The 65,512-nt window shown below is 52.9% G+C and overlaps 8 protein-coding genes across 28 annotated transcripts in view; 3 read left to right on the top strand and 5 right to left on the bottom strand.

Moving 5' to 3' along the window:
* The window catches only part of KIAA1522 (KIAA1522 ortholog), a 17,007-nt gene extending 11,783 nt beyond the window's left edge, over positions 1–5,224 (bottom strand). The window contains exon 1 of the mRNA XM_039733502.1: positions 4,281–5,224. Coding sequence (XP_039589436.1) covers positions 4,281–4,575 — 295 coding nt within the window. The 5' untranslated portion in view covers positions 4,576–5,224. The remainder of the gene's footprint in view (positions 1–4,280) is intronic.
* A 12,550-nt stretch (positions 5,225–17,774) lies between these two features.
* SYNC (syncoilin, intermediate filament protein) lies at positions 17,775–23,239 on the top strand. 4 transcript variants are annotated; one of them, XM_039733511.1, is made up of 5 exons: positions 17,780–17,953; positions 19,138–19,550; positions 19,611–20,497; positions 21,633–21,757; positions 22,685–23,239. In XM_039733511.1, exons 1-5 carry the CDS (start codon positions 17,910–17,912, stop codon positions 22,746–22,748), a joined length of 1,533 nt encoding a protein of 510 aa, XP_039589445.1. In that variant the 5' UTR covers positions 17,780–17,909; the 3' UTR covers positions 22,749–23,239. The 4 variants fall into 4 exon arrangements, with proteins under 4 accessions (XP_039589443.1, XP_039589445.1, XP_039589444.1 ...); XM_039733510.1 differs by having other exon boundaries at positions 17,781–17,953; positions 19,138–19,490; positions 19,551–20,497; XM_039733509.1 differs by having other exon boundaries at positions 17,775–17,953; positions 19,138–20,482.
* Positions 23,240–23,599: 360 nt separating this feature from the next.
* RBBP4 (RB binding protein 4, chromatin remodeling factor) lies at positions 23,600–31,239 on the bottom strand. 4 transcript variants are annotated; one of them, XM_039733530.1, is made up of 12 exons: positions 31,069–31,239; positions 29,919–30,066; positions 29,511–29,656; positions 28,366–28,539; positions 27,605–27,720; positions 27,321–27,481; positions 27,086–27,212; positions 26,912–26,989; positions 25,802–25,878; positions 25,636–25,693; positions 25,431–25,541; positions 23,600–24,693 (listed from the first exon to the last, which is right to left on the bottom strand). In XM_039733530.1, the coding sequence occupies exons 1-12, from the start codon at positions 31,082–31,084 to the stop codon at positions 24,628–24,630; spliced, it is 1,278 nt and encodes a 425-aa protein (XP_039589464.1). In that variant the 5' UTR covers positions 31,085–31,239; the 3' UTR covers positions 23,600–24,627. The 4 variants fall into 4 exon arrangements, with proteins under 4 accessions (XP_039589464.1, XP_039589463.1, XP_039589466.1 ...); XM_039733529.1 differs by having other exon boundaries at positions 29,919–30,075; positions 31,069–31,208; XM_039733532.1 differs by having other exon boundaries at positions 29,919–30,063; positions 31,069–31,207.
* Positions 31,082–37,839, top strand: ZBTB8OS (zinc finger and BTB domain containing 8 opposite strand). 11 transcript variants are annotated; one of them, XM_039733550.1, is made up of 10 exons: positions 31,387–31,554; positions 31,661–31,672; positions 32,186–32,257; positions 32,730–32,847; positions 34,168–34,192; positions 35,068–35,189; positions 35,375–35,457; positions 35,715–35,767; positions 35,933–35,969; positions 36,616–37,839. In XM_039733550.1, the coding sequence occupies exons 4-10, from the start codon at positions 32,760–32,762 to the stop codon at positions 36,700–36,702; spliced, it is 495 nt and encodes a 164-aa protein (XP_039589484.1). In that variant the 5' UTR covers positions 31,387–31,554; positions 31,661–31,672; positions 32,186–32,257; positions 32,730–32,759; the 3' UTR covers positions 36,703–37,839. The 11 variants fall into 11 exon arrangements, with proteins under 11 accessions (XP_039589477.1, XP_039589476.1, XP_039589487.1 ...); XM_039733549.1 differs by lacking the exon at positions 32,186–32,257 and adding an exon at positions 32,071–32,093 and having other exon boundaries at positions 32,728–32,847; XM_039733547.1 differs by having other exon boundaries at positions 31,387–31,672; positions 32,733–32,847.
* Positions 37,840–40,412: 2,573 nt separating this feature from the next.
* LOC120513798 (zinc finger and BTB domain-containing protein 8A-like) lies at positions 40,413–47,263 on the bottom strand. 3 transcript variants are annotated; one of them, XM_039733519.1, is made up of 4 exons: positions 44,897–47,263; positions 43,410–44,377; positions 41,552–41,721; positions 40,500–40,835 (listed from the first exon to the last, which is right to left on the bottom strand). In XM_039733519.1, exons 2-4 carry the CDS (start codon positions 44,347–44,349, stop codon positions 40,500–40,502), a joined length of 1,446 nt encoding a protein of 481 aa, XP_039589453.1. In that variant the 5' UTR covers positions 44,350–44,377; positions 44,897–47,263. The 3 variants fall into 3 exon arrangements, with proteins under 3 accessions (XP_039589455.1, XP_039589453.1, XP_039589454.1); XM_039733520.1 differs by lacking the exon at positions 44,897–47,263 and adding an exon at positions 44,537–44,776; XM_039733521.1 differs by lacking the exon at positions 44,897–47,263 and having other exon boundaries at positions 40,413–40,835; positions 43,410–44,349.
* Positions 47,264–47,543: 280 nt separating this feature from the next.
* Positions 47,544–53,393, bottom strand: LOC120513797 (zinc finger and BTB domain-containing protein 8A-like). The gene is made up of 4 exons (XM_039733518.1): positions 52,346–53,393; positions 50,687–51,654; positions 49,965–50,134; positions 47,544–49,596 (listed from the first exon to the last, which is right to left on the bottom strand). The coding sequence occupies exons 2-4, from the start codon at positions 51,624–51,626 to the stop codon at positions 49,261–49,263; spliced, it is 1,446 nt and encodes a 481-aa protein (XP_039589452.1). The 5' UTR covers positions 51,627–51,654; positions 52,346–53,393; the 3' UTR covers positions 47,544–49,260.
* Positions 53,394–55,229: 1,836 nt separating this feature from the next.
* ZBTB8B (zinc finger and BTB domain containing 8B) lies at positions 55,230–65,290 on the bottom strand. 2 transcript variants are annotated; one of them, XM_039733527.1, is made up of 4 exons: positions 65,239–65,290; positions 64,011–64,843; positions 61,595–61,773; positions 55,230–58,794 (listed from the first exon to the last, which is right to left on the bottom strand). In XM_039733527.1, exons 2-4 carry the CDS (start codon positions 64,837–64,839, stop codon positions 58,483–58,485), a joined length of 1,320 nt encoding a protein of 439 aa, XP_039589461.1. In that variant the 5' UTR covers positions 64,840–64,843; positions 65,239–65,290; the 3' UTR covers positions 55,230–58,482. The 2 variants fall into 2 exon arrangements, with proteins under 2 accessions (XP_039589461.1, XP_039589462.1); XM_039733528.1 differs by lacking the exon at positions 61,595–61,773 and having other exon boundaries at positions 63,854–64,843.
* Positions 65,291–65,332: 42 nt separating this feature from the next.
* Positions 65,333–65,512, top strand: part of BSDC1 (BSD domain containing 1) — a 6,849-nt gene continuing 6,669 nt past the window's right edge. Inside the window, exon 1 of one of the 2 annotated variants that reach the window (XM_039733526.1) lies at positions 65,333–65,382. In XM_039733526.1, the coding sequence (XP_039589460.1) occupies positions 65,372–65,382 (11 nt within the window). In that variant the 5' untranslated portion in view covers positions 65,333–65,371. The remainder of the gene's footprint in view (positions 65,383–65,512) is intronic. The other variant, XM_039733525.1, reaches the window with a different exon arrangement.

Here is a 65,512-nt window from a genome sequence, read left to right as displayed (position 1 = left end):
CTGTGACCAGCGACAACACCTCCTCCTTCAGTCCCCAGAGCCTTGTCCCTCCCTCCATCCCTTCCTCGGTGTCCCAGCCCCCGGCGCTCCGGGCTGGCTGTGCCCGGCCGGGCGCTCTCGCCAGGCACAGGCGCTGCCTGTCACAGCAGGCTCCCCGCAGGAGCCGGATTAAGGACAAGACGTTGCAGGTTTTTTTCCGTGCACGGATCCCCCGTCCTTGCAGGCAGCGCCCAAGCCCGGGGGCTTTTCCAGGGAAACGCTGCGGAGGTGCCGATCCTCCCACGGAGAGGGACACGGTGCCACCAGCGACAGCAGCTGCCACCAGGGCGGGGTGGGGGACAAGCCAGAGGCACAGGGCAGGTGCCATCCCTGCCTCTCGGTGCCAGGAGCGTGCCAAGCCGGCACGGCACGGCACGGCACGGCAGAGCCGAGCTGCCTGCCGGGGACAGCCGGGAGCGGGAGGGGGCACCGGGAAGGGCTCGGATGTCCCGGCAGCAGCAGGATGCTGGCTGGCCGTGCCTGGAGGAAGCGCCTGTGTAAATCTCGGCGTGTCCCCCGCCGGGACCGGCCCCTGCTCTCATCCGCCCCCCGGGTGTTTGCGGAGCCGGCCCAGCGTGGGGCTGGCACGGGGAGCGGCTGCAAAGGACACGGCTCAGCCCACACCGGAGCTGCCCCGCAGGAGCCGGCGCTGCCGAGAGGCTCCGCGGCTGCTGCCGCTGCTGCTGGGGACGCCCACAGCCACAGCCACCCTGGGACACACGGGTACCCATCCCTGGAAGTGTTCCAGGCCAGGCTGGAGCAGCCTGGGATAGTGGAAGATGGCCCTGCCCGTGGAGTGGAACGCGATGAGCTTCAAGGTCCCTTCCAAATCAAACAATTCCATGTGTTCTTGGGGTTTTTTTCCTGCCAGCCGCCCCAGCGGCACCGAGGGGACGCGGGAGCCGGGTGCCCCGCAGCCAGAGCCCCATCCCCGAGTGACCCCGCAGCCAGAGCTCCATCCCCGGGTGCCCCCACCCAGAGCTCCATCCCGGGTGACCCCGCACCCAGCGCTCCATCCCCGGTGCCGGGTGACCCCGCACCCAGAGCTCCATCCCGGGTGACCCCGCACCCAGAGCTTCATCCCGGGTGCCCCGCAGCCAGAGCTCCATCCCGGGTGCCCCCACCCAGACCCCCATCCCCGGTGCCGGGTGCCCCCGCACCCAGAGCCCCATCCCCGGGTGACCCCGCACCCAGAGCCCCGGTGCCGGGTGACCCCGCACCCAGCGCTCCATCCCCGCTGACTCCGCGGGCCCAGCCTGGCCAGCGGCCACGTTCCTGCGCCCTGACTCAGCAGGGCCCGGCGGGGAGTCCCGATAAGGAGGCGATAAGAGGCTTCGCTCTCCCTGGGGCTCAAGGACCTTCCCCGGCGTGGAGGAGCCCGCGATGAGAGGCTGGGGATGCCCCCCGAGCAAGCCAGGGCTGGCACGGGGTGCGTGGGTCTGGCACTGGTGGGCAGAGTGGGTGGGCTCGGCCCAGAGCCACCCCGGAGCCCTCGGCCGTGCCCACCCTGTCCCTGGGCACCCCTGCTGTGTCCCCTCAGCACCCGGCGGCGGTGCCCACCCTCTGCACCCACGGCACAGGCACAAAACCATCTGCCAGTGCCTGCCCGGGCCGGGTGCGCCGACACCGGGCACGGCGGGGCCAGGTTCAGGTTCCAGTCACCAAAGAGACAGGAGCTGGGGACCCTGCTCCTGCAGCCCGCCACGTGCAATCGTTCTCCAGCCCAAAATGCAGAGGCACCCCGGGTCCTGGAGGGTGCCGGCACACCCTGCCCCCAGCCGGCGATCCCGGCTGCGCCCTCCGAAACGCTGAAGCGACACAATGCAAATTCTCTGGCTTTGTGGCCGCCGCGCCGTTGCCATGGAGCCGTGGCAGAGAACAAACACAACTCGCCCCATGTTTTCTCAGCACCTTCCACCCCACGGCCTTCGGCCCCAGAGGCAGCCCTCGCCCCCCGGGATGTGCCAGCCCCGCATCCCGCCCGCTCCAGGGGATGGAGCAGGGCTTCCCCGGCAGCCCTGGGAAGGGAGGCACGGTCCTGGTTCAGGATCGACGAGGGACAGCCAAGGCTGGCCGGGGATGGAGAGGAGGTGGAGGTCTGGGCGGGAATGGCTCGTGGAGAGGGTGAGGATGAGGATGTGCCGGGGATTCAGCTCCAGGCAGCCCGGCCCGTGGCTCCGAGCCCCTCCTGCACGGAGAGCACGACCAGAGGAGCCTGCGGGAGGATGTGGAGAGCCTGCAGGGAAGGAGATGCTGTCCCAGCACGGCCATGGGCCATGTGTGACCTCCTGCCTCAGTTTCCCCATGCACTGAGCAATGTTCTCAGCCAGGACATTCCTGCACCCTCTTCCTGTGCAGCTCAGGGGTCTCCCCATCCCAGGCCCCACCTCTGGGGTGGTTTTGCTCGGTGTCCCCAGGCCTGTGCAGAGCTGACTCCAGGCCCTTTTTACCCTGGGCTCTCACACCTGGGTGCTGCTGCCTGTGAAGGGAAACAGGGCAGGAGGGACAGCAGATCCCACAGGGCTGGCGGGGGAAAACCCCCCAGCTACCCCTGGGTGCTGCCAGCCTGCTCCTGCGATCCTGCCCACGTGCCTCCCCAGGCCCCTCCTGGCCTCAGGCTGGGCTGGGCACACGGGGACAGTTTAACGACATCACTGGGGGAATCAGCAAGCCCGGCATGGGGACGACGTTACTGCGAGGGACCTTCCCTGCTGGCATCACCCTGCTGGCATCACCCTGCTCTGACGGAGGGAGCCATGGAGCCGTGGCAGAGAACAAACACAACTCGCCCCATGTTTTCTCAGCACCTTCCACCCCACGGCCTTCGGCCCCAGAGGCAGCCCTCGCCCCCCGGGATGTGCCAGCCCCGCATCCCGCCCGCTCCAGGGGATGGAGCAGGGCTTCCCCGGCAGCCCTGGGAAGGGAGGCACGGTCCTGGTTCAGGATCGACGAGGGGCAGCCAAGGCTGGCCGGGGATGGAGAGGAGGTGGAGGTCTGGGCGGGAATGGCTCGTGGAGAGGGTGAGGATGTGGATGTGCCGGGGATTCAGCTCCAGGCAGCCCGGCCCGTGGCTCCGAGCCCCTCCTGCACGGAGAGCACGACCAGAGGAGCCTGCGGGAGGATGTGGAGAGCCTGCAGGGAAGGAGATGCTGTCCCAGCACGGCCATGGGCCATGTGTGACCTCCTGCCTCAGTTTCCCCATGCACTGAGCAATGTTCTCAGCCAGGACATTCCTGCACCCTCTCCCTGTGCAGCTCAGGGGTCTCCCCATCCCACGCCCCCCCCTCTGGGGTGGTTTTGCTCGGTGTCCCCAGGCCTGTGCAGAGCTGACTCCAGGCCCTTTTTACCCTGGGCTCTCACACCTGGGTGCTGCTGCCTGTGAAGGGAAACAGGGCAGGAGGGACAGCAGATCCCACAGGGCTGGCGGGGGAAAACCCCCCAGCTACCCCTGGGTGCTGCCAGCCTGCTCCTGCCCACATGCCTCCCCAGGCCCCTCCTGGCCTCAGGCTGGGCTGGGGACACGGGGACAGTTTAACGACATCACTGGGGGAATCAGCAAGCCCGGCATGGGGACGACGTTACTGCGAGGGACCTTCCCTGCTGGCATCACCCTGCTGGCATCACCCTGCTCTGACGGAGGGAGCTCGGAGGGAGCTCTCCAGGCACCCTCGGGGCTCGCAGCTCCACGCGTGGGTCCCGCCCGGCGTGGGATCCTTTCCCTGCTCCCGAGATCTCGGTCCCTGCTTCCCGCGGGGCTTTCCAGCGGCGCCCATGGAGACGGAGCACAAAGAGCGGGGCAATCGGTGTGTGGACAGACGGACGGACGGACACAGAGAGAGGGGGGAGCAGCCCCTGCAAACGCCCCCAGACCCCCGCGGCACAGCGAGAGAAACCCAGGCACGGGGCGGGGAGGAAGGCGACGCTGGCAGCGCCGCGATCCCACTCGGAAAACAAATCAGTAACTCACCCGGCTGATCGCGTCCCGATAGCGCGGCCGGCCCCGCCCGCAGCCTGGGGGGCTCCCCCCGCCCCACGCCGCGCTCGGGGGCCCATCCTGCCCCCCAGCACAGGGAGAGCACAGCAAAGCCCCCCTCGCCCCCCGCTCCTCCCCGGCCCAGCAGAACTTTCCCGAGAGCGCGACCCCTCCCAGCTCCCGGAGCGGGGACCCCCCGCGCCCCATCCCCCGGCACCCGAGCGGGGACCCCCCGCGCCCCATCCCCCGGTCCCCCCGCGGCTCCTACCTGCCCTGGGCTTCCCGGCGCGGCCGAAGGGCCAGGGGGAGCCGGGCTTGGCGCCCGCGGGGCTCCTCTTGCGGTGCGCGTTGCCCATGAGGCCGCTGCCGCCTCCACCGCGGCCGGGTGGAGGGCACCGCGGAGCTACATGGCCGGGCCGGGCGGGCTCCGGGGCGGCCCCGCTGGAGCGGAGGGCTCTCAGCCGCCCGCTCCCATCGCCCCGGCCGCGGCGGAGCCGAGCGCTCCGTGCCGGAGCCAATGGCACGGGCAGAGAGGAGGGGCCAGCCGGCAGCACCCGGAGCATCCGCGCCCTCCCAGCCCCGTCCCTCCGCCCGGGATGCCTGGGAGACAGCGAGAGGCTCAGGGGGACCGAGCATCCCCGGGCGGCTCAGGGGCACCGAGCATCCCCGAGAGGCTCAGGGGGACCGAGCATCCCCGGGCGGCTCAGGAGGACCGAGCATCCCCGGGCGGCGCGGGGATGTCGCCTCCAGCCGGGCTCGCCCCTCGCTGGAGCTCGCCACGCCGCCACTTCTGCTGGCCCCAAAAGAGCCGCCGCTACAACCCTCCCCGCCCCCGGTGGGTTTTTACAACTCTCCCCCTTGTGGGGTTTGAGGAGACCTCGCCCAGCCCGGCCAAGGTTCGGACAGGACTAGCAAGGCTGGAGCGAAGCGCCCGAGGCCGCGGGCTGGGTCGCGGCGCTGCCCAGAGCCGGGGCGAGCAGCCACATGCCAGCCCCGCGCAGCCCGGCGTGGGTGGCACCCCCGTGCCCTCCCCAGGGCCGAGTCACGAGCACGTTGCTCACAGCGGCGGCAGCTCGTGTGGACAGGCCGGGTGTACCCGGGTGTACCCGGGTGTTCCCCGGCCTCTCCCTGCTCCAGCCCCCGCTCCAGCAGCAGCCAGGGCTGGCAGGGCGCAGGGCACGGGAATCGCTGCTCCAAAAGCGCCCAGAGCAGCCCCTCCACGGCCCCTTCCCCACGGCCACTTTCCCCTCCTGATTTTTAATGAGAGCGTTAAACGCTGCGAGGGCAGGGAGGGGTCAGCCAGGCAGGCAGCGGTGGGCAATTCCTGCTGGCAGTGTTTATGTTCCTTAGGTGATTCATCAAAGCTGGGATAAATAGGAAGGAGGGTTTTGTGGGAAAGGCACAAAACCGGGGAGGTGGCGCAAGAAAGAAAGGAAAAAATTAAAGATCAACCAGCAGCTTTGTCCTGACCTCCCAAGGTGATCGGCACCGAATTAATCTTTGGACTTCAGTCCTCCCCAGCAATGGAAATATTGATGGTTCAGCTCCTCAGCAGCTTGGTTGGGTGCCCAGGGCACGCTCAGCTGGGCAGGGACTGTCCCCGTGGGTTTGTGCCCCATTTTAGGGAGATGAGGGGATCCAGAGGAAAACATTCCCTGTTTTCCACCGCTGGCTGTGCCCCGTTCACAGGACAGCGAGGGTGAAACAAGGGAACAAACGATGGCCACAAGAGCAGCAGATCAGTGACCGGTCTGTGCCCAGGGACTGCGGGACACGAGGGTTCCTCCTCTGCTCAGCCAGGGGCATCTCCGGGCTGGGACGAGGCTTCCTCCCACTGCCCAGCAGCCCCGGGATTCCATCCCAAACCGCGGACCCCCGTGCCGCCGAGACCCCTCCCCAGCGCCCCAGGGGCTCCTCTGCACATTTCTTCCACCCAGAGCAAATCTCCCGGCGCGGCTCTCGCGTTTCTCTCCCTGGGAGAAGCAGGGAGGCTGGAGCCTGCCCCAGATCCAGGGAGACACTTCCCCCTCCACTCCCAAAGCAACTGCCGGTGCTGGCTGAGGGAACGCGGCCGCCGAGGCGCCTCCGCCCCCGGCACAGCCCGGGCAGAGCCCCGCAGGGAGCCAGCCCCGGGCACCCCGCGGTGCCAAAAATACCGAGTGGCCTCTCTGAGCTGCACCCACTGCCATGGGTAACTCACAGCCACGAGCAGCCCCGGCTCCTCCTGGTTCATCCCTGCGGGATTTGGGGGGCTGGGAGCAGCACGGGGGGCTCCAGCATCCCCCAGACCCCACTGAGCTGCCCCGCTGCTGCTTCAGGGCACAAACCCCCTGGAAGCTGAGGGCAGGCTGCTCTCATCCTGTGTCCCAGAGCTGGTGATGTGAGCAGAGCTCTGGCTGGGGGAGTGGGGACAGCTGAGCTCCCCAGTCCCTGCTCCGTGTGAGGGGAGGGCAGGGCGAGGAGGGGAAGCATCCTCAGCCTCCCCAGCACAGCGGGCCAGAGATGCTGATTCCAGGCAGAATCTGCTCTCCAGGCCAGAAATCCCTGCTTTGATTCACTGAGAGAACTCTGCTAAGAGCTGGGAGCAGCAGAGGAGCTGTTCATGAGATAGAGATCTGGTCAGCACAGTGTGACTGCCCCGAGCACATCTGATCTCCCCAAAGCCACACATTCCCTTGGTCAGAGAGGCCAGTCCAGGCATGGGGACCCTCTGTGCAGTCACAGGGGGCAGATCTGTCCCCCCTGGTGCCCTACACCCCTCCTGCAGTTTCCCCCACTCCTTCTGGAGTTTTCTGACCCTGATCCCATCTCCCAGCAGACACCGAGCAGGAGCTGAGCTGCCTGAACGAGAAAGGAATTCAGCCCTTGTTCCCTTCACGGGGAAGTAAAGCTCAGCGAGGCAAAGGTAACACAAAAACCCCACTTGAGATCCCCAATCATTAACAGAAATACATAACCAGGAGGGTTTCAAATGATTTCCTGCTGCAGCCGAGTCCAGGCCGGCTCTGCCGATGACAGGTCCGGCTCCAGCCCCGAGGTGCAGGGAGAGCAGCTCCCTGCTCGGGCTCAGGTGCATTTCACCCCTGCACAGCACGACCAGCCCAAGGCTCTGGCTCCTGCTTGGCAGGGAAATGGTTTTTCACTTCATCCTTGCCCAGCTCTTCACCTCCCAGCGGGTTGTGTTCCCAGCGCTGCCGGGGCCCGACTCAATGATGATATTGTCTTATGAAACCAGGCCTCCCTTCCACGGGGGAAATATGACCCTGTGCAATCGTTTTATCGGATCTCATGGAGCGTTATTCTCAGGAGAAGCCCTCCCAGTTGTCTCCAGGTGGAATAGCTGTGGCTGCAGACACACCTCTCTTTGTTTGCCCGTGCCAGGCCAGGCCGGCCAGGGGATTCCTGCTGCTCACATTGCTCAAGTGTCACTCTCTGCCTCTGGCAGATGAACAAACTCATTCCCACACACACGGAGCAATCCCCACCCTCTCCCCTCTCCTCTGAGCTGACAAGCTCGGGGCTCAACTGTGTTTACACCAAACCGTGCGTGGCAGCAGAGGATGGAGGCAATAATTGTCCAGGGAGATTCCACAGCTCAGCCCCACATTTCCTTGAGGGCTCACGTGCACCCTGTGGCATCAAATGTCACCAGCACAGAATCACGGAATTATTAAGGTTGGAAAAACCCTCCAAGATCAGCAAAGCCAACCTGTGATCAAACCCCACCTTGTCAACCAGCCCAGAGCGCCGAGTGCCACGTCCAGTTGTTTCTTGAACTCCTCCCAGTGCTTAAAAACCCTTTCCATGAAGGAGCTGAGCACGATCCCCACCACAGCCCAGCCCCTCCACCCTCTGCTCGCCCTGCACATGGCAAATCCCCAGTCCCAACAAGCACTTGCTGCTGCTACAAAGCAGCTGTGAGCATTGAAAGCTTTATTTTTAACATCACTATCCCCCACCCCAGTTCAGGAAATCATTGCTGCTGGACTAAGCTGGCATCAAAAAGGAGGAAAAAAAAAAGAAAAAAGAAAAAAGCCAACCCTAATTTAATATTTCTGGAACATCGGTTCCTTTACTTCATCAAGGAATTAAGAGGAATGTTGTGAAAGCTGGATAAAGCAGCAGCCAAAAAAACCAGACTAAAAGCACTGGACCCCAGCACCAGCTCATCCCTCACCCCAGAGCTGTGTTCACAGCTCTGCACCCCGAAATCCAGCCCAGGCACCCCAAATCCTCGCTCTGCGTTTGGCCCTTGGCACAGCCCGGCTGCTCTCCCCGCCGGGGCTCAATCTCTGCTCTGCCTCCAGAGGTTACTGTGGAAATAAACCCTGGAGCGGCTGGGACTGCACCTGCAGCCAAACATCAGAGCATCCAGGGGATGCAATTCCAGCTGGGATGGAGCCACCCCCCCTCCCAGAGCCCCTGGGGTCCCCCAGGGGCGGCTGATGCTCGCCCAGGAGGGGATTAGGGAGCCTTTCCTCCCAGCTCAGCTGTTTGGGCAGCCAGAGATGGGATTGCTGACAGCCACGGGACCCAGGGGATTGATCCGAGTGGAAACGCTCTCATCCTCCCCTGCCTGATTTCAGTGCTGAGCAATGCTGGCATCACCAGTGCCCACAGACAGCGGGCAGATGCTCAGGGGTGAGCCCTGACCCATGAGCCCTGGGGTGAATTCTCTCTCCCATCCCCTGGAGCCATCCTGCTCCCCGTGCTCAGGGGTGAGCCCTGACCCATGAGCCCTGGGGTGAATTCTCTCTCCCATCCCCTGGAGCCATCCTGCTCCCCTCCCCATCACCAGGATGGTCAGGCTCGCCCCCTCCCAAACCCACAGCCAAATCCACCTGGGAAAGGGCAGGGTGATGGCTCAGGGGCTGATCCAACACCCCCAGCACCACACGGGCACAGGGCAGGCTGAGGCACTCCGAGCCTGCTGCAGCTCTCCCGTCCCCCTCCCACAGCTCCCAGCTGATGTTTGGGATAATTCCCAGCTGGTCCCGCTGCCTCCGGGCGGGTCAGAGCCGCCGGAAAGCACCCGGGGCTAACCCTCCTTCCTCCCCACAGCCCAGCCCAGCCCCGTGAGGCACCCTGACCCCCATGCCCGGGGACACGTTATCCCCATCCCCGGGGCGGTGCAGCGCAGCCGGAGGCGCTGGAGCAGGGAGGGGCTCCTGGCGAGCTCTCCCTGCTGGAACTGCACGGGAGGCGGATTCAGTCACGCAGGCAAGCTGCAACCGCTGCACATCTGCAGCGCTTCTGCCGCCACTCCAGGGGAGGCGAGACCAGGGGGAATTTGGGGCGCCTCCCGTCCATCCCACGGGATGGCAGCGCTGGGAAAAGCGCAGGCAGAGGGGAGGGATCCCCGGGCTGGGGCACTGAACGCCCCTCCATCGCCAGCACGGGCTGTGGCACTCAGGACAGCTCTCCTGGGTGGGACAGCGGGGTGGCAGTGCAGGCACAGAGCCCTGGCTGGCACGAGCTGCCACAGCCAGGTCCCCGAGCTGTGACCCTGGCGGGCCGTGACTTGGCATTTTGAGGATTAGCTGGTGAACGGTACAACTTCAGGGGAAGGGAAAAAAAATGGAAAAAAAGGGTTGGCAGAGCTGCTGGGGGCGTTTCTGCTGTGAAGAGGAACATCACATGCTCCGGCACATCTCGTTTTTTCTGCTCAGGTTTCAGTGCCGGGCCGTGGCAGCGGCGTCCACACACGAGAGCTGGGAAGGAACCACCGGCAGCACCTGAGGGATCAGCCCAGGAGGGAGCTCAGCTCTTCCCAAGCCTCTTTTCCTTTCCACGGCCACTCCTGTCCCAGCACAGATCCCTGTGTGCTCCTGCACGCAGCACACAGGCTTGGGTGCCTGGAATTTCACTCCCTGGAGCAAATTGAGGAAGAAAGTCCCAGCTGACACCCTGCTGTGCTTGGGTGCCACAGAAGAGGCCTCTCCCTTGGCAAAAGAGCCAAAACATGGCTGGCAGAGGTGCCCTCGGGGAGGGCAGGGGTGTGACACAGACGGTGTCCCAAGGGTGTGGGGTGGGACAGGCTTTTGGGGTGATCCCTCCTTGTTGGGACAGCCACTGCTGCCAAAGCAGCGCCGAGGAGAGGAGCGTGACCAGACAAGCCAGCACCCATCGCTCTGCCAAAGCTCCCTGGCTGAGCCCTGGCATCCCCAAAACAGCTCCAGGATGGCCAGGAGAGGGGACCCAGAGCAGCTTCCCCTGCAGGACTGTCCTGCTCAGGGTGGCAGGGACGTGGCTGGGCCATGGAGGGGCCGGGGTGAGGGCCATATCTGGGACAGGAAGGGCCACACCTGGAGCACGCAAACACCCTGCCCAGGAGGAGGAGGAGGAGGAGGTGGCAGCGGCTGGCATCCCTCCAGATTTCCCTCAGCCCCAGTGACCTTCTGACTCAGCGCAGGGAGAACCTACCCAGTGAACCAGCACCAGCCCCGGGGCTGGGGCCAGATCGTGCCAGGGACTGCCGGATCCATCCTGCTGCCACCACGGCCCCATGGCCACCGCCACCACCACTGCCACCATGCCACTGCCACCTCCACTGCCACCATGCCACTGCCACCTCCACTGCCACCATGCCACTGCCACCACCACTGCCACCACGCCACTGCCACCTCCACTGCCACCATGCCACTGCCACCATGCCACTGCCACCTCCTTGCCCCTTTTCAGCCACCCCTGCTGCCACCGCAGCCAGCAACCCCACCCCACCTGGCCACCACCGTGGCCAGCCCCTGTGCCCCTCCTGTGCCCCCTCTTTAGCCACGGCCGTGGTCACCACCTCAACTCCTGTCCAGCCCCCACGGTGACCCCTCTTTGGCCACCTCCAGGGTCACCATCCTGACCCTCCCTGGCTTCCACTGTAGCACCTCCTCGGCCTCCATGGCCACCACCTTGACCTCTCCTTCACCACCTCCACGGCCACTGCCGTGACTCCTCCTTGGCCACTGCCACCACCCTGAGCCCTCCACAGCCACCAGCCTTATCCCTCCTTGCCTTCTGCCCTGGCCACCATTGCCACCACCACCCCAACAACCCCTCGCCCACTCCCACAGCCACCACTCAACGCTCTGCCATCACTCCAACACCACCGTGGCCACCACTGTGCCCCTCCTTGGCCACCGCCGTGACCCCTCCTTGGCCACCGCCGTGACCCCTCCTTGGCCACCGCCGTGACCCCTCCCTGGCCACCGCCGTGGCCACCACCTCGACACCTCTTTGAGCAGCTCCCTGAAATCTTCACCCCCACTGCGGCCACCCCCGTGACCCCTCCTTCAGTGCCACCGTGGCCGCCTCCCCGCCCGCTCCTCACCTGCTCCCTCCGTCCCTCCCGAGCCGCTGCCGTCCTTGGGCGGCCGCCGCCGGCCCCGGAGCCAGCTGAACGCCCGGCGCAGCGAGTTCGCCCGGGATTTCTTCCGCCGGGGGGGAGCCCCGGGAGCCTCCGCCGAGCCGCCGCCGCCGCCGCCCCGCTCCGGGTCCCGCTCCCCGCCCGCCGCGCTCCGGCTGCAGCCCCGGCCCCGCTCCGGGCTCCCGCCGAGCGCCCGGCGCCGACGGAAAGTTTCAGTGCGGGGCGGGGCCGGGCTGCGGGAGCTCCGCCCGCACCGGCGCCCGCCCCCCGCCCGCAGGTGGCCCCGGGGGCGTGGGGAGCGGGGACCCTCCCCTCGGTGCCGCCGGGGTCGCTCCCGCGGCCGCCGGAGCTCCCCGGGGTGTTCCTCCCGTTCCCGGCTTTGTCCCCTCGCTGCCCGCGCGGGGGGCGCTGCGGGGACAGCGCGGGGTGGTCCCGGCCCTTGGGACCCTCTGTTGTCCCCGCCCGAGGTGCTGAGCGCCAGCGGGGGGCAGGAGAACCGGGAAACACCGAGTGGAGCGGGAATTGCAGCATCGTCACCCCCGGGGCGGCGTCCGGCTCATCCCGGGGGACCGGCCCTGTCCTGGCCCTGTCCTGGCCCTGTCCTGGCCCTGGTCTGGCCCTGTCCTGTCCTGGCCCTGTCCTGTCCTGGCCCTGGCCCTGTCCTGGCCCTGTCCTGGCCCTGTCCTGTCCTGGCCTGGCCCTGTCCTGGCCCTGTCCTGGCCCTGTGCTGGCCCTGGTCTGGCCCTGCCTTGGCCCTGCCTTGGCCCTGTCCTGGCCCTGGTCTGGCCCTGGCCCTGTCCTGGCGCTGCCTTGGCCCTGTCCTGCCCCTGTGCTGGCCCTGTGCTGGCCCTGTCCTGGCCCTGTCCTGGCCCTGGTCTGGCCCCGGCCCTGCCCTGGCCCTGTCCTGGCCCTGCCCTGGCCCTGCCCTGGCCCTGTGCTGGCCCTGTCCTGACCCTGTCCTGGCCCTGGCCCTGGCCTCTGGCGCTGCCTTGGCCCTGTCCTGCCCCTGTGCTGGCCCTGTGCTGGCCCTGTCCTGGCCCTGTCCTGGCCCGGCCCCGGCCCTGGCCTGGCCCCAGGGACAAGCCAGAGCTGGCAGCCGTGTCCTGCCCGTGCCCTCCCATCCCGCAGCCGCCGCCGGTTCCTCCCCTGACGGCCCCGGGGTGACACCTGCCCTGTCACCGCCAGTGGCAGCGCCCAGGGGGACCCAGCGCTCCCTCCTGGGCACGCCTGAGGCCACCAAGGCTCTGCCAGCAGCCTGTGCCATGCTGCTGCTTGCTGCTAATGGCAAATCAGCTCCTGAAAACGGAATGCCAGGGGGCGAGGGAGGAACTCAGCAATTCAGCCTCCCGCGTGGCTCCAGGCTCTGCCTGAGGCCAGGAGAGCTCCAGGAGCTCTGGGGAAGGATTTCCCTGCCCAGCACAAGCTGCTCAGGAGCACGATCACTCCAATCTGATCTAGATTAGATTTCAGGAAGAAATCCTTCCCTGTGAGGGAGGCAGGCCCTGGCACAGGTGCCAGAGCAGCTGTGGCTGCCCCTGCATCCCTGGCAGTGCCCAAGGCCAGGCTGGACGGGGCTTGGAGCAGCCCGGGACAGTGGGAGGTGTCCCTGCCATGGCAGGGGGTGGGACAAGATGAGTTTTAAGTTCCCTCCCAACACAAACCATTCCATGACTCTGTGCTCCAGCTGAGGGGACAGCAGCACGAGCAGGGGCTGGGCTGGAGCAGCAGCAGGTTGGTGACAGGACACTGGCAAAGCCAAGGCAGGGATCCCAACAAGAGCACAGGTGGTTTCTGCTGCATTTCCCCGCTCCTGGCTCCTGGCTCCTGGGGTTTGGGTCCCTGTGTTTCCTGCTGGCTGTGCTGGAGCCACATCCTCCCCTGGCCACACGCCCGGAGGAGTTTGCCAGCTGCTGGAAATGGCTGGAAGGGTTTTAAAAGCAAGAAGCCTCTCCATCCCTCAGGCTTCCCAGCACATCAGCATCTCCTGTGGGATTCAGGCACTGGCTCTGTGCAAGCCTGAGCATCCAGCTGCTTCCCAGGAGCACCAGAGACCAGAGATGGGGATTTGGCTCCAAACCTGGGGGACACCTGAGGAAAGGCCAGAATTTGCTGGGCTTTTGTGTCCCTGCCCCACATCCCCCTCCCCTCTATCCATCTGAACCCAAACTCAAGATTGAAATGAGCACTGGAAGGAGCTGGGCAGAAATTTCCTGGCACCTCTGTGCCCCTCCATGGTGCCAGGGGGTTGATTCATTTCCAGCATGAAGGCTGAGAGTGTCACTGCTCCCTGGGCTGTGCTGACCCACGTCGAGCTGAGCTGCCCTGAGGACATTCTGATCCCAGTTGGGGTGTCTGTGTGGACTTTCTGCTGCTGGCTCTGACTTCCAAGTCATTAGCCTCCAAAAAAATCCCATTTTTCATCTTTCCCCTCCTCGTGTGGCAGCAGAACCAGTTTGAAAAATATTTCTGCACAGAGGAATGGAGCATTGTCCAAATAATCCCAGTGAGAGGGGGGCAGAGGATCGGTTACACTGCAGGGAGAGCTCCCATCAGAGGGGCCAGGGAAGCACAGGAGGAAGGTGAAGAGGGGACCCCACGAAGCAAAACCAGGGAAGCACAGGAGGAAGGTGAAGAGGAAGGCTGTCCCAGCCCTAGAAATTCCAGGAGCTCACCAGCACTTCGTGGAGGGCCCCAGAGAGCTCCAGCAGGGTCCCCAGCTGGGTAGCTCATTGCCACTTTGACCACAGGACTCTCCTGGGGACAGCAGCTGCCACAAGAGCTCAGCTCCCCCAGACCCAGGCACGGGGCAGGCAGAGACTCTGCCCCGTCCCCAGGTGAAACGGGGACCCCGGGAAGCAAACCCCAGAAAAAAGAAGCCAAAGCATCGGCCGGCAGCGGTGGCATCTCGCTCTTGAGCAGCTCCTGCAGCCTCGGGCCGTGCTCATGTCCCCTGCCCCCATTTCCGTCCCCCGGCGGGGACACGGAGCCCTGGCTGCTCCCTCATTACTCATTAACGCCGGGACAAGGTCCTCCCGCACCCCTCGGAGCCCCGTGCGTGCCCCGAGCAGGCGCTGCCGGCCCCAAAGCCCTTCTGCCGGCAGCTCCTGCTGCTCCCCGTTTCTCGCCCGGGGGATGGACAAAGCCAGCGCGGGGCCGGGGCCGCGGTGACCCCGCTGGCGATCGCTGGGACACGGGCACCGCCGCTGGTGCTGCTGAAAATCAGCGCGGTTGTGAAAGCGGGGTTTAAAAATGCCACAGGAAAAGGGATGTCCTTGCTCAGGGGCCGGGCACAGGGAATGGGGAGAATAAATAGAAGTTGGGGTCTCTCTTTGCCAGCTCCCTCGTGCTGGAAGGGACAGCTCGGGCACAGCAGCGTCACCCGCGCGGTGACAGGGACAGGCGGCCGCCAGAGGCACCTCCTGCCGCTGTGTGAGCGTCCTGAACCTTCCCGGGAAGAGAAAAGCCCGTGGGAACGGCAGCACGGCCTCGGTGCCATGTGGGATGCCACATCCGAGCTGCCCCCAGGGCTGGCACAGCCGCCACGGGGCTGACAGCGAGTGCCAGCCCCGGCCCGGGGTGTGACACGGGTGACACCCGGGCTGCCGGCGGAGCTGCAGAGTTTAACCCGAATATTTGAGAGGAGCGGGGCGTGGGAGCGGGCATCCCGGGAATCCCGGCAGCTGGAGCCGCCCCTCGGCCCCGCTGCCTCCCGGCCGGGCCGGTGCCTCCCTCCGGAGCTGCTGGGACGTGTCCTCACCCCCAGCCTGACCCAGGCAAGGGGGAGCCCTTATCCCAAGGTCCCTGCGGGCCTTCGGGCTCCCCTTTCATCCCTGCCCCAGCTGGGCACATGCCCACCTTTCACTGCTCCTCCTCCTCCATCCCCGCCGGGCAACCTCCCCTCCCTCGCCAGGGTCACCCCAGCTCTCAGCGGGGGAAACTGAGGCAGGAGGCGAAGCAAACCAGCTTGTTCCCGAGGGGACAGTGACATCCGGCTGGGTGAGTCCCCCCACGCGAGCTGGGCAGCCACCCGGGGACCCCTGAGGCGGCTGTGCCACCGTGCGAGGGCAGGGCAGGAGGGCGGCACCGCCCTCGCAGCCAGGACCTTCCCTGGAAGCGCTCCCGGCTCCGGCATGAATCACACTTTCCCCCGGGATCGGATTGCAGCTCCTGCTCTCGAGGGGCCGCGTCTGGCACCCCCCGCGCCCTCGGCAAACAGAGCACGAGCGGGCACAGCGCTCCCGAAGCCCATCCAATGCCAGCTGCAATTCCCTCTGCCAGCTGCAGTCCCATGGTGGGACAGAACCCCACGGGGCTGCCAGAGCCGGGCTGCTGCTTCCAGCCTGTCCCTGAAGATCGCGCAAAGACTGGGAGAAATGTTGTTTTTCAAAGCGTTGATGCATTTCAGAAACAGAACGATTCCGATCCTTCGGTTTTACCAAGCACCTGAACCCGGGCGTTTGCATTTCTTGTGAAACACTTGATTTGGAACATTTCAGTGTTTTTTCATCACTGCACACACACCTCTCCTACACATTCCCAACAGGAGGATCTGAAATCCAGCAGCTTTTTTTTTCTTTTTCTTTTTGCAGGGGGACGGAGCTGCCGTGGCAGTGCCAGGCTGGTGCCACCGCGGTGCCACCGCGGTGCCGCCTGGCTCCCTGCCCTTGGGGCAGATCTGCCGAGCGTGACGGGAAGGAAAAATCCAGCAGGAAGGGAGGCACGGCCCCAGGGCCGCAGAGAGGGGGTGCGGCCCCGCAGCTGCCCCTGCCTGCTGCCACCCGCTCCGCCGGGCACGCCGCGTTGGCAGCTCCCTCCAGCCGGATCTCAAACTCTCCGTCTCTCCAGCTCTCTCCTGGTTTTCCCTCGCCTCTGGCAGCGCCGGTGCCAGCTCTGTTTACCGGAGCAAAGTCCGCGCTGCTCGCTGCCGGTGCGTTCCCTGCACGGCCCGGCCCCGGACACCGGGGACACCGGGACACCGGGGACACCGGGACACCGGGACACCGGGACACCGGAGCCCGCTGTTGCCTGGTTATATCCACAAAACATCCCCGTGCCGGGCCTGGGCCGGGGTATCCGCTTACGGAGGGGAACAGCTGAGCCTCCTCCCTCCCCACCCTCCCCTGGCAGCTCACCAGAGGAAGCCCGGCCCGGGCTCGTCGCTGTCATTGTCCCCTCCAGGCCCTACAAGGGGTGTTGGACCCAGTCCCTGCGATCCGCAGGTTTCTCCCCTTGGCGGTGGCAGCTCTGGATAGATATTTATACACCCAACTTGTGCGAATTAACAGCATTCCTCTCTGATTGAGTCAAAAATAGAGGCGCTTCATGGAAAAAAAGAGAGAAAAAGAAGGTGTGCCGGGCTGAAAAAAGCAACGGGATCCAAAAAAAGAGAGAAAAAAACCCCACTCAAATCTCCCTTTTCCTTTTAAAGCTCTGTTCCCGAAGGATGGACCGGCGCTGTTATTTTAAACCTGATTTCTGCGGCCCCGTGGCCAGCGAGCCACGGGCAAGGTGGGGTGGCAGCAGCGATGTCACCGCCTGTGCTGCGCGCTGCTGGGGCGTTTTGGGGCACTTGAACTTCCTGAGAGCCGAGTGCCGACTTCCTGGGCACGGCGGGAGCGGGCAGAGGTAGGCTCGGGGGGCACCCACGCCGTGACCCCAGGGTGATGCACCCACTCCCACGTGGCAAAATATGTCTAAATTTGGGGTTTTAGATAAATATTTGTTGGTGATATGATGCATAAATATGGGTTGAGGGTCCACGGAGTGGGGAGAATGTGGATGGGCACCAAGGGAGGGAAGAGATGTGGGTGGGCAGAGGTGGGAGACCAGGAGGGTGAGGGCAGTGTTGCTGCTGGACACCCAGGAGTGTGACCACGGGGCTTTGCAGAGAGAAATGTCACTTTCTGCACCCCCAAAACAGAGGGAAAAGGGTGGCAGGGATCGGTTCTGGGGCGGAAGAGGAAGCAGAGGCTGTGCTCTGCCATTACTGGGGTTTGTGGGTTTGTGGGGCGTAGAAAGGACCCCGAGACATCAGTATTGAACCCATGGATAACCAATGCCTGGGAGTGCAGCACTGTGCTGCCAGCAGCCTCACAAATCCCATTCCATCCTCGGGATGAGCCCCAACCTCCATCCCCTGGCACTTCCCTCCCACCTCAGCCCAACCCCACGGCCCTGGGGGACCCCACCGAGACACCCCATCATCCCCACCCCGTCCTGGCCACAATCCCGGCGGGATGGGGACCTGTGGCTCGGGAAGGGGCCACAAAACCCGGCTGGCCATAAATCAGGGCTGGGAACAGCCGGGGCGGGATGGGCGCTGCCCCCAGGGCTGCGGGCTGGCTGCAGCCCTGCGGCTGCCTCTGCCAGGGATGCAGCCTGTGGGCCTTCCCCGCCCTCCTCCTCCTCCTCCTCCCCGGGGCGGAGGAAGGCAGCGGCCGCAGCTGGCACTGCAGGCGGTGGCCGGGGAAGCGGCTGCTCCGCGGAGTCTGATTTCCAGCGCTGTTTATTAATAACCCCTCTCCGCCCCATGCTAAGCCCATGTGCAGCGCAGAGCCGGCGGCGCTGGGCTCCGGGGGAGGAAGGTAAGAGCCCACCCGGGCTGCCCAGGAAGGGGCCGGGGTCCTGCGGGGGGTGCTCGGCCAGGTGGGGTGGGGGGTCTGGGGTTCGGCATTCCCGGCGCTCGGGAACGGTCAGGGAGGGCCGGAGGTCCCTCTGGGGCACGCAGGAGTTTCGGGGGGATGCGGGGCGGTGGGAGGGACAGAGGGGAGGCAGGACACGGCGCCCTCCCCTCCCGTGCTGCCCCCGCGGAGCGGCCCCAAGAACTTCCAAAAACAAGAGCAGGCAGAGGGGAGGGCGAGGAAAACCGGGCAGAGGAGCTTTCCCCCACCTTTGCAGGGGCTGCCCCTTCTCCAGCCGCGTCCGAGGCTGCGGTGTGGCAGCAGTGCCGAAAACTGCCTTATTAGGAGAGAAACTATCGGGGAAAATCAGATCTTTGCTTAAAGCCGCTGCTCCGAGCGCAGCGCTGCCCGTGGGTGCCAGCCTGCGCTCATTCCTCAGGGGATGACTAGACATGAGCTCAGCGGCGTGGCCGGGAGGTGAGAGCATCCTCCCACCCATCCCACCGGTCCTGGCGGCAGCGGGAAAACCCCGGCTCGTCCCCGAGCGTTGTCGCGTCCATCCCACCCGAAGAGCAGCCGGGAGAAGGCGACAGCGGCGTTCGGCGGGGCGGCCGCGCTGGGGACAGTGCCGGGTCGGATGACTCGGCAAAGCGGCTCCTGCTGCAGGCGCTGCCGCTCGCCCCGGGCTCTGCGTGCGGGGCTTGCTCGGTCTCAGCCATCCCGGAGCCTGCCCGGCCTTCCAGCAGCGCATTCCCTTGCCGTGAGGTTATGGCACACCGAGAAAACCCCGGCGGGTTTCGCAGGGAGCGCTGGCACGGGTCAGCTCGGTGCCGCTGGGGGGGCTGGTCCTGGCAGGCTGGCACAGGAGCAGTTCTGGGGTTTGGGGTCTGGGTTTGCACGCCTCGCTCCTCCTCCGCGGCAGTCAGACACTCTGATAGGGTTTTAATGGGGTTTTCTTTCCTCGTTTTGGACAGTCTGGGCCCAAATTGTCACCAGGGTGTTGAGCTCAGCCCTGTGGGTGACACAGGCATGGGCACAGCAGCAGGGCCGTGGTGGGACCCCCTGGCTCTGGGGTCTCACAGGGTGGGGAGGACAGGCTGAGACCTGTTACACTCATTGCTCTGGTTCACACCCCCTCTCCTTCCCAGGGACCTGATGGCACAGCCCGAGCCCCCTCTGGAGCTGCAGCTGGATGAAGCCAGAGCACCCCCAGCCCCACAGGGAGCAGCTGAAGGAGCTGCTCCACACCCAGACCGTCCTCACAGCCCCTTGGATCCAGCAGGGAATGGATCTAAACCCCTGCACAGGGGCAGCCCAGACCCCAGCCAGGAGCTGCAGGCTGCCAGCAGGGATCCTCCCCTGGAGATAAACACACCAGGGACTCAGGGGGATGAGGGTGCAGCCGGGGCTGGGATCCCGCTGGACGTGGATGCAGAGGGGACAGGAATCCCACTGGACATGGATGCAGACAGGGTAGAGATTCCTCTGGACGTGGATGAAGGTGGGACAGGGATCCCGCTGGATGAGGATACAGCAGGAACTCTGCTGGACGTGGATGAAGGTGGGACAGGGATCCCAGTGGATGAGGATACAGCAGGAATTCCTCTGGACGTGGATGAAGGTGGGACAGGGATCCCAGTGGATGGAGCAGGGATCCCAGTGGCCATGGACACAGACAGGGCAGGGATCCCAGACAGTGCAGATGGGGCAGGGATCCCGCTGGACATGGACACAGAGGGAGCAGGCGGCCCTCTGGATGCCGACGCCACAGAACACCAGTGCCTGACCCTGGAGGAGCTGGGGAATTATTTCCAGGAGTGCATCGAGGTCGTGGAGCAGCTGGAGAGGGAGCGGGACAGCCTGATCGCCGAGCTGGCGCAGCTGCGCGAGCCGGCGCTGCAGGAGATCCGCCATGCCCACGAGGAGATCCAGGCGGCCTGCAGGCTGCTGGCCAAGGTGGAGCTGGAGAGGGACAACCTGCGCGACGAGATCCGCCAGATCAAGCAGAAGCTCTTCAAGGTGACCAAGGAGTGCGTGGCCTGCCAGTACCAGCTGGAGAGCCGGCGGCACGACCTCTCCCAGCACGCCGCCTACCAGGGCGAGCTGCAGAGCCAGGCGGGGCAGCTCTCGGGGGAGCTCTCCCAGCTGAAGGAGACCTGCGAGAAGGAGAAGGAAGTCCTGAGGCAGCGCCTGGAGGCTCCTCCCTGCCGGCAGGACAACCTGTACCTGCAGGAGAGCCGCAGGCTGTCGCTGGAGTTCGAGAGCTTCGTGGCCGAGAGCCGGCGGGGGCTGGAGGAGCACTACGAGCCGCAGCTGCTGCGGCTGCTGGAGCGGCGCGAGGCCGGGGCCAAGGCGCTGCAGGAGATGCAGGGAGAGATCCAGGGCATGAAGGAAGCCCTGAGGCCCTTGCAGGGCGAGGTCAGCCGGTTGAGGCTGCAGAACCGCAGCCTGGAGGAGCAGATTGTCCTGGTCAAGCAGAAGAGGGATGAGGAGGTCGGGCAGTACCGGGTACGGGCCCCGAAGGGCACAGCTCCGTCCTCTTGGGAGAGTGGGGGCTGTGCTTGGCACCCAGGGAAACGGGCGTGCTGCAGGGTTTGCTTGTAGGGCCCAGGGAAATGGGGTGGATGAGGATGGGGAGGATGTGGAATGTCTTCTGCTGGTGGGAATCAAAATTCTCCCAGACCCTGGCGTGAAACAGCAGCCCCTGGGCCTAAGGCAAACCCAGAGATGTGGTGGGAAAGCTTGGGGCTTCACACAGCTTGGAAAATAGGTTTCTCCTGCATATCTTCACTTGGTTTTGGCCCCTCAGAAATGGCTCCAGGGATGAGGTGGAAGGGATGGGGGATTTCCTTCCCAAAGCTCAGCGCCACTGCTGGGCACAGGCACCAGACCCTTCCCACAGCTCCTCTGAGCACAGCACTGAGCCAAGATGCCTGGAAAAGCCAGTTTTAAATACAGGTGGCTTTTCTTTTCCTGCTGGGGCAGGTTCTGCCCTTCCTGCTGCCAAGGAAGGGTCTCACCATATCCCCACAGCCCCAGGCCAGGCTGCCTCCTGGGAGGGTGATTTGGCTGGGCCAGGCATCCCCCTGGCCTGAGGGACGAGGCAATTCAATATCTGCAAGAGCACATTTGGCAAGGAGGCTCCACAATTAATCTCCCCCCTTTCAACACTCTCTGTGCTCAGCTCGCAGTCGCTGCCTCCTCCCAGCAGTTTCTGGAAGCTGCCATTCCTCCCCCTGCCACCACAGCTCCTCCCTGCTGGCGTGGGGATCAGAGCCAGCACCCACACCAAGCTTGGCCTGCATTTTCAGGGTCCCTTGGACCCCTGGTGTGCCTCCACATTTCCCTCTTCCCAAATTCCTTATTTATCTCCCTCTGACTCACGCGTTTATACAGCTCTGGCAGCTTCTCAAAACACACACCAAGTGGTTCAGGGGACAAAACCAAGCAGCCAGGAGAAACCTAAGGACAAAACACAGCCCAGCCCAGCCTAAATCCCCACCTGGGTGTTAAAACAAAGCTTTGTTTGCAGAGGTTTTCAAAGAGGGCAGCTGGGCAGAGGGAGGCACAGGGAGACCCCGAGAGTGAGGGGAGCCCTGCTGCTCCTCCCTCCCTCAGCTACCCACCCCTCTTCTCCCCGCAGGAGCAGGTGGAGGAGCTGGAGGACAGGCTGAAGGAGCTCAAGAACGGGGTGCAGCTCCAGCAGCGCAAGAACCAGGAGCTGGAGGAGCTCAGGAGCAGCCTCCACCGGGAGCTCTCCATCTACAAGTGGGTTGGGTCCGTCCCTGCGGGGCACAGGGGCTGGGGGGGGACGGGGGTGGTGGGGACACGGTCTGGGGACAGCACAGGCTCCTCCGGGCCCCAGCGGGAATTCCAGCTCCTCCGCACAGCAGCACAGAGGGATTTGCTGGGAACCCCCGCAGAGCAGCGGATGGCTTCCCGAGAAGCAGGCGTGGCAATTTAAGTGGTGGTTTCCTCAGGAATATGTGGAAAGGAGCTGAGGTTTGGCTTTGGGAAGCTGGAGCTCTTCTGTCCTGGTTGCACTCAGGGATGAGTGATGTGCAATGTGAATTTCTAAAGCTCCAGAAAACGTCCTTGAGTTTGGGGATTGTTTTACTCACCCAGCTTCGAGCTGCTGTTTTTCCAGCCTTAGCTGGACACAATTTTAACCCTTTTCTTCACCCTCACTGCTCCTTCAGCACTCTTTTTTCCCCTTCTCCACCCAAACTCCTCAGGAGGACATTCCCTAGCCCAAAGGTTTTTTATCCAAGCACAGGGATGAGCTCTCAGCCTGTCCTTGCAGCCTGGGGTTCTCCTAAACCACAGCCCAACATTTAATCCCAAACACAGCAGTGCAGTCTCTTAACTCCTGGAATTTCCAAATGGCCATCCCTGGAAGTGACACCTTTAAATGAGCTTTCACATTTGCTCTGGGGAGCTCAGAGTTAAGTGCAGCTCTGAGCTGCCTTTTCCATCAGCTCCCACCAGAAATGACATTCCCTTCTGTTAAATCCTCTCTGCCAAGGGCTCTGAAGGGCTGGGCCCACACACTCAAGACCATGGACTGAGCCCCTTGAAGTTTTTCCCAATTCCTTTTTCTTCCATACTACAAACAGAATTTTTTTCCCCTCTTTTCTCCAGCCAAAGCACTGATGTAATTATTCCATAGCCTGAATTTCCTTTCTCCCCTCACAGGAGCTGCTTAGAAATCTACGGCCACCTCTGCAAATCGGAGGAGAAAGCAGAGCAGGACTCTTAGAACCACAGAATTTTCCTCTTTGTAGCAAAAGCCAGTGGACAGAGGCTCCAAGGGAGGTCTCCTCGTGCTGCTTTACCCTGCCTGACGTGCAGCAGCTGCCTGGAGCTGGGAACACCAATCCTTTCCCTGGGTATCCCCCCAGGTGCTGCTGCTGCTCTTGATGTAAAACTGCTTTTCCCCAGAGGAGCAGAGCAAACCATCTTTGGCCTGAACAATGGACATGGATGAGGGATAACTGATTGATGTTTTGCTGTGTTTGGGAAAATGTTGTCTTGTTCAAGCCTGCACAGAAAGTTCTGACAGCTGGTGGTAGTGGGGGTTTGACTTTTAAAGTTTACATGCAAGAGAAGCATTCTCCTTTGAAGAGGATTTTCTTTTGTATTTCGAGAGTTTCTGCTGTACTGGGACATGCTCCACAGAAATGAGGTGGTGGGGAAGAGGTTTCCACTTTATATCGAGTCTCACACTGAAAATAAAAGGTCAGAGTTTAAGGAGCCTCTTCATTCTCAGAGCTGCGTCTCAAAGGCCCAAATTTGTCTGTCAAACTGAGGTGGTTGTGTCCAAGTCAAAGTGGTGCAGGATAACAAAAAGGCAGAGTTAAAATGCAGAAAGCAGCAGGGCTTGAGGGAAGAACAATTCAGGGATTTTGTGCCTGCTTGGGGGTTTGACTGCTCATTAATTTATTTTACAAAGCAGCAGAAATGAGAGGGGGAGAAATATGCAACTTGATGTCTTAAAAATTAAAAAATATCTCTAGCAGCACCCAACCTCATGGACACACATAGGCAGAGGCCACACTCTGAAAACACCCTCACCAAAGCAGGAAAGAGCACAGAACTCCCCAACCTTGGCAGCGTTTACGTAGAAAAACTTTATTCCAACTGAAGAACTTACACGCAATTAGTCATGAGGAGATGGAGAGAACAGGCTGCTGGTGGCACTGACACCCGAGTGGAAGACGTGCAGGACCTTGTGGTCAAGGACTGAACTCCTAAAAAAAGTGAGTTCATCCACATTTCACTTGTTTCCCACCAGCTGCCAAGGCTGTTGAGGGCACCGGGGTCACCCGTTGGTACAAACAAACACCTTCCACGACTTGAGGGCTCCCCCAAGTTTCAAAAACCATTTCACAGAAAGGAAAGAAACATTATGTGAAAACACAGCTCAAGAAACACACAACAGAGCAAAAAATATGGGAGGTGAGAGAGGGTTTGCAGGAATAGCTAAAACCAAAACGCTGGCACCCAGCAGCAGGGAGGAAAGGGAAAGGAAGGAATGAAAAACCCAGAATTGCCAGGAGCGAAAAAAAAAAGAAATTTCAGTTCAAGTCAGAACTTGCAAGTCTTGTATCTGCAAAGGCAGAAAAAGCCACAGAGTACAGATAACTAAAGGAATTCCAAGGCTTCTGAGTTGTACTGAGGAGGACAAGACCTTCCACACCATTTCTGAGCTGTCAGGGGATTAACACTTGGATCATCTCTGTTGGCTCAAGCCCACTGGGGCAGCTCTGCCAATTTAACTTTTGTTTAAATTAGGCAAAAGCCTGTGGCTGCAGCAAGCAAAAGAGAGAGAAAAATAAACGAATCCCAGGCTTGCTGTGTGAGGAAGGCAGTTAAAAAGGGACAGGCAGACCAATGGAGCAGGCTGCTGCAGGAACTCTGGCCAAGGAGCCACAGCAGGGCCTGGCTGAGGGGGCTGAGCCCTTTTTGCTTTTGGGGCGGTGGGCTCTCAGTGTGTGGCTGGGAAAAGCCTGTGATGGATCTACAGGAGGATGGCTGAACACAAAGTCAACGTGTGTGTCTCAAAACCAGTGTTAAGTCAATCTCAGGGCTGAGAGGGAAGAGAAGGAGAAAGACTAAAACCAAGGAGAAGTTGCCATCTAGGACCCTTGGCCTTCTGGATCCACGCTTCCTTCGGGATCTTCATCGTTGTAGATGTTCTCTGCCTGCAAGACAGGGATGGAGACACTCAGGGAGCATGTCCCACCCCTCTGGCCAGGATTCCACCCCCAGGAAGTTCTGGTCATTTTTTTATTTGCAGATATGGGTCACCCATCCCTGATTTACATACACAAACAAACCCAGCCATAAATGCAGGTCTCAAAAAATGTCCTGCAAAAAGGAATCTGCTAAAGGTGAATCCACTGCAAGGCTCACAAAAGAGTTTCAAGTATTTGTTTTGTAGATCCTCTACTCAGCAGCACTTTCTAGAAGAACTACACAGAAAGCTGCCAAGAACAAAATTTAGAGATAAACAAACAAAAAAAAATTAGGAAAATGGTCTTGTCAAAGCTCAAGATTGTTTTCCAAAACCTTCAACAGCTGGGAATGTTCCTGTTCACCAGCACCCTTTTCATCTTTGGAGAATGAAATCTCAAATATTCCTTAAGACAATAATACAGAAACCTCAATTTCATCCTTGGTTCTCACACACTGTTTTCATTCAAACACAAAAGGGAAAAATTTCCTTCTGCACCAACACTTCCTTTTTTTTTTTTCAAATACAAAACATCTCCTGAGTATATGGAAACCATTGCTCTGGCCAAAGCCAAAAGGGATTTCACTGCCCCTTTGAGATTTCAGCAGTGCTACAAACTGGGTAATTCAGAAGGCTGCAAATAAAAGCAGCAATGCTGAAATCCAGGAATTCCAACACCACCCTGCACCTTCCCAAACAACTCACCATTTGCCAGACTTGCATGATATTATCTTCTGATACAGAACAAATGACCCAGGGCTCATTGGGATTCCAGGAGAAATCTGAGATCTTTGCAGTATGACCACCATGGATGAACTGGCATTGGGGAAACCAAAAAGGGAATGGTTTGAAATTTGCACTGCAGGATGAGTAATAAGTGAAATTAATTAGTGAGAGTGAAAAGGCTCACCAACAGCTCTGGGGGACCATCCTCAGCATCCTCAGGGGATTGCTCCTCTCCAATTTTACTGCAAAAAAAAGAGAGGAAAAAAAGAAAATGTGTGGGTTGGTTTGGGGGTTTTTTTTTGAGGTGTGATGCAATGAATGAGGAATAGTTTGAGGAATTTGGGATTTACCTCAAGTCCCAAACGTTTAGCCTGCGGTCTGTGCCACTGGAGGCCAGGATGGTTTCATTATGGGGAGACCACTGAACCTGCAGACAGGATAAATTTAAAAGTGAGTTTTGAGAAGCTGTAACATTCCCCAACACTTCATTTTGTACCCTGAAAGCTCTACACAAACTCAAATTGATGCCAACACAAATACAAATAGTGTAAACAACATTTATCACAGGAAGACTTGTGAATGTTCAAAGACAAAAAAAGACATTTCACCAAAAAGGTGCCACCTGGAACTTTTCCTCTAACAAACCCCATGTGTTTCCCAGTGCAAACAGCTCCAAGGGTACTGGCTGCTCCTTATCTTAACAAGGATTGCACAAACAGAACCCACAGACTCCTTCAGCAGCAGGCACAGCTCTCACATGAAAAGAAATCACTGTAATTAAGCTTAACTGCCCAAAAGCTCACATTTGCTGCTCCTGCTGGAGATAAAGCTCTCCAGAACACACCACTTCTAATAGGATCACAGGATTAGGAAGGAACACAGAATTCTGCACACTAATGTGGCATTTCAGGATTCTGTAATTTTATTTAGACATAACACAGTCTGAACTGATAATCCCTCCACCAAAAAAACCCCTCTGCATATTTTTCCTCTGATTAAGGAACGAGTTGGAGACGGAAATATTTAATCTGCTAAGCAGGTGCTGCCCATGGAGTGAACATTCTCTATTTACAGCAGCAAAATCAGCAATTATCTTTTGTCAGAGAGTGTTAAAGCTTCCTGCAGGAGCAGGCTGAGGAGATGCAAGCACTGCAGCCATTTCCCTGGCCTCCTGCTTCAATCTGCTGCCATGAATAATTTAATGGACTCTGCACTGCTACCATTTCATCCTCCTGCTGTGGTTAAAGCTCCAGAGCATTTCCCTGATCCCTTTCTGGACTCTCTTTCTGCATGGGAGCTCTGCAGGTCCACAACAACAACACCCAGAAAAATATAAGCAGATAAAAGAAGAGAATATCAGGTTTTAAGTGCAAAAACATTGTGGAAGAACTACTTTCCCTGTCCAGGCTGCTGACTAGAACTAAGTCTGTGAGGATACAAGATAAAGACTTTTTTTATACCTGAAATATTTCATCTTTATGTGATTCAAAGGAGTGCAGCTTCAGTTTTAGGTTCCTCAAGTCCCATAGAGCAACAGTCTAGAGAAAAAAAAATAAATATTTTGTTGAAGTAACCAGCACGGACATCCACCCCAGAAAGTGAGCAAGGACATTCCAAGGTGCAGGCACAAGTACCTTATCAGCTGATCCTGTGGCCAGGATAAACTCACTGTAGGGGTTGAAGGAGAGGCAGTTCACCTCAGCTGTGTGAGCATCCACAGAATGACTGGGCTTGGAGGTGTTGTTCGACCGCGTGTCCCAGCTGGAGGGAAAACATGCAATGAACAGAGGTTTGCACCCATCTCACCCATCATGGAGATGGGAAAGCCTGAGGGGCACAAACAAGCTGTGAAGGGGGTCCCTCACTTACATCATGAGCTTCTGATCATCAGCCACAGATCCAAAGAGGGATTCATGGAGCAGGTGCCAGGACACATCTTCCACCACCGCTGTGTGTCCCGTGAAGATGGTCTTGGCATCCACCACTTTGCCTTCTTTGGGAACAGCACTGATATCCCACAAGCAAATGGTCTTTAAAAGAACAAAAAGGTAAAAATGTACATCTTTAGACCCTTTTCCCTCCTCCCCCTCAAACCCAGGGTGTTTTTGTCCTTCCCAGGGCACAGCAAGTGCAGGTTGAGCCCAAGCACTCACGTGATCGTCAGAGGCACTCAGCAAGTGCCCGCTGAGGTTGGGGTTCCAGGAGAGCCCATAGCCCTCCTTCTGGTGCCCACGCAGACGCAGGTCGGGGTTGCACTCTCCAGAAGGATCTGCAACAAGGCAGGGTAAGCATTCCAGGGCCTGAATCATTCCCAGCACATCCTGGAATAGCTGGCATTAAGTTTATTGAACTTTAACCCAGTAGCCACCTCCAAATTTCAAACCATTCCCCTTTGGCCTGAGTTCCAGCTGGAGGGAGGAACAGCAGCTCAGCTCTTCCTGCTCAAAAAACTTCTCCTCAACACTCAGAAATATAAAGTGGGATGTTTCTTTCCTCTCATCATCTCCAACTGCACTTCTTAAGTGAGGAAGACACTTCTGATCCTCCCCACAAGCAGCAAAAGGAATTACTTTAAACAACCTTGATGAGTTCATAGGTAAATGACTGTTAATGTATTTACAGGATATCAGGGGAACAGCTCAGCTACCCACCAAATCAATCCCAGTTCCCAAAAATCCACCTTCTACCACCTGAAATACCTCACAGTGAGGTGACAAAACAAGCAGTGGAAGTCCAGGAAAAGGTTTCCTTTTCCAAGGATGCATTTGGATACATCTGTTTAAACTTTGTACAGAATAATCCCTTGAATAAACACCCACACGTCCCTAAAATCCCAAATAAGGGGCAACCCACACCATTTTTAACCTCTTTTTTGACCCTGGGGGGATGAGCTGGCTGCTCTCTGGGCACAGACCTGGCTTGGAGGGGTGTTTGGTGTAATCAAAGACCAGGACATCACTGGAGGGAGTCTTGGTGGCAATGATGCAGGGGTTCTGGGGCATGTACCGCGCCCTGTTCACCTCTCCCTCGTGGTTTATCTTGATCTCAATTTCAATTTTTCCACTTACTGAGCCAAAGCCTCCAAACTCTAGGAAAAAGAGAGTTGTGAATAATAAAGTCCGTTTCAGAACAAGGCACAAAGAGTTGGTTCAAGGTTTGCTACCAAGCTCTCAGAATAGACAGAGTTGTGGTAAAAACAAATCGCCATTTTAGGACTGTCATACAACTTGTTAAACCTCATCTTTACACATAAAATAAATTAGTAATTCATAAAACTGCAAAATTTGGGCAAAATAATGTGTTTTGGATTATTTTAGAATTCATTTAAAATACTTTTGAGAAATACTGAAGTAGAATAGAAACATACATTTATTAGAGAACCCTGTGTGCATAAACAACTTTAAGAAGCCCAAAGATCAAAATACTCATTGCACAATCCAAACTTCCTGTAAAAAGCAGAGCAAACATTGGATCATTAAGGACTTTCACCAGGTGGAAAGACTGATTCAGCCAAGCAAACAGGAGAAATGTCTAACTTGGGACAGCCACAAAGATTACAAAGCATCAAATTCTGGTCTGATACATGGAATAAAACACAATTTCACCCTAGAGGGGCTGGGACAGCAATCAGGCAGCAGAACTGTCAGACAAACGGAGAATGTTTGAAATGCTACACCCCTCTGAAATAAAAATATTCTTTTACACGAGTTTGTGTAAAAATGTTTTGCGTGACTTTGCGTAATGCAAATGTGGTAATAAAAAAACCAATTAAAGGCAGTGTGTGGGATTCAAGGTCAGTTCCCGAGAAATAGGGAAGGGAGAGGTTTTCCCACACAAATATTTTTGCAATTAACCTCTACAGTCTGTTTTCATCGTTAGAAATATTAGATTAGTAACACATTCAACAAACAGAATTTGTCTGTTAAGGAGGCACCACTTAGAAATAAATTTTTTTAGAAGTAAAATCTGAACTTTGCTACCTGAACTTTAGGAAAAGACAAATTTTCTACTGAGAAAAGAAGGGGGAAATGGTTGAAATCCCCCTTTTTGGGCTCTCACCTCCTTTCTCACTGTCATAATGGGAAGCATCAAACTGGGCATCGTCGTTGGGCAGCTGCACGCTGGCAATCACCAGGTGGTTTTGTTCATCTGAGGTGTGGGTGCCCAGCACCAACCTGTGGATGCTGAAATCTTTGCCTTCAGGCCTGCAGGGGAACAGAAACACCACAGGGATCACAAATTCTCTTCCCTATGAGGATGGGGAGGTGCTGGCACAGAAGTCGTGGCTGCCCCATCCCTGGAAGTGTCCAAGGCCAGGCTGGACAGGGCTTGGAGCACCCTGGGATGGTGGAAGTGCTCCTGGATGAGATTTAAGGTCCAAACCAGTCTGGGATTCTGTGATCTCAACCTAAAAGTCAGCACAATCCTGGATTTGCTGCTTGTTCTGCTTTAAAGGGGTCCCTTTACCTTGTGACATCAGGCAGCCACTGAGCAGTCAGGCTGGGCCACTCCAGGGCATGGGTCATCACCAGGTCATACAGGAAGGGGGTGTTCTTCTTCCATATCTTGTACTCCTCGTTGATCACACGCTCTTCCACTGCATCATCAAAGGCTGCTGAAGTGGCTCATCAGAAATACATACAATTAATTATTTATAAGTGGACTTACAGGCACACAGCGCTGTGGGCAGGCAATGGGTTAGAGTCAAGTACACCAATCACATCCTGGTTTGATACTTATCTACTGGAGTAGTTACTAAATGGTTAAAAACCCCCTGTTGCACATGCTAACGCTTTTTTTCTGCATATATGGCTGGGAATTAATATTAATTATGTCAAATTTCATGCCTGGAAGTGTCCCAGGGCTTGGGATAGTGGAAGGTGTTCCTGCCATGGCAGGGGTGGAATGGCATGAGTTTAAGGCTTGATTTGATGATGATGGTGTTGGAGCAGCTCAATAAAACTGTGAGACTCAGAGTACAGGGAGACAAAACCCAGCCTCGTAACGATGTTCAAACGCAGGAGATCCAGCAGTTGCTGTTCAACAAACCGGTCTGGGCGCAGCCTTGAACTGCTCATCCCCAAATTCCAGTTTCCCAAGGCTCCTTCTGCTGCCTTGTCGCTTTCAAACGCTTTCTCGGCCCATCTGTCACCAGCCTCCGGTGCAGAGGAGGCGGCGACGGGCAGACCCGGGGGAGCTCAGCGGCGGAAGGGGGGCACCCCCAGGCAAGCGGGGATACCCCCACGGAACCGGGGACACCCCCACGAGAGCGCAGCTCACCCATGAAACGGAGGCACCCCGGCCGAACCGGGGCCCCCTCAGGGCGCGCGGCAGCAGCCGGTGACCCCGCCTTGTCCGGCCGCCGCCCCCGCAGGGCACGGCCCGGCTCTCGCGGCCTCCCCAAGCCCCCCGGGGGGCACGGGGGCGGGCAGCAGGGCCCAGCAGGGCCCGGCCCGGGCCGCTCTGCCCGCTCCGTGCGGCGGCCATGGCCCCCTCAGGCCCCGCCCCGCGCGCCCCCTGGCGGCGCCGCCCCGCTCCCCTCACGCCGTACCGGATGGCGGGGGGGGCACCCCGCGCCTCACGGCGGAGGCCGCGCCCGCCCGTACGGAGCCTTTACCTTCCTTGTCCGCCATGGCGGAGCGGGGGGAGCGCGGCGGCGGCGCGGAGCGAGGCGGGGCGGGCTGGGCGAGGCGGGCGGGCGGTTCCTGCGCTCGCTGCTCCGACCCCTCCGGCCGCGGCTCCGTCTATTGTTTCCTGCCCCCGCTGCGTGCGGCTCCCGGCGCCGCGCACCCCTTCGCGCGCCAACGCCGCCCAATCAGCGCCCGCCGCCGGGGGGCGCCGGCCAATCGGCGGAGGGCAAGGGGGCGGGGACGGGAGCGCGCGCGGCGGTCACGTGGGAGGGCTCCCCGTGGGAGCCGCCATTTTCCGGAGCGCCCCCAGCGCGCTCTTAAAGGGGCCGCGCCCCGCGCTGAGGGGCGGCGGGTCCGGGTTTGGTGCCGGTCCCCGGTCCCCTCTCCCGGTCCCCGGTTTGGAAGAGCCGGTGTCTGCGGCTCCTCCGGCCACCACAGACGCGGGCAGAGCGTGTCGGGGCGGGAGCGGAGCGGTGCGTGTGTGGGCCGAGGCCTCCTCGCAGGGCTGCCCTGGCACCACCGGGGATCCTCGGCGTTATTAATTCTCTCTAATCACGAATATATTCCCTTTTTCCACAGTTCGCTGCCGCGGTGAGTTTTAGAGGTGTGATATTTGCTGGTTCTGCTGAGGGTAACCCGGGACCTGACTGCTCACAGCTGAGGCTTAACAGGCTTAAAATCAAATATGAAATAAATATCTGGGTTTATTCCTCAAGGGATACCCCGAGGTCTCAGTTTTGGACTTCTCTTTCCAACACACTTAGATTTTAGCTGAAATTAAAGACTGGAAATTCTATGTCTTATTTCTAAGCCTTGGTGTAAGAAGCAACTCCTGTGTAAAAGTTAAGGGATATCTGTAAATTATCTGTATTGGGTTGGGCTCAGCTGTGGAAAAATCTTATAATGCACAAAAATATTAAAGAATAGTTATGATGTCTGGAAATCTGGAGAGGAAAATTCATTAGCCTGAAGTTAATTGGGTTCTTCAGTTTGTGTCTGTTGGATTTACGGGAGAAAAGGAAAACAGCAATTTGTGAGATTCTGCTTTTAAATGGGGGAGTTGATACAGTTCTGTTTGTTTGTTTTATTTTAAAAATCGTCCAGGAAAGGAACACAGGAAACCCCTGGCATTTGGGGGACAGCTGGATTTGTTCTTTGAGGTCTGCAGGTTTTAAGGTAATCCTTGTCCTGAGAAAACACAACTTTTTTCCTAAGAAAAAGAATCTTCTGTAAGGTCACATCAGGGGTTTTTGGGGCAGTGACACTTCAGGTGTGTGATGTACAATGGGCTGAGCACCCTCAAAAAAAATCAGAAAATTAAAATTTACCTGAAGCATGAGAGTTTAATTCACTTGACAGCTGTTCCCATCAGCTGTATTTTATTAATTGTGAATGAATGGAATGCTCAGTGTACACAAGGAGGAAAAGACACAATTCCTAGAAAAGGCCCAAGTCCACAATTCCCATAAGGAATATCTTCCCTTGGCTCTGCTGGCTGGACAAACTTCACTTGGTGGGTTGGCTGCCGACTTGCTCCCTTCCCAGTCTGACCCAAACTGAAATGAGGATCCAGCCCTGGGCGAAGCCTCCCCTTCCCCACAGGCTGAAGGAGTCGAGGGGAGGGAGAATTGCTGCCTCTGCCCCGCAGCAGGAAGGGAGGGAGCCCTGAGCAGCCCTGATGGCAGCTGAGGACAGGGACTACAGCCTGACCCAGGAGCAGCAGGCTGTGAAGGACAAGTACCCCCCTCTCTGCAAGAAATATGAATGTGAGTATTTTATTTTATTTTTTAATTTTTAAATTTAATTTTATTTTTATTTATTAAAACATGATCGTGATTCAGTGTAGGTGTGGCAGTGCTGTTGTGAGGGCAAGGAAGATAACAGGAAATACAGAAATGAGAAACCAGTTTTCTTCATCGTGCTTTTCTTGTTATGGGCACTGGAAAAAAAAATAATACCATAGAAATAAATTACTAAAGGCCCACCCTGAAAACTTTTCAAAATATTACCATAGAAATAAATTACTGAAGGCTCACCCTGAAAACTTTTCTGAGCCATTTCTTAGCAATTTTTTCTACCTCTGATGTGGGAAGGGACATTCAGAAGTGTGCTGGGTTTGTGTGTGTGTTTTCACTCTGCTTGAAGATGATTATCTGCCTTTCCCCACCCCTGGAATGTCTCCTCCAGCATGTGGGTGGCAGCCCAAGGGCCAGCTCCAGGCAGGGGACCCTTCCCTGCCTGGATTTTGTGTCACAGTGCCTGTCTGGGGGGACAGCCTCTGTTATCTCTGATAGAATTTACATTTTTCAGCTCTTACTTTGCTGGAAGTGCAGAAATTGTGACACATCACAACAGCCATGCAGTTTCCATAACTGGAGGAGGTTTTATCCCTCTTTTGCATCCAGAGGAATTTGTTTGCTTTAGAGACTGTTGTTGAGAACCCTTTAATAGTGTATGATCTCTTTAAACAGCACCAAATTTTTTTTCCAGTTGAAGTGAGCATTTATTTCACATCCCAACTTACCTCTGCTGGATGTTTGCATTTCTTTCATTCCTCTGAATCAATATAAATGAGGTTCATGTACAGCTGGACACATGGGATGTTACTCATGCTCCATGAGTAAAGTTTGTCTTCTCTTTTATATTCCATCCTATATTTTAAATTCCTGTCTTTGCATAATGGCTGCTTTTGGGTGTGGACAGGTAGATTTCCTCACTGAGCTGGAATTATTTGCAGATCTCACCCTCTGCATGAATAACTTTCAGTCCTGCAGACTTCAGCATAAACTCTTTACTCCTGGTGAAAGTTTTCTTTTTATTGCAGTTAACTTGTGGACGCCTGTTGGGTTATAGCAGCCAAACCCTGCACTGACATAATCACATTAAACAGGGGTTTTTGGGCAGAAATAATCCAAAATTCCACCTGTGTTAAATTGTTCCAATATACTCCAAAATAGATTTATCACGTCTGCAGATAAATGTAAAAATGTTTTATTAGAAAATCAGCTGTTTATGCTATTTTTTTTTAATCCTCATGTTATAAAACCTTTGGTGACATCATTCCTTTTCTTTTTGCTTCCCCTCAGATTTGGATCACACAGCAGACGTGCAGTAAGTGTGGGCAGCTGGGATTTCTCAGGGTGACAAATTGATTCTTTTTTACACTGCTTTAAGCCTGCAGGAACAGCCAAGGACACTTTGCAGATCTAACACCTTGTGGGACTCTGAAATTGCACTCACTGGGTGCTTTGATATGGTCAATTCTGTTCCTGCTTTTGGGACACCATAGAATTATGTTTGGTTTCTTTCTAGTATTTCAGTGGTGCTTCTGACTAAGCCCCTGTGTTACTTGGAAATGTCTTTTGAAATCTCCTTTTAAACAAAATTTCTTCTATGTATAGACACCAATTAGCCACATTAGGAAATAACTTTCTTGGTGGCTGATAAAACATTTATTTTCCATGTTCTCCCAAGAAACTCTTCTGACAAACTTATCCTTCTAGAAAAAACGGGTGGCTTTTTACTCATTCACCTCCTCTGCCTGAATTCCTTGTTCTGATTTCTCACCTGGGGCTGTTTCTTTTTGCTGTGATCCAGTATTTTATTGCAGTGATTGTTCCATGGGTTTTTTTGGGGCTCCAGTGATTGTTCCATGTGGTTTTTTTGGGGGCTCCAGTGATTGTTCCATGTGGTGTTTTTAGGCTCCAGTGATTGTTCTATGGGTTTTTTTGGGGTTCCAGTGATTGTTCTATGGGTTTTTTTGGGGTTCCAGTGATTGTTCTATGGGTTTTTTTGGGGTTCCAGTGATTGTTCTATGGGTTTTTTTGGGGTTCCAGTGATTGTTCTATGGGTTTTTTTGGGGTTCCAGTGATTGTTCTATGGGTTTTTTTGGGGTTCCAGTGATTGTTCTATGGGTTTTTTTGGGGTTCCAGTGATTGTTCTATGGGTTTTTTTGGGGTTCCAGTGATTGTTCCTTGTGCTTTCAGGCTCCATGCCTGGGGAGACACGCTGGAAGAAGCCTTTGAGCAGTGTGCCATGGCCATGTTTGGCTACATGACAGACACAGGCACTGTGGAACCCGTGGATACAGTGGAGGTGCAGGCAGAAGGTGAGGACTGAGCTTCCATGGAGAGCTAAGACAGTGAGAAAGGCACCAAAAATCTCAACCTTTACACACAGCCTTACTACAGTTAATTAAAATGTAATTCAGCATCGTTACTGAATCTCCTGTACATCTGAGGTGCTCCTAAAAATGTTTTCTTGGCTGAGACAATCTCTGCTTCAACCACACAGGGCATGACTTGTTGTCTCTTCTCTTCCACTTCCTGGATGAGTGGCTGTATAAATTCAGTGCTGATGAGTTTTTTATACCCAGGGTAAGTGTTCTGCTTTCAGCTTTTTCCATTTGTAGGGCAAGGCTGTTCCCTGATAATCCCAGCTCTGAATGCACTGGTATTTCAGGGGAAAAAGGAACACAAGAAGTACAAGGCCAGGCTGGATGGGGCTTGGGGCAAGCTAGGCTGGTGGAAGGTGTCTGAGCAGTGGGAAATAACCTTTGTCAGTGGCATTTACTGGGAATTTCTGCCTGAAGGTAGGAGGTGTGACTGACACATTCTCCTCCCACTCTCTGCAGGAAGTGAAAGTTCTTCACATCGACCGAAGGCAGTTCAAAATAAGATCAATTGGGTGAGCTTAAACCCTTGTCTGAAAATGCATTGTGGCCTTTTCTTGCTTCCTTTGAGGCTTTAAAGGAAAATCTCACTGCTCTGTGCTCATCACTGAAGCTAGTTATAGCATTTGGTAAATATTACCAAAATTCCAACACATCTCTTTTATTTTTTGCCTTTACAGGTGGGGAGAAACATTCTCTTTAGACAAACACCCTCAGGTAGGCAGTGGTTCCTCTTTTCCATTTTAGGGGAAGGAGGTGTGATGTTCTTTAAAACCAGACCTCTGAGTTCTGCAGAGATCAAAATATAAATGTGGCTGAAGTATCACTGAACTCAAGATCTCACTTCCTGCGTGGTTTGGTGAATGTGTCCCTGAAACTGAGCATGACATTTCCTCAAAACTCAACAAATTAACTCAATTGGCTTCCTTTTTGTGATGTTGATAACACAGAAAAATCAATCTATATTCAGAATTTTTGTGTTTGGGTTTCACACTATTGGTACAGATTTCTGCTTAGTCAGTTTTTGCTTTTTTCTTTCTTTTTTTCCTAAAGTATTGTTGTAAGAAGCAAAATCCAATGTCTTGCTCTGTGTCATTTTTAGCATAGCAAATATTGATGGTCTGTCAGAGGTAAAAGAAGGAATTTGTGATATTAAGAGGCAATAAAATAAGGAAATAATTCCCTTTTCACTATGTGGCCTGGCCATTAGTGTGGCAACTTCCTTATTCATCAGAACAAATATAACTACAGCTTTTTGGGAGGAAAAATGGATAGCATTTGAGGAAAGGGATGAGAACTGGGGGTTGTGAGCTGGTAAAAGAGATAAAATTTAGAAAATCTATGGTTTGTGTCTCTTTTCTAGGGCACAGAGGTCAAAGCCATAACTTACTCAGCAATGCAGATCTGTGAAGATGAAAAGCCAGAAGTCTTTGTCATCATTGATATTTAAAACAAGAATGGTGTGGTTGGGTGGTGGTTGCTCATCATCTGGCAAAAGCCCCCTAAAACTGTAATCCCTGTGGAAAAAACTCTGGAATTGGCCAGTTAAAATCAGAAATTGAAGGGAGAAATTGCAGGGAATGTCAGACTGTTTTCACAGAGACAGAATAAGAATTCTTTGAGGTTTGGGGGGTGTGGAGAAGGAGAGGTTTGTACAGGCTGGAAGAGTCCCAGGAATGCTGGCAGTCAGCTTTTCAGGCTGGTACATGTGCTAGGGGCTGTATGAAATACAGAAATTGCTGGAGCTGATAACTAAAATACTCCCTGTTTGCAGTGTGGCAGGAGATAATGTTCATCTAGATTGATTTCATTTGCATATTTCATGTTCTAATTCTGAGCTGACATCCCTCCTCCACATTCCACAAATCCAAAATAGCTGCAGTGGCTCAGATGTAATGTGGGAAAAAATCTTGAGTTTTAAAATTAGACACCTAAAAAATGATGCCAATTAAACAAACAAACCACCACATCTTTTAAGCTGCTTTAAAAAGAAGTCATGCCAGCAGGTGGTGCTGAATTGCTGTAAATAAATTGCCACGTGAAATCTTAAAACCTGTGACTGTGTACCTGAAATCCTCTTTTATCACCTGTAAGTCTCAAAAGTTGGCAGCTTTGCTGCTGTGGTGGAAGGGAATGGAAAGGGATGTCCCAGGTTCTCCCTGGGTTCACTCCCAGCTGTATCTTGTGAAAATTGAGTCTTTTTTAAAAAGCATGGTTTGGATCAGCCTAATTGTCTTTTTAAAAGAACAATAGAGACAATCCTTAAATGTCAAAGGATTATGGACTTTACTGAATCAAAATTAATCAAAAATAATCAAAAGTGTGTTGTTTTGGTTTCTTTCTTTAAATTACAGGATGGCGAGTGTGCATTACCTGCTGTTTTAATTTAATTTAAATGTGAGGAGCATAGGCCTGGCCTGCTCTGTTACCATAAATGCTCCAAGTGCCTCACTGTGGTGTCTCATCTTGTAAAGTCATCTTAAATAGTTTTGGTTTTATTTCCGTGCTGTAAAGACTGAGGGATAAAACCTTTCTCATTTTTTAAGCAAGCCTCAATGCCAAAATAAAACTTGGACTGAAACATTAATGGCTTTATGAATGATCTTGACTGGTTAATTCAGACACAAGTGAGTTACACTCGTGCTTTGTCCTCTGCTGAGGTGAGCAGACTCTTTTATCAGTAAGAACTGCAACATGCCAGTTTAATGGTACAGAATAAGTGTGATTTTCTTCAGCTTGAGGTTTCTTTCTGCTCACGCAGAGCCCCAAAGGCAGCGAGGGCGCGGCCGCCATTGCGGCCCCTCAGGAGCCGCGCTGGAACATCATTGGCTGGCTGGGTCACGTGACCGCGCTCGGCCAATCGGGCCTCGAGTTGAGGCGGGGCTTTGTTCTCCACAGCCTGAGGGGAGAGGGACGCGGAGCGAGGGTCGGTGGTGTGGGGAGATGGACACGGAGCGAGGGTCAGTGTGTGAGGGGAGATGGACACGGAGCGAGGGTCGGTGGTGTGGGGAGATGGACACGGAGCGCGGGTCGGTGGTGAGGGGAGACGGACACGGAGCGAGGCTCGGTGGTGAGGGGAGATGGACACGGAGCGAGGGTCGGTGCATGAGGGGAGATGGTGGTGAGGGGAGACGGACACGGAGCGAGGCTCGGTGGTGAGGGGAGACGGACACGGAGCGAGGCTCGGTGCGTGAGGGGAGAGGGAGCCGGACCGAGGCTCAGTGCGTGAGGGACTGAGGGGAGCTGGGCAAGGACCCGAGCCAGGGCTGTGGGGAGGTGAGTGAGGGCTGGGGCTATCAGGAGATGGGCAAGGACCTGAGGGGAGCTGGGTGTAGGAGCTGAGGGCAGCCTTCCTTTAGCCCAACTCTCTGAAACATGAGAGAATAAATTTACGTGGTTAAATTTTAACTTTGCAGACAAATGCTGAGGTTCCCCAAGATCAGTCTCAGGCTATAGTAACACACTGAAGTGCTCTACTTACTGAAATGCTGACAGTAGGCTGCTAGGAAAACATTTGGAATTAACTAAGTGTTATTCATATTTTTTTTCAATATTTATTAAGTACTTACTATAAATCGGGCCTAAAATCCACCTTGTTCCATTTGCACAGCTGTGGCAGTGGCAAGTTTCAGCTGACAGTGCTGCTCTCCCAGGGCTTTACAGGAGGCCGCTCAAAGTGGTTCATTAAAAACACCCTTAGACTGCAAACCCTTCTGGGGCTGCCAGAGGATCCTGCAGATGTAGGAAGGTCAGGGATTGAGCAGTGAACTACTTGGAAAAGAGCTGCATTGGTGGTTACTGAAGGGAGAAATCTCAAGGAGAACTGAAAAGGGCTGGAGATTGGGAGAGCATGAAGGAATTATTACAGAAGCTTGCCCCATTCTCACTTTGGCCAAGTTTAATGGCAGCTGTTGGAGGCAGAAGCTGGATGTGCATCAATATGGCTGTTCTCAAGTTCTCTGAGGGGAATTTCTGCTTTCTTGGCAGGAACCTCAGAGTACAGATGCTGCTAACAGGAAAGGAAACACAGCATCAGATGTGACATGAGACCAAACAGTGGCTCTTTATCAGAAGTACCCACTGGCAATGCCATTCTCTGCTCTCAGGTAGAAGGTTGCTTCTGTGCACTCCTTGAGCTTTTCTTTTTTAATAATTTAATTTTTTTTTTTTTTAGTTGAGCATTTTTAGTTTGTCTACCAAATGCAGGTTCTCTGATCTAAGTGCCTAGGGAAATAAATGACTAAAAAACCTTAAGAGACTCCAGAACTACAAGAGTTACTTAACCTCGGAGGGAAATTGTGTTATAAAAAAATAGTTTTATGCTGTCAAACACCCTAAAGTTATAAAAGCAGGAGAGCCTTTCCAAAGTAGCTGCAAAGTCACAAATGTCCCACTGAAATTCAAGGGACTTGGCCTCTTCACTCCCAGAGTAAGATAGATGGGTTTAAGCAAATCTTGCATCAATCCTAGGAAAAGAAATTGAAAAAACCTGACAACTGCACTTCCAGTGATTGCACTTTTATTTCCTTGGAACCACGTTGGTGTATCTTTCTATAAAATTCACAGTACAAAAAAAAAGAGGCAAATTCATACTATCCAAGTGCACTACAGATGCTCTGGTCACCTACTCTACTCTGGCTGTGGGAGTTCCTAAATCATGCTTTTCTCAACTATTAGAAGCTGTAAAGTTCACTGAGAAAACAAAGCTCTCTTCAACAGGAAGAACTCCACTTATTTCCCTTGCTCCTTTCTTAGGAACTTTCTGATGTTATGTACAAATTTATTACAATCTCAGCAAAAAAAAAGTGGTTTAACATTTCTCAGCTGCTCACCTCAGGAAGAGTTATTCCAGATTAAGTTAGCAATATTTGGTTTTTAGAAATCTGTATCACACAGAACCTTTGCAGAACTGTAAACTGGTTCACACTTCCATGACGAGCAGGAGCTCTGAGCAAGTCTTTGATGAAATATAAAACAATTCTCCTAAACAGTTTCCAGATAAAAGTGAGCAGCTGAACTTCAATGTTCCTTGTGGGTCCCTTTCGACTCAGGCTATTTTATGATCCTCAGTACTTTCTGGATGACATTTAGAAGCAGTTACACTGTTCCATGTCTGCAGAACAACTTGTTTCAGTCCAGATGTTGCTTCTCAGAACAGAATTTTAGCAATACTTCATTTTATTAAAAGTAGTTGGTAGGACACGAGTCATTTCATCTTGGACACAACAATAACAAACACACAAAGATCTACCTAAGGTTTGGCTTCACCTTTTCCTTTACCTCATCTGGAATCTCATCGTTATTGTGTCGGACAACCAAATTATAGGGCTCCTCCTCCTCCACTGTCTCTTCATCTAATTTCTGCTCCTCCTCCAAATCCCACTTGGGGCCTTTGTTTCCCGTGGAGGAGACAGGAGAATGCTGAGAGGCGCTGAAGTCCTCGGGGCCGCTGTGGAAGCTGGCGTGTGCCAGGCACTTGTGGCACAGCCGGTAGCGCCGCGTGCCCTGCTGCACCACGCAGCCCGTCAGCTCCGTCACCTGGCGCTTGCACTTCCTGCAGATCAGTTTGCCAGCCTGGTGGATCTGAAAGGATTGAACATTTACACATTCGGCCTTCATTCATTTATTTTAGACTGTGAAAATTGTCACAGAGAGCAACAGACAACTTTCCCAGGCATCGTTCTGGAGAAGAATTAGATTTAAATAAAACAATTTTTATCTTAGCTTGCCTCACCTGGTGGTGTAAACATGTGGAATGTGTTATGGAAATTTGCTTAACAAAGGGTGATTTCTTAATTAGCCAGTAGTGATGGTGTTTTAATTAAACAACCCGCTTGCCTCACCTGGTGGTGTAAACATGTGGAATGTGTTATGGAAATTTGCTTACCAAAGGGTGATTTCTTAATTAGTGATGGTGTTTTAATTAAACAACCAATTAGGTCCACCTGTAGCAAACTAGGGTATAAAAGCATAGGTTTCTTAATGAAGATTATTATGAGCCTTCTATAAATGCATGGAGTCTGCGTCAGTTATTACCTGGTCCTGACCCTTTGCAGTGCCAGAAAATGTGTTGAATGGCGCTAAAAAATTAAATTTTAAATACAATTTGCCACATTAAACAATGAATAATTAAATAATAATAATGAATAATTAAACAACTCAAGCTGAGGCGCTGCTTTTCTGGTGTTGGGTTTGGAGATGCCTACACAGCTGCCACCAGCGAATTAATTCACACTTTCACGACGAGCAGTCTTTGCTGAACTACAAAGCAATTCTTCAAACGTGCCGGGTTTTCCTACCGTTTGGAAGTGGTTGCGGAGGTGCTCCAGGCGGGTGAACCTCTTGCCGCAGGCCTCGCAGGGGTAGGGCCGCTCCCCGGTGTGACAGCGCAGGTGGCGCTTCAGGTCCGCCCGCCGCTTCACCGTGTGCGTGCAGAACGGGCACTTGAACCGCGTGCGGGGCAGGCCACCTGCAGGACAGGGCACACGCACGGCTTCTCACTGCACTTGCACCAGGGCTCAGTTAAAATACACGACAGCTCGAGTTTTCTTTAAGTAGGAAACATCCCAAGATATGGATGCTTATGTATGTATTATATATATATATGTCATGTGGGTACAAAATGGGCACTCTAAACACATCCAGGGCAGGCCACCTGGCAGGACAGGGCACACAGCAGAGCTTTCTCACTGCACTTCCATCAGTGTTCAGCTTAAAATACGCAACAGCTCGAGTTTTCTTTAAGTAGGAAACATCCCAATATATGGATGCTTATGTATGTATTATATATATATATATATATATATCATGTGGGGACAAAATGGGCACTCTAAACACATCCAGGGCAGGCCACCTGCAGGACAGGGCACAGGCACGGCCTTCTCACTGCACTTGCACCAAGTTCCACTTGAAAATACGTGACAGCTTGAGTTTCCTTTAAGTAGGAAACATCCCAAGATATGGATGCTTATGTATGTATTATATATAATAATTTATCATGTGGGTGCAGAACAGGCACTTGAGATGTACCCAGGGCAGGTCACCTGGCGGGACAGGGCACACAGCAGAGCTTTCTCACTGCACTTTTCACCAGGTTTCAGATTAAAATACACAACAGCTCGAGTTTTCTTTAAATAGGAAAAATCCCCAGTATTTGGGATATTTGGATGCTTGTATAAGTATGTATTACAGTATATAATGATACATAGAATACAGGCTTTGGGGGATGTGGGAAATGGATTTATAGAAAATTTTCCAAGTTTGATAGGCTTACAAAGTATCTGTGTAAACTTAGAGATAAGAAATGTTGATTTGGGAATGTTATGGAATAAGACAGATATTGTTGAGAGATGAATTGAACTAAAAATAAGTTTTTAAAAATAGTTTTATAAATAAGGGGGATATATATTTATTAGATATATATCTATGTATATCCCCCAGCTTGCATTTTTATTCTTATTTAACATGTTAATTGACCACTTGATAGTGTTTTCCTCCTGACAACATTTTTTAGATATAAAGCTTATCATAAATATGCAGCTATTTATACATAGCCATCATATCTGACTCTTCCACCAGCTAATGCTTCATAGCTTTGACATTTTTAATCTCTGTGTGAAATATAAAGATGACTTTAGAATATGCAATTATGATCTACAGATGTGTTCATTTCCAAAGGAATGCACGTGGGAATAAACCTGTCAGCTTTGTTCCATCCTCTCGGGCAGGTGATGTCAGAAGTTTGGGCTGGTTGGGCCCCAAAATGCAACATCCCAGCAATGCCAGGACCTCTCATGTGAGGGACTTGGATTGGGCTGAGGTTGAACACCTCTGTTATTGCCACATACTGGAGAAACTCAGTCTTTCAGGTCCCCAGGCCAATTACAGCCCTTCAGGCTTCATTAAACTCCGCTTGGGCACAAATAATCAGGCATGTTTTGGTTGAAATTTACAGAATACCTGGGTCAGTCCCATTCCTATTCCCATGCCCTGTTCTGGCTTTAAAATCTTAGTATTAGCACAAAAATGAGCAGATAAAATCACCTATCATTCCAGGCAGGCTTTTGGTTTCCATGCAGCCATACAAATTCCTTCCAAATCACCATCCGAATTCTCCTAAATAAAACCAAACTTTTCCAAGCAGTTTCTATTGTTTACCTTCATTCCAGCTACTCATTACCCCTAAAATTGTGGGCATTGAGGTGTACAGTTCTTCTGCCTTTAACTCCATGAACTCAGGAGTTCTGGAAAGTTCTTGTTCTAGCTGAGCAACCGACCACCTCTTGGCTCCGGCCTCTGCTCCGGGATGGTATCCAAAGTCCTCCTGATCCACGTCGTTCTCAGCATCGAACTCTGCCTCGTCTGCTCCGTGGGAGATGTGAGCAGGGTCCGAGGCCCCGGCTCGCTCCGCTTTGCCCCCTCCCAGCTCCCAGCTCTGCGACAGCCCCAGGTGCTTGCGGCGCTTCCTCGTGGAGCCCTGCTTCCTGCCCCTTCTGGACAGCTGCGTCTCTGCCCGCTGCAGGATCACCTCTGAGGACAGGTAGCTGCTGTAACTGCTCCAGGAGTTTTCATTCCCGTTGGGTTTTTCATCCGGGATGGAGTAGGAGCGCCGGGGGTTGCTCTTTGCTTTCCTTCTGGAGCGATAAAGAGCCGGGCGGGCAGGGGTGGGCTCAGTGCTCTCACTCTTGGCCGAGAGGCTGAGGTAATGATCCTTTTCCTTTTCATTAATATCCAATGAGGACTTAATGAAGGTCTTGCAGACATTGAGGATATCTGTCATCTGCAGATAGCTGGCAGCTGACATGACTTCGATCACATTCTGACCCGTTAAAGACAATATCCCTGAATACACAAAGTCCAGGATGACCATGAACGTCTCTGGAGAGAAGACCTCGAACGTGGCTATTGTTGGCTGACTCGTCTCCTTCGAGCTCTGCGAAAGGAGCATTTTGAAGTAGCCACTGCTGGCAAACAGCACATTGCGATGGGCTTTGAACACCTTGCCCTCCACCAGGATGTTGCAGTCACAGAACAAGTCCTGCTTCCGCTGCTCGTTCAGCTGCTCCAGGAGGTGAGACTGGTGGGAAGAAATCTCCATTCCAGGCGGGGAGTAAGAGGAACGTTTGCTGTAAAGGAAAAAACATCATCGTTATAATCTAAATCAATGATGCTGAATCCTAATTTAAAGAGATGAGCTCTGTTTTAAAAAGCGCTATCACATTCCCAATGCATCTCCAATCTCCCCGCGGCCGCTGCTCTGCATAACAAGAGACAAGAAACTTAACTCCAAAAGAGCTGAAAAGATGTCCCAGCGGGATTACTCCGTATCCCAAAAGAAAGAAAATTATGTCGACCAAGCCATGGTGGTTCTCGGACTCTGCAAGAGAACTTGGCCCTCCCGCCCTGGTCAGAGCCGCGGGTCCCCGGTGGGCGCAGCCTCCGCCCCGGCGCATCGGGACCGCTCGAATGCGGCGGCAGCGCCCCGGGATCGCCGCCCTCCCGGCCCGAGCCGCCGGCATTGGCCGCGGAGTGCAGCCGCAGCCCGGCGCCCGCCTCGGCCCCAGCGCCCGCGCCGCTCCCGTGCCCGCACCCACACGCTGCTCCGAGGCCGCTGCCCCGCTCGCACGGGGCTTTGTTGCTGCTACCTTTGTGTGCGAGGAGGGAAGGCGCCACCTGAACGGGAACGGCAGAGATCCGGAGCTCCGCGGTGTAGGATTAATGATGTTAAGTCGATATCGCAGCATTTTTATAACGGGGTTTTTGTATTCAAACAATGAGGATAATCCCAAAGCAAAGCGCTGCACGTAGGAGTGCAATACACAGATTGTCCTGTTTTCCCTTCTGGGTGGAAGCTGGAATCAGGAAGCCTGTTAGAAGACAAGACGCTTTCAAATTCGTGCCTGTTAGATGAGATTTCTTTTAGTCTTATTCCTGGAGATCATGGAAGAATTTTGAGAAGGAAGCTCTGCAGTCATCGGTACAGTCCCCTCCTCAGAGCAGGCTGCAAGAACCTGGCAAAGGACAGTTCCCATTTCCACAGCAGGCGTCGGCTGAGATCTTCAATAGTGTTTAATTTATTCCAGCAGCTAAGCCAAGATAGGGAAGGCTCTTTCCAGCCACTCCTCCCAATTTTCCGTACAAAATCTCTTGTTCTGCGTCCTTGCTCTGTTTAAAATTCTTGATGCACTGAATAAGCCTCCTCTTTGCATTTCATGAGTTAAGTAGGATGAAAGGTTACGGCTCCAATGTAGAAAGGTTTTAAGTTAAACAGTATAGAAAATATTTAACTAAATGATATTATAAGCTTTTCTTAGTAGCTTATCAACTTATACCCATCACTCAACAGACAGTGTTGGCATGAATTTGTACCTCATGGAAAAATTCTGCAAGGCAAGGGCTGGGGGATTAGAACAGCCTTTTCCTCAAAACTCAATCTTTTGGGCAGAATTGGGGATTTCTGCTTCTATTTCATTTTTGTACTTGTTGCCTCCAAGCACCAGTAACTAAAATAGAAGAAAGGTAGACATTGGCATGGCTCTGTAATGGGATAACTCTGACAGTGACCAGATGCTTCAGGGAAGAAATGTATATTCCATTATTTTATATCCAACAGAGTGTTTTGTGGGGTTTTTTTCTCTTTAAGTTGAGATGAAAAGTTGAGATGGATCCCAAAATCCTGGAGGATGGAACATTCTGCAGAGCCAGGAGTAAGGGAAGGATACCTGTAGCAGTCAGAGTCAGCCCTCTGGGAGATCTGTGGGCTTTCAGTATTTTCAAAGCCACCCTAAATCAATATTCTTGCTTTTTCTTTCTTATGTCAATTCTTTAGAAGTGGAATAGAATCCAAATTACAAAAGGCTGGAAAGGGAGATTCATTCTGAAGTCAGTCTTTAGGATTTTTGGTTTTTTTTTAGTGGGGCTGCCCAACTGTTTAACCTTTGAGATAAGGACAAGTGACATTTTTTGGATAGCAAATATGGATGTTTAGGTAATTTAATGGCAAACAGGAAAAAAAAAAAGGGAAATTATGTGAAAGAACTAATCAAGCATCACACAAGTCATAGGTTTTTTGGGGCAGAGAGAATTCTGTAAGAAACACCTGAAAAGGAAGAGAGGGAATTTTTAAATTCAGTATTTCAGCCTTTGAAAGGATGAGAAGATATTGTCAGAAAATAAGGATAGTTAAGAGACATTGATCAGAGGATGATGAACTTTGTCTTCACTCTTGACTGTGGTTTTGTGAATACAAAGTAAACACAAACCAGGCAAAAATAATCACAGAATTCTTGGAAAAGACCCTAACATCAAATCCAGCACTAAACCTTGTCCCTATGAGACATAAAGATGAAAGAAATACAAGGAAGTAAATAAATTCAGTGGGAACATCCCTGTGTGGTCTTTGCTTTCCTCCTTGAAAGGAAATGTTCCTTGTGCTGATGAGGGGCATGTGATCCTTACAGAAATATGAAGACAATCAGAGGCAATGGAAGGAGACAAAAAGAAAACAAATACTTTCATTTAGAGAAAAAAAAAGGAAAATATGTGAGTGTAAAATGAAGGACGTGGAAAACAGAAGGCACTTAACATTTATCTTGTCTTGCAATACAAAAAGAAGGAAACAACGACCAAAATTAAGACAACAAATGTAAAAATGGTAATTTTTAAAAAACAGAAAAACATCATTGACCTGTGGGAATCGCAGCCTTGAGCTAAACCTCCAAGCTTAATATGATACTTTAAAAATGACTACAGATATCTAGTTTTACTAATGAGAAGAACAATATATAAATCCAGAAAAAAGCCCTTATTTGCCCAGCAAATCAACAATTAATCTGCCTGTGTTTAAAAAGTAAAAGTCTTCCTGTGGATAGATTGTTCCATTTGCCCATCAGAGCCACTTCAGATGTGTTCTGAAGCATCTGCTCCTCAGTATTGTTAGATTTATGATCTCTAATTAAATTGAGTATTGATCCAAAAATCCCTTTGCTTCTAAAAACACCCCCACTATTAAGAAACACTTAATAGTCTGACCTTTGCAGCTGGCAGTTAAGATTTCAGGCCTGGAGAGAACACTTTGTTTTCCCCTCCCCTTCATCCATCCCCAAAGAAACCCAGACCAATTCCAGCCACGTTTTCACCCTGGGAGAGCAGGCACTGATACCTGGGATTTGTTGTCAAACTGTTTAATGGAAAGGGAAAGGGAAACATCTATGAAATTTGAGCAAAGTCACTCCATGTTCTGTGAAATATTTCTTGTTCTGTGTATTTGATTTAGTCCAGGTTGCTCAGGAATATTTCTAAGCCATTTAATAACAGGCATTTTAGGAGTTGAAAAGCTCCAAGAAATTAAATGTCTGTTTTCACACCAAGTCCATTTTTGAGCTGCTGACCAAATGTCCCATAAAATCAAGTGTAAGTCTTGTTTAAGATGTTTTCATCTGGGTAATCATGAAGATTTTTAAATTACCCCCACCCCAAACCTAAGCCAATCAATTCTAATTTTTGTAGGAACAATAAAACACCATTTCTTGTGTCCTTGGGATGCTTCCCATGAAGAGGAGGGTGCTTAATGCTTACACTGAATTTAGCATGAAGTTCTCCAGTTGTCATTTGTTGGTCACCTGCAGCCTGGAATGAAAATTCTGCACTCTCTGGTCATGATGATACAAGAAAGTTATACAATTTTTACACAACTAAAAAGAAAATAGTGACATTTTAGCTGTCCCTGGGCAAGGTTATATAGTACATATACATATACATATGAATGTGGGATTGTTGAGTAAGAAACCCGGGCTTCAGCCAAACATGCTTACAAAGCTGTAAAAAAGAAAAAAATAGATATCATTTTCTAAGTCTACAGCCATTGAGTCCCATGATCCCAAAAGTTGGAACAACACTCAGGTGTGTCCAAGGAATGCAGAGCAGCAGCACCCCAGGAGCATCTCCTGCTCCTCTCCTGTTGCCAGTGCTGGCTAAGAGAAACTCACCAAGCAGCAAAACCAAGCTCCATTTCCTAAAAAAGTAACATTTCTTCATCATAAGTCATCTCTGTAGCCTAATTGTGGGTGAACTGACACAAATATGGTGTCTAGAACTTCCAGTACATCTTGGTCTCAGTGGTGCAGACTGGAAAAGTTGCACAGAATTCAATATCCTGAGCTGGAGGGGACCCACAAGGATCATCCAAATCCAACTCCTGGCCCTGCACCCCAACAATCCCATCATGTCTGGGCACTTTTGAGAGGTTTCAAAATCTAAAAAAAGAGTATTTTAATAGTGCTTCTTAAAATAGCCCAGTCTGAGATCCTAATTTTGAGACTAAAACATTTACTGCCATCAATTAATGATCCAAATTTTTAATCAGTTTGTCTCTGATGTGTTAAGCATTTATGTGCTTATTTTCTTTTAAAGAAATCAGTCTTGAACATATGATCTACTAAAATTCATCTCATCCTAATAAATTTTACAGAAATCCTTTTCCAGACAAAAGTGCCAAAACATTTTAAATGCTCTTTCTTAATTAGCTGTTGTTTGCCTTATCATAACATGAAGATTTCATGAAATTTCATGGAAGATTCTCTTCACTTCTGAACACTCAAGAGAGGTTGTCTGGTGTGGGGAGTTTTACACTTTGTTTATGGCCCAGTGATATAAACCCCATCTCTCTCCAAGTGTAAAAATTGGGTAATTTACAATAATCTGCAACTTTTAAAAAGTATTCAGAGCTCCTTGCAAAAGGCTTTGAGACATGCCCCATTGCCTGCTATAAAAATTATCCATGTACTACTGCATTTCCTTGTTTATCCCTAATTCCAGGATGGATCTTTTTAACCAAACAACACATGGGGGTTCTGCTAACAAACCAGCATGGCCTCAATGACGTGTCCATAAATACATGCAAGTCTGGACCTGTTCAACCACATGTGTCTGTAGGATCAGCTGGCAGAGGGCATTTGCTCCCAGCACATCCTCCCTCTTCCACAGAATTCCCAATCCTTGTCTCTTCCAGCTACCTAATGTTTGGTTTCACTTCCTTCTCCTCCGCCTCATCCTCGCTGTCATCCACTTGCTGAATGACCAAGTCGCTGGAGCCATCCTCCACGATCTCCACGTCAGACCTGTTGTCCTCCCCGCCGTAGTGCCACCTGGAATCCTTGTCCCCGTCCTGTGGGAACTCCAGGGGAGCCTCAGCCTCCAAGTCAATGCGGATGCTGTCGATGCCAGCCTCGGCCAGGCACTCGTTGCACAGTCTGTAGCGCCGCGTGCCCTCCTGCACCACCTGCCCCGTCAGCTCGGTGACGTGCCGCTTGCACTTCCTGCAGATGGGCTTGCACGCCTGGTGGATCTGGGGACACCACAAGGGACGGAATGTTGAGTGTACGCAATTTTTTGGGAGGTGATAAAAATCAAGTCATGGCGTTGCTTCAATTTGAGAGGTGTCAAACACTGAACTGCACCAGCCCAGGCGTGGTAATTGCCCACTGGAGCTCTCACAGGCTGCAGAGAGCAGAACCTCTGCAAGCCATCAATTACCCAACAAATTCCTCCCCTTTCCTGCAAATTATCCCTCAATTCGACTGCAACCAAAGCAAATTAATTTTCTATTCCCCTCTTCTTTACAGGAGTCATTAGATCAACCAGATACACTCACGCTGTGTTTAATTAGCCAGATTTATACGTTAAATAAATCATGCAGTTGCTAAAAATACTCACAGTTCGAAAATGGCTGCTGAGGTGATCCAGCCTGCTGAACCTCTTCCCACACGCCTCGCAGGGGTACGGCCGCTCGCCCGTGTGACAGCGGAGGTGACGCTTCAGGTCGGCTTTTCTCTTCACCACGTGGCTGCAGAACGGGCACTTGAACCTCATCCTGGCCAGGTCATCTGTCAGAAAATAATAGGATTGAAAAAAAAAATTAAAATTGTGTCACGTAATGCTCTAGGAAAAGGTGTTTTACGAGAAGAATAGCACATCACTTTTGTTAAAATAATATTCACTGGTTGTTTCGAGCACAAAGGTTTTGTGTTTGCCTGTAGATTACACAGGTGTGCAATAAAGGAGGAGTGGACCATTGGCTGTATGAACACAGACCTGGTAAAGCCAGCCTCAGGGCTTGGAGCAGCCTGGGATAGTGGGAGGTGTCCCTGCCCATGGCAGGGAGTGGAGCAAAATGAGCTTTAAGGTCCTTTCCAACCCAAACCATTCTGTGATTTCATGAAAGTGAGCTTAAAAATATCCCAACTTATATTTATTTTTAAATTGAATACCCCAGCTACTTCAAGAAGTCAAAATTATTTCAAGATAATGAGTTAAACTTTCCAAACATACATTTCTGGACAATACACCTTCTTTGTGGCAGTTGTGCTTTACTATTGAGCAAGACCTGTTTTCTCAGAGGCAGAAGAGAGGATTCCCAGGTGTCTGAGCCCACTCACCTTCAGCCCAGCTCCCCATGACTCCCAGGATGGAGGGCATGCTCCCGTACTGCTCCTCAGCTTTGGAGGCCTTGGATTTGCCGGAGGAGCGGGGCGACTCGTGCTCCTGCTGGGACACGGCCAGGCCCCTGGGCAGCACCTCAGCCCCCTGGCCGAACTGGAAGCCCACGTGAGGAGCCTCCAGCTCCGTGTCGATGTGCACCTGCTCCTCGGGCGGCGCGGCGTGCCCGGCGGGCTCGGCAGCCCTGTCCTCCAGCTTGCTGGATTTATAGTGCGGGATGTCCGAGGGCTGCTGCAGCCCCGCGTGCCGCGGCTTCTTCAGGGAATCCTGCCGCTGCTCGTGTTTGGACAGCTGCTGCTGGGCATTTCTTTGAGAGCTGGGGTAATAGTTGAAACTGCCCCAAGCGTTGCCGCCCATCATGCACGTGGCAGGGTCTGGGCTGGAGTGGGAGTGCGGGGGGCTGCTCTCTGCCCTCCACCCCCCGCCGTACACACAGGAGCGCTCCACGCCGTTGGAACTCACATCTTTGTCTGACAGGCTGAAGTAGCGATCCTTCTCCTTCTCGCTGATGTCCAGCGACGACTTGATGAAGGTTTTACACACGCTGATCACATCGGTCATCTGCAGGTAGCTGGCAGCTGACATGACTTCGATCACATTCTGACCAGTGAGCGACAGTTTGCCTGAATACACAAAATCTAGGATGACTGTGAAGGTGTCAGGAGAAAAGGCCTGGAAAGTGGCTGTCGTGGACTGACTCGTCTCCTTCGAGCTCTGCGAAAGGAGCATTTTGAAGTAGCCACTGCTGGCAAACAGCACATTGCGATGGGCTTTGAACACCTTGCCCTCCACCAGGATGTTGCAGTCACAGAACAAGTCCTGCCTGCGCTGCTCATTTAGTTGCTGCAAGAGGTGAAACTGATGAGAAGAAATCTCCATCCCAGAAAAGGTGAAATGAAACGTTGTTCTAAAAAAATGAAGAAAATTATTACACTCTTGACTTCAGTGCTGTGTAACTCAGCCAAAAATGTCAGACCCCATTTTACAGCTATCTTTCCAAATAACAGCATTTCTTTAAATCTACAAATATATTTAAACCACGATATTCTCAACCATGGATTCATTTTCCAACAGGACAACAAGGATGACAAAGCCAACCCGCACTATTTGGCACAGATGGGTGTGCTCCAGCCGGGAGCATCCCCATCCCCAGGGTGCGGGGCTGGAGCCGTGCCGCCCGCGGGAGCTGCGCAGCCTTCAGGCAGCTCCGGCAAGACGAGGAGCCCAGAGCAGCTGCGGCTGCCACCGCGGCCTTGCCTCGAACGGGCGATTCCGCCTCGAACCGGCGGTTCCGCCTCGCCCGCTCCGCCCGGGCTGCGGCCCCGCCGCCGCCGAAGGCTCCGGGAGCGGGGCTCCGGCAGCGCCCGCTCCCGCAGCCCCGAGCCCTGCGAGCCCGAGCGGCACAGAAACAAAAGGTATTTGCTGACGTGGGCGTTGGACACGGACGCCCGAGGGCTGGGGACACAATTAAAGGGGCAACGCACCGAGTGCAGCCGCAGCCCGGCGCCCGCCTCGGCCCCAGCGCCCGCGCCGCTCCCGTGCCCGCACCCACACGCTGCTCCGAGGGGCTGGCGTGCCCCAGATGCTCCTTTTCACACCTTCATCTATAGCAGGGGCCTCCATGACCCAAATCCTTCGCCTTTCTCTTGCAGCGTCCTCCAAAGGAGATGTGACATCTTCTTTTCTCTGTTGGTGTCTGTTATCTTCTGAAGAAAGCATGGCTGAAAGCGAAACCTGAACCTCTCACCTTCTCTCCCTCGAAGTTTAGTATCTTTCTCCTTCCTCTTCTTACCACCAGGGTCTTTTCTGTGATTTTGACGCCCCAGTTATTTTTCATAAATATTTATTTTCCCATGGAAACCGTTCTTCCTTAACCGAGCCCTTTGTGGCATTTTTGGCCTTCCCTTCTCTAACTTCAGACATTCCACCTTGAAACAATTTATCTTTCTTTCCTCAGTGTAGCAAAATTGACTAAAGACTTTATCTAGAGATAACAACCCAAAGACTCTTTCCTTTAATCATTAGAACCATTCTCCTACTAATTCATATACATTTATTCATCTCCAATTTATATCCATTTGTATTTTGTATATGTATATGTTTATGTAATAATATTCTTTTCCAGCTTATTTCCCCCTTTTTCATAAACTTTCTTAGTTTTGTAGATTGTCCTTTCAAACCCAGGCCGTGATCTTAAAATCTTCATGAGACCCATTCTGCTTCTGTGAGATTCTAAATTAAACATTCTTGAACATGAAACAACTGGAATTCACCCCAGCTTCTCACAGCTCTTACCACTGAGAAATAAAGAATAGAACCAACTAAACAGTCAGATTGTTTAATGTATAAACCAGAACATTTATTTGTAGCATCAGGGTTTAGCTTAGTTTAGTACCATTTGAATTTATTAATTTAAAGTTTATTTTTGCCTGTCAAGCCAAGTGAGTAGCACTCTTTCTATTTAACATGGAGTCACAGAACCCCAGGGTGGTTTGGGCTGGAAAGGACCTCAAAGACCATGGCCAGGGACACCTTGTTGCTCAACATTCTACATTTTTTTTTCCACATTTCTGCCCAAATTATTTCATCAGCTGAAAGCTTCCCTTGGAAAAGAATTATCTGGAGGTATTTGTTCTGTTTGACTTGCCTGGGTGGTGCTTTCACTCCTGTCAGTGGGGCTTTGGATCAATGTCAACAGGAGCTCGAGGGTTCTCCTTCTGCCAGGAACAGGCAAGAGAATTTAAAAAATATGGGGGGAAATGTCAGTGTTATCTGGAGTGGCTTAATTAGAATTTTTAAAGATGCTACAAGTGCTTTCCTCAGAGCACCTCCTGCTCGCTGCTCCGTGCTGTGGATCCAGGAGCAGCCACAGCACAAACTTTGCTTTTCTCATCCATGGGGCTGATTTCATCCCCTCGTGCACAGTGATGCAGAGAGGGGTTTTTTTAGGTTGTGTTTCCAAATTTTAGAGCAAATCTCAGCTGAGAAAGTTCCACTTGCGATGCTGTTTGGAGCATTTATCCAGAGGGAATGTGCTTGGCAGCTGTGTGAAGGAGGTGAAGGAGCTGCTCCTCACAGCCAGAGTGTAAAGAGTCTGCTCCTCAGAGAACAGTCACACTAAAAAATTTACATTTTTCTTGCTCATAGGAAAACTAACATACATTTCTCCTTGGGTTTGGTAACTAAATAGGATTAACAGTAATGATATATAATGGTATAGTGTAATATATTATAATAGTTTAATTAACAGTGGCACCAATTAAAATATTTCAATTCTCCTCAAAATAAATATTCCTCATGAATCACAGCCTTCAGTGATGCTGCATCTTCTAACTTTAATTATCCGGGGATATTTTTTACCAAGGAAAACTCAAGATGCTCTACTAGAACAACTTAAGGAACTGTTCAAAGCCTAGAAATTAATTAGGAGTGAGATGACAATTGTCATGTGATCACTGCCAGCTTGGATTTGGGTTTCCTTCATTTGCATCGCCTTTCCTGTCCTCGGCTTTTCCCAAGGAGCGAACCCGGAGAGCTGAGTCAGGTCTGGGCTCCACGCTGGTGTTCCAGCACAAATCCCAGTCTGGGGTACAAATGGAGCCTCCGGGGCACACAGAGATCTCCTCCCTTTCCGAAACGAGCAGGAAATCAGAACGCCCTGTCCTCAACCCCCGGTCCTTTTCCAAACGAGCAGGAAATCAGAACGCCCTGTCCTCAACCCCCGGTCCTGGGAGGAATCTTCCCTCTGGCAGGGACCTCCAGTTCAGGAAAAGCCTGAGATTTGGTGGAGCCCCAAATCCTAATCCCGTTCCAGCAGCACAATTAAACCCTCGTTAAGCTCTTATCTTCACGCAGGTTCCCAAACGTCCCACATTTGCATACAGCTCATGTTGATGCCTAGGGCTGGACCCAAACAATTCTCCTCCCCAAATTCCCGAGTTCTCTGACACCTCTGACCCTGCTCTCCTTCCCCCACAGAGAATCCAAGGGTGGAGATAACCACCCTCATCCCCTCTGAGCTCTTCAGCATCTCACATCTTTCATGAAAAAAAAAAAAGGATAAAATTGTCTACTTGCAGTGAGATTTTTTGTCAAATATTCAATACAATTCAAAATTTCCTGGAAAGGATATTTGGGATGCTGTGCTCCCCACATGCATCTCTTCCTAGCTGGGATTACAGTCTGCTTGCCAGCAAGAAAAATAAGTTTTGAAAGGAGTTTAAAAAGTTGAATTAACATAAAACTACAAAGACTGCTTAAAAAAACAACCCAGTGTTAATAAAATAAAAGATTTTCTAAAAATCTCACTTGGCTGGGGTTTAAGTCAACAGGATCCTTTTAGTCCTTTCCTTCCAAAAACCTCATTTTTCTTGCAAACCAGCTGTCCCCAAAAATTGATATATTGATTTTAAACCAAATTAATGAAATGGAAATATTAATTATTTAATTTTAATGCCAGAAATTGAAACGTGAGCCTCAATCTAGACACTCTCAGGTTTACTCAGTCAACATTTGAATGGTAAAAAAAAAATCAAAGCAACCCTCTCAGAGAGTTTTATTTTCTAGACAATGAAAAAACTCCAGAATGCTCCAAGATCCACAAATATAGTTCAGTCACTTCCACAAATAAGGGTCAGTTTATAAGAATTTGTCATCGTTACTGGACTAAAGGACTTGGGTTATGAAACTGTCTTACAAAACATCAGGAAATTCAACGAGCACATTTGGAAGATTTACAAGGGCTTTGCACCAAGAGGTTAAATGCACTACAAACACCGTGCAGCATGTATTCCTTCAGTGAAATACAGTGCATTTCTGTGCAAAAATCCATTAAAATGTGTATTCCTAAACAAAGTCAAGTACAACGAGCTAAGTTTTAAGATATGTCACCTTCACAGCCTTTAAAAACCTTTGAGAAAGAGATTCTATTAGAAATAACTCCCCTAAAAACATGATTTTTGATTCTTCATCAAGCACCACAGGAAGGTTTTTTTAAACAGCCAACATCATTTTCTCAAAGCTTGTAGAGGCTGGATCTACAAATGGAAGATTTGAGGAAAAAACATCCAGAAAACGAAGTGGAAAGCACAAGCAAAGGATTCACATGAACACCCGGTCACAAGCACGTGGATAAATCAGCTCCATCCTCTTCTACATCCAAAGGCTGGAAAGACTCCACGGAAAACAAAACAAAGCAGCACAAAGTGACAATTTCCAGGAAACACCGAGCTGGGTGGAAGTTTCCCTGTGGAAAGCCTCCCCCTGCAGCTCCATTCTCTAGGCACAAACACACAAGGACAATCTAAGAGCAAAGACAGCAGGGTGAAGGAGAAGATCTCTGCAGCCACTCCTGCAGCTGCCAAGGGCTCCTTGTCCCTGCTCCAAGTGTCTCCACGGGCTCAGCCACACCAGGACTGCCCAGCCCTGAAGCAGAGCAGGCTCAGCTGATGCTCCAGGTCTGGTGGCTTCTACCAATATTTACAGTGAGGTGGAATCTTCGTGACCAGAGCTGGGGGAGCCTGGCCACTAAATATGAATTGGATCCCTATTTACATTCCTGCCCCACTTCCATCAGTGAATCTCCCCCAGAAAAATCAGATTTATCCGTGGCTCTCAAGGCAGAAAGTCCCTCCTTTATCACCTTTATCACCCTGTGGTTTTGGGTGGACTCACCAAAACTCCAGCAGTCCAAAAGACAAACCCTGGGAGGCTGGAAGGTGATTTTCCAAACATTCCAGCTAGATATACAAACTCACATTTTGCTCAAGAGCACCAAGGAGCCAAAACCACAGCAGGATTTTCAGAGGAGCTCAGCTCCAAAAGTGGCACCTCCATGAGCTGTCCCTTCCATGTCCCTTAATTCAGATTGACTAAAACAGGGAATTCTGTAAAGGTCTTCGGTACTGGACTGTGGTCCAGCTCCTACAAACTCCAATTTCCAGCTGAGCTGGCACAGGGATGACTGAAACTCACCCAAATTAAGGGACAGAAAATAAACCCAGCACATTATGTGGTGACACTCACCAAGAACTTGGAGCAGACCGCTCCAAAGGAGTCTCTTCACCTTCTGCTCTTTGCAGCAGCCACCAGTAAAGTGAATTCTTTAAAAGAACTTCTTTTCTTCTTTCCTCATCCTGCCTGGTGTGGCAATGAAGCCTTGGCTGCACTTGTGAGAGCAGGATCACCTCTCACAAATAAATCTGACATTTCAGTGGGGCAGTTTCACTGCTGGATGAAGCACAGGGAGAAGCTGAATTGCTCTTTTTCAACCTGTACAAGAAAAAGCACGAGGTATGCAGAAAAAACCCTGGTTAAATCAGAGGGCTCTTGGGTTTTTTAAGTTTGCCAAGTGGAAAATCTTTACACCAAAACCCCCAGGAAACAGCACCAAGTGGGAGGAACTGCTCACTCTTTGTCAGCCAAATCTGTCTACAGAATTCTGCTCCAGCCAAAAAGACTCATCCAATTTGCCTTTTCGTGAAACACTTAGGAACAGCAGAGTGAAGAAGCACTAACAGTCTTATTTCACAGTATATTTCAGTTTTGTCCCTTTGTCAGGGCACAGGAGGTCACCCCTAAGCAAACAGGCTCTGGTGGTGCTGGGTTTTCTTCTAAAGCTTCCCAGCCTGAGTTCTGATAGCTTTTAAAAACTTGCTGCTGGAAAGGTGACAAAATCTCACCTCCTTTGTAAAGCTTTAGCTGCCCCAGCAAAGAAACAGGAGGTCCACAGTGGAGGTTTCTCAAGAAAATAAATATTGGATAAAATCACCAAATGTAAATCATGAGAGGATCCCCGAATTTGAAAAGAAATTACAGGAAAAGAGGAAGAAAAGGATTCCAAAAGGGCGTTCAGAGCTTTTTAAAGCATAGCTCAGATATTTCACTGCTCCTCAGCTACAGCAGGTGTGGATCTGGTTATTCAGAATTCCCAAGGAACCTGCCTGACAGCTTTTAACTCCTGTGGTAAAAAGCTGAAAAGAATTTGGGATTTCTTAGTCCTGGCCATGAAAACACCATTATTTGTGCTTAGTGTTGAAGCCAAGACTACTGAATTCTGAGTGACATTAAAGACACAGCTGAAGATCCACAGCCTGAGCTCTGAGGAGAGGAAGATGCAGTAAAAATTCAGAAAGAAAAGCTTGATCTCTAAATTCCTGCAATTAATTATGTGAAATAGATGTATTCTTCCTGTCTATCTTTTCAGCAGCAGCATATTATTGTTGGGTTTCTTTTGTTATCCTGGTTTTTCTGCCCTGGTTTCCAGGTCAAATCCAGTCTCAGCAAACATTTACAGTTCCTAACTTAGATAACACTGTCCTAAGACAGAAGAATCACAGACTGGCTTGGAAAAGTCCCAAGGTAAGAGATGTAAACCACATTTCATGTCATCTTCAGAGAAAAGGTGGTGCCCCTTTCAGATCAGGGATTATGTCTCATTATTTGAAAAAATCTGTCCCCAAAACAACCCAGAGGTGTTCCACCTGCAAACCCAAAACCAGCAGGCAGAGAAACTGCTCAAGTCCAACCTCTGTGAGCCTCAGACAGAAGATTCTTCACAGATTTCTGGTGCACAGCACTGAAAACTTAAAAAGTATTAAAAATTCCAATTCTCCCCGCAATTTAATGAAAAACCAGAACAATAACAACCAGCACAGCGTCACTGATTGGGCAAACGTGCAGTTTTGTCACAGACACTGCCAGGGAACCTCTCAGTGCTCCCCCTCTCCTCTCACTGCTACATCAAAGTCTCTCTGTCTGACAAAGTCCTGTGGATTTCCTGCTTGTCATCGCCATCCTCATCCTCAGCTGGGTCATTTTCCTCTCCAGACTCCACGTAGATGGGCCAGTCATTGTCAGCATCCCCTTTCTCCTGCCCTTCCGAGGCTGTTTCCACCAGGCTGAGGTTGATGGGCAGGGAGTCCTCGTGGGTGGTGGTGACACAGGTGCAGCTGTCGCAGAGCCCGAAGCGCCGCAGCCCCGGGGACAGGCTGTTGGTGAAGGTCCTCCTGCAGCCCTTGCAGATGATGGGCTTGTTGGAGCGATGGACCTGCAGGGCAAACAGCAAATTGGGGGAAAAAGGCAACTTGCTGCTTTGGAGAGCTTGCCATGGCGGGGAAACAGCTTTGGAGAGATTGCCATGGCAGGGAAACAGCTTTGGGGAGATTGCCATAGAGGGGAAACAGCTTTGGAGAGATTGCCATAGAGGGGAAACAGCTTTGGGGAGATTGCCATAGAGGGGAAACAGCTTTGGAGAGATTGCCATAGAGGGGAAACAGCTTTGGGGAGATTGCCATGGCAGGGAAACAGCTTTGGAGAGATTGCCATGGCAGGGAAACAGCTTTGGAGAGATTGCCATAGCGGGGAAGGGCAGTGGCATCCCCATCGTGGTTCTGGCCACAAAGAATCCAGTGGGCTAATCAAGTGTGAGAATCTGGGCTAATCAAGTGTGAGAATCTGGGCTAATCAAGTGTGAGAATCATGGGCTAATCAAGTGTGAGAATCTGGGCTAATCAAGTGTGAGCATCATGGGCTGCTTTGGGTTGGAAGGGACTTAGAGCTTGTCCAGACCATGGACACCTTCCACAATTCCAGGTTGCTCCAAGCCTGGCCTGGGATGCTTCCAGGAATGAGGGATCTACAACCTCACCACCCTCACAGGGCAGAATTCCTTCCCAAAATCCAACTTAACAGATTGGGAGAACAAAACACCCAAATCCTCATTGTCCAGTTCAGGAGAAATATCAAACACTTGTGAGAGCAGAATCACCTGTCACAAATAAATCTGACGTGGCAGTGGGACTGTCCCACTGCTGGATGGAGCCTCTGCACCCCCTGACCTGATGAGCACTAATTAATCACGATGCATATTTGTCATTTCACTGTACAGTACTAATTAGATGTGTTTATACCAAGGTAAATAAGCTCTGTTTGCTGTGGCAGCTGAAAAGGTTATCAGTACTCACTCCTAGTTTTGGTCTTAACAGCTAGAACATGAGCACAGCTTTAATCTGTTAAATCTAGAAGGGTGTTAGGCACAATATGCACTTATGAACAGTAAGAAAATAATTCTTTTGAACGTGCAAACTCACAGGAATGTTTGAATGTCTATAATCCTCAGAAATACGCATTTAACTAATGCAATTAAAAAGTATACAAGAAAATGATTTTAAGCTAACTGCATGCCTCTGGCAGTTCATCAAGCAGCCCAGTGCTGTGCTGATGCCTTCGGGAGCTGGAGCAGAGGCTGGATGGAGTTAAGTGGAATAAAGAGGAGATTTACTGAAGTGCCTGCAAAGGCCACACCCTGGCAGGACCTCAGCCTCACTCCTGGCTCTGCCTGGGTGCTCCAGGCTGGAAGCAAAAGAGAGCTTGGTCATGAGAGCTCACATTTTTATAAGCTCTGGTCCATTTGCATATTGGAGTTAATTGTCTAATTACAGCTCCAGCCCATGAAGTCCTATCCTCCTTCAGCCCACGTTTGTGCTCTTGGGCCTGAGATTTGGATCATCTGTCCTTGGTCCCCAGCTAGAGAAGGAATTGTTTTGTCTCCTGCTCTGTGAATACCATCTGTGGTATTCACAAGCCCTCTGAACACAGAGAAGCCATGAGATAAGAGAAAACAATGATCAAAAGAATGACCTCATTTGCTGCTCCTGTGTTTTTGCACATGTGGAACATGCTGGAAGATTATTTACCTGGAGGAATCTCGTAATTGGATTCTGCTGATTGTTTTGTTTGCTTGGCCAATCACTCAAAGCTGTGTCCTGGCTGTTGGCAGACAGTCATGAGCTTTTCAGCAATTAGTAGGAAGTATGATTATAGTAGGGTATAGTATGATTATAATGTGGTATAGTATGATTTTAATATGGTATAGTATGGTATAGATTAGTATAGAATAGTATAGTACAGTATAGAATAGCATAATATAGAATAGTATAGTATAATATAGAATAGAATAGAATAGAATAGAATAGAATAGAATAGAATAGAATAGTAAAGAATAGTATTGAAGAGAATAGTACAGTATAGTCTAGTATAGAATAGTACAGTATATATAGAATATATAGTATAGAATATTATAGAATAATATAGTCTAATATGGAATGGTACAGAATTGTATAGTTCAGTATAGAATAGCATAGTATATATGGAATAGTATAGCATCTCTCTTTAGCACAGCTGCAGTGTAATGTAACACAGCTCTGACAAAGCCAGTGCCCAGCACTGTGAAGCCTTGCAGTCAGAGTCCAACCCCTTCCCAGATTTGGGGTCCCTTACACTTCCCACAAGCACCCCCCAACACAAACCCACACCCACCCAGAACCTGAAAACCCACAAACAGCAGCCCCAGCCCGTTCCTGCCCTGCAAGCATGCAGGAAGGGTGAGTGTGAGCAGGTGTGAGCCAGGTGTGAGCTGAGTGTGAGCAGGTGCGGGCGGGCACTCACGCTGAGCGCGTGGCTGCGCAGGTGTGAGCAGGTGTGAGGTGTGAGCAGGTGTGAGCTGAGTGTGAGTGGGCACTCACGCTGAGCGCGTGTGAGCAGGTGTGAACTGAGTGTGATCAGGTGTGAGCAGGTGTGAGCGGGCACTCACGCTGAGCGCGTGGCTGCGCAGGTGGGAGCAGGTGTGAGCAGGTGTGAGCAGGCACTCACGCTGAGCGCGTGGCTGCGCAGGTGGGAGCAGGTGTGAGCAGGTGTGAGCAGGCACTCACGCTGAGCGCGTGGCTGCGCAGGTGTGAGCAGGTGTGAGCCGGTGTGAGCTGGTGTGAGCAGGTGCGGGCGGGCACTCACGCTGAGCGCGTGGCTGCGCAGGTGTGAGCAGGTGTGAGCAGGTGCGGGCGGGCACTCACGCTGAGCGCGTGGCTGCGCAGGTGCTCCTGGCGCGTGAAGCGCTTGCCGCAGGTCTCGCAGGGGTACGGCCGCTCCCCGGTGTGCGAGCGGATGTGCCGCTTCAGGATCCCCTTCTGCTTGGCCGTGTAGGGGCAGAACGGGCACTTGTGCAGCTTGATGGGCACCACCAGCACGTCACCTTGGGGATGGAAACACGCGGGTGAGCGCGGGCACCTCGGGCTCCGCGCTGCTCCTCGCCCCCTGCCCCGCTCACCTGGGCTCTCCTCGTGCCTGGGAAAGCAGCCTGCCTGCTGCCCAACACAGAAAACATCCACTGGATTTCAGGAAGGCCTACATTTTGTTTCAGGAAGCCCAAAACTGTTTTAGGAAGCCTGCTTTTAGTTAAGTACCAAAAGTCTGCTTCTACTGAAGTGGGGTCTCTGCTCCATCTCAGCCACTTCCTTTTTTAAATAATTATTAAACCATTAGCATTAAACAGCATCAGAAAGTAAAGCCTTTAACACAAACTGCAGGCAGAAATAGCACATTTTGTCCATGTTCTTTCATAGTTAGATATGAAAATATGACTCTTTGTTTCTACCCCCTTCCTGTTGGGAATAACAAGATGAAGGACTCCCAACACATGTCCTGACAATATTTTACTGTTCCCAAAACCAAACCACAAGTAATACACAATTTATGGAGTCAGGTGCAAGAACAGAATTAAATTTGAAGATCCATTTTACAGAAATGTGGGCATTGCCAAGTTTTTCAGCAGCAGCCCAGCTTCCCTTCCAGCAGAAAGGTGGAGATGTGGTGCCAAATGATCAATTTTCCCTGTTCCAGGCCCTGATTCAGGGAAATGTTTTGTGTCAAGCAGGTGAGGCTGCAGAGCACCCTTTGCATCAAGGTTTATCCACCCCACCGTCAAAAAAGGCGTGTCTGGTATTAATGGTGTGAGTGAGAGTCAGCTCACCCCGTCTTGGGGCTTCCCAAGGGATTGCAAATCCCTGCTGGGCATTTAGGGCTTCATTTAAACCCAGTTCTTAGCCCTGCCTTGCTTCCAGTCCTCTGCAGGTGCCAGTTTTCCCTCTTCTGCTGTGAAGGATGACGGGAACAGAGGTGGAAACTTGAAAAAAAGTGAAATTTATCTCATCTCTTAACCTGAGTGCATAATTCTTTTACCAGGAGTTTGTATTTCTCATTTCTGGTGCCTTGTGAAGAAGCTGAGGCAGCAACACCACTGAAAGCTGAGAAACTCCCACTCTCCTCACTGCTACCAATGCTGTTTTCACACAGAAACAGAAGGAATGGAAGGTTTGGTTTCTTTTCCCTCACTCCTACTCACACCCATCTCCCACTAACACTTCTGATCCACTGGCAGGACTCCTGATGTTCCCTAGCAGGCTCTGGAAGCATTTCCCTTTTAATGACTCATGAACAGCCTGGAGATGTTGAGAGAGCAAAAAGAGAAGGGAAATTTGTGTGTTGGATGTTCCTGCCTTGGCACACACCAAAAAGCACCAGCGTGAGTGGAGACAGCCCTGCCCTGAGAGAAACCTGCACTTGTGATTTAATCAGTGCCCTGCTGGAGAGGATTTGTCACTTTTGTTGCCTTTACAGTCACACAGGCAGCTTGAGCTGCAGATGACAGGAAAATAAATTTGCTGGCTACACTCAGTGCCAGCCCTGTGGCATTTGTCACACCCTCAGCTCCTGTGGCACTCACAGTGTGTCAGAGCCACCTCTGTCCTCACACAGCTGCTTGGGCAAGGCACTTGGGAAAAACCAGATAAAATGCCCAAATCTTTATTGTCCACATCAGGAGAAATGCACATGGGCAGGGTTTTCTTCTTCTCCAGGTGCCTGAGTGTGCTGCCAGGAAATATTCCTGAGATATTCCAGCTGGTGCTGGGCTCGGGGCAGCTGGAAAGTGAAAAAAGCCTCATTTTTATGCCATGCCACAGAGCTGAGAGCTTTCAGTGCTCCTGGAGGACTTGCAGCAATCCCCGAGTGTTGGACAAAACTGATTCCTGCCCTCTGAAGCTGCAAACAGAGCAGCACTGGCGGGAGCTGGGATGGGATGGGCACCAGGTCCTGCAGCAGATCCCTCCTGTGGCAGCTCATCTCCTGTTGGATTGCTCCTCATCACCATCAGGAGGGGAAAGCTCTTTTTAAAAATACTCAATGAGGCCCCAATGAGTTTGATTGTGACAGAGGAGTCACCCAGGAGGAGCCTGGGGTGACGTGGGAGCTGCAGAGCTGTCAGCAATACTCACCTGCTGCACCAAACAAACAAGCACAGCTGCTTCCCAAGTGCACAACAAGAGTTTATTTCCCCGTGCCAAGAATTCAGCAGAATCTCCTCGGGCAGGAGTAGCAACAGAAGCCCAGCCAAGGCGCTCCCTCCTGCCCTGCCCTGCTGGGTGCTCTCACCTGTGTCCTCGCCATACCAGTCGCTGTGAATGTCCCCCATGGAGCTGACGGCCGCGGCAGCGTCCTCAGCCCTGCCCTCGAAGCCCCGGACGAGGTGGTGCACCACGTCCTCCTTCCTCGGGGCCGAGCTGGTGCGCAGCAGAGCCTCCAGGAACTGCTTCATGTGCAGATTGTTGCAGGCCAGCTCCAGGGGCTGCCCCTCCTGCAGGGGCTGCAGCGCCGCGGGCGCCGCCGCCCGCCCGCCCTCCTCGGCCTCCAGCTCCACCTTGGCTTCCAGCCCGGCCGGGCCATTGCCCACAGGCTCCCTGGCCAGCTCCGGGGGCTGGCAGCCGCCCCCAGGAGCCTTCTCCTGCAGGCAGGAGGAGGAGGGGGCGGCAGAGCCCCTGCAGGGCGCGGCCGGGCCCGGGGCGCCGCTGTCCGCCTGGCGCAGCGCCGCCTCCCGCTCCATCTTCCTGCAGATGTCCAGCGAGGACCTGATGTAGCTCTTGCAGAAGTTGACCACGTCGGTCATCTGCAGGTAGCTGGCGGCGGACATCACCTCGATGACGTTGTCCCCGCACAGGTCCAGCTTGCCCGAGTAGAGGAAGTCCAGGATGACGGCGAAGGCCTCGGAGGTGACGATGTCCAGCGAGGCCGTGCTGTGGCGCCCGCTGTCCTGGATGTAGTGCAGCAGCAGCGCTCGGAAGTAGCCGCTGGTGGCGAACAGGATGTTCTTGTGCGCCTTGAAGATGCGGCCCTCCACGATGATGCTGCAGTCGCAGAAGAAATCCCGCTTGCGCTGCTCGTTCAGCTCCCCCAGCAGCTTGGCGTAGTAGGACTGCACCTCCATGGCTGCGCCAGGGGACACGGAGCGTCAGCGCCCAGGGGACACGGGGACTGGGGGACAGGGGGACACAGGGACAGCGGGATGGGGACAGTGGGACCGCGGGGACACAGCGAGCATCAGCGTCGGGACAGGGGACACCGGGACGGGGACAGACACCGGGACTGTGGGGACACCGGGACAGGGGAGGCCGGGACAGGGACAGCGGGACCACGGGGACACCGGGATGGGGACAGCAGGACAGGGACAGCGGCACCGCGGGGACACCGCCAAGGCTCGTCCTGCCGGGCCCCGGGGTCCGTCCCGCCCGGTACTGCCATCCCCTGGAACGCCACGGCACCGGGCTATCCCCCGCGCCACAGCCACCCTGCTCGGTCCCGGGAGCCCTCCCTGCTCGGCACGGCCCCGCCCGCCGCCGCCGCTCCCGCCCGGCCGCCGTACCCGGGGCGGGGCGGGAAGTGACGTCAGAGGGGCACGGCTCGGGGCGGGGCCCGCGGGGTGAGGGGTCGGTAAATATTGGTGACGTCACACCGCCAAGATGGCGGAGGGGTGAGCGGGGCTCGGCCGGGGCCGGGGCCGGGGCCGGGGCCGGGACCGGGACCGGGACCGGGACAGGGAACGGGAACGGGACAGGGAACGGGACACGGACAGGGAACGGGACCGCGGTTTGGGGGGTGGG

This window comes from Passer montanus, unplaced genomic scaffold (assembly GCF_014805655.1).
Source record: "Passer montanus isolate IOZ18808 unplaced genomic scaffold, ASM1480565v1 scaffold89, whole genome shotgun sequence".
NCBI lineage: Eukaryota > Metazoa > Chordata > Aves > Passeriformes > Passeridae > Passer > Passer montanus.
Note: the sequence above shows the minus strand (reverse complement) of the source record. Positions and strands in the feature narration are given on the sequence as shown.

Bases quoted from the DNA above. Each gene is read 5' to 3' on its own strand.
- SYNC (XM_039733508.1), top strand. From the start codon at position 17,910: ATGTGCAGCGCAGAGCCGGCGGCGCTGGGCTCCGGGGGAGGAAG. The intron at 20,498-21,632 runs GTACGGGCCCCG...TTCTCCCCGCAG, and splicing joins AGGAGGTCGGGCAGTACCGG to GAGCAGGTGGAGGAGCTGGA. The intron at 21,758-22,684 runs GTGGGTTGGGTC...CTCCCCTCACAG, and splicing joins CGGGAGCTCTCCATCTACAA to GAGCTGCTTAGAAATCTACG.
- ZBTB8OS (XM_039733543.1), top strand. From the start codon at position 31,083: ATGGCGGAGCGGGGGGAGCGCGGCGGCGGCGCGGAGCGAGGCGGGGCG.
- RBBP4 (XM_039733529.1), bottom strand. The intron at 29,657-29,918 runs GTAAAGGGACCC...GTTCCCCTGCAG, and splicing joins TGGCTGCCTGATGTCACAAG to GCCTGAAGGCAAAGATTTCA. The intron at 25,694-25,801 runs GTAAATCCCAAA...TTTTTTTTGCAG, and splicing joins CTAAACGTTTGGGACTTGAG to TAAAATTGGAGAGGAGCAAT.
- LOC120513798 (XM_039733519.1), bottom strand. From the start codon at position 44,349: ATGGAGATTTCTTCCCACCAGTCTCACCTCCTGGAGCAGCTGAACGAG. The intron at 41,722-43,409 runs GTAAACAATAGA...CCTGTCCTGCAG, and splicing joins AATGAGTAGCTGGAATGAAG to GTGGCCTGCCCCGCACGCGG. The intron at 40,836-41,551 runs GTAGGAAAACCC...CAATCCTTTCAG, and splicing joins TCCGCAACCACTTCCAAACG to ATCCACCAGGCTGGCAAACT.
- LOC120513797 (XM_039733518.1), bottom strand. From the start codon at position 51,626: ATGGAGATTTCTTCTCATCAGTTTCACCTCTTGCAGCAACTAAATGAG. The intron at 50,135-50,686 runs GTGAGTGGGCTC...ATTTTCTGACAG, and splicing joins CATGGGGAGCTGGGCTGAAG to ATGACCTGGCCAGGATGAGG. The intron at 49,597-49,964 runs GTGAGTATTTTT...TGGTGTCCCCAG, and splicing joins TCAGCAGCCATTTTCGAACT to ATCCACCAGGCGTGCAAGCC.
- ZBTB8B (XM_039733527.1), bottom strand. From the start codon at position 64,839: ATGGAGGTGCAGTCCTACTACGCCAAGCTGCTGGGGGAGCTGAACGAG. The intron at 61,774-64,010 runs GTGAGAGCACCC...TCCATCCCCAAG, and splicing joins CTGGTATGGCGAGGACACAG to GTGACGTGCTGGTGGTGCCC. The intron at 58,795-61,594 runs GTGAGTGCCCGC...TTTGCCCTGCAG, and splicing joins TGCGCAGCCACGCGCTCAGC to GTCCATCGCTCCAACAAGCC.